Source organism: Lolium perenne, chromosome 5 (genome assembly GCF_019359855.2).
Source record: "Lolium perenne isolate Kyuss_39 chromosome 5, Kyuss_2.0, whole genome shotgun sequence".
Taxonomy (NCBI): domain Eukaryota; kingdom Viridiplantae; phylum Streptophyta; class Magnoliopsida; order Poales; family Poaceae; genus Lolium; species Lolium perenne.
The window spans coordinates 162,139,280-162,211,368 of NC_067248.2; the positions used below are offsets into that span (position 1 = coordinate 162,139,280).

At 42.8% G+C, this 72,089-nt stretch overlaps 2 protein-coding genes across 5 annotated transcripts; both read right to left on the bottom strand.

The window, feature by feature from the left end:
- Positions 1–36,485: 36,485 nt before the first annotated feature.
- Positions 36,486–39,693, bottom strand: LOC127300436 (uncharacterized). 4 transcript variants are annotated; one of them, XR_011745182.1, is made up of 2 exons: positions 38,145–38,287; positions 36,486–36,807 (listed from the first exon to the last, which is right to left on the bottom strand). XR_011745182.1 is itself a non-coding variant. In XM_051330541.1 (2 exons), exon 1 carries the CDS (start codon positions 39,611–39,613, stop codon positions 38,459–38,461), a length of 1,155 nt encoding a protein of 384 aa, XP_051186501.1. In that variant the 5' UTR covers positions 39,614–39,693; the 3' UTR covers positions 36,486–36,807; positions 38,441–38,458. The 4 variants fall into 4 exon arrangements, 1 of the variants encoding a protein (XP_051186501.1); XR_007851242.1 differs by having other exon boundaries at positions 37,221–38,287; XR_007851241.1 differs by having other exon boundaries at positions 37,177–38,287.
- A 10,071-nt stretch (positions 39,694–49,764) lies between these two features.
- On the bottom strand, positions 49,765–50,504 carry LOC127300437 (uncharacterized). The gene is made up of 3 exons (XM_071820613.1): positions 50,304–50,504; positions 50,097–50,144; positions 49,765–50,013 (listed from the first exon to the last, which is right to left on the bottom strand). The coding sequence occupies exons 1-3, from the start codon at positions 50,487–50,489 to the stop codon at positions 49,888–49,890; spliced, it is 360 nt and encodes a 119-aa protein (XP_071676714.1). The 5' UTR covers positions 50,490–50,504; the 3' UTR covers positions 49,765–49,887.
- Positions 50,505–72,089: the final 21,585 nt, after the last annotated feature.

Sequence of the window (72,089 nt, forward strand, 5' to 3'; positions counted from 1 at the left end):
TGTGTCGAATCAATAAATTGGGTTTTACTTCCCGCGAAGACTGTTGTGATCCCCTATACTTGTGGGTTATCAGGCTCGTGCAGGTCCTGACAGGTAGTGGGTGGCGAACAGTACTTTCTCTGTGGCTTCAACTCCCGCAACTTCAAGGTTGTTCTCCATTGTCTGGAGCCAGTTATCTGCGTCGAGGGGCTCTTCGGTCTTGCTGAAAATAGGTGGGTTGGTGTTTTGAAAGTTCTTCAGTTTTGACCCAGGGTGGTCGTGGTTTCCATGGCCGTTGTTGTTCTGAGCAATCTGCTGCAGTGCAGCGATGTTGGCTTGGCGTTCAGCTCTTTCGACTTCTCGGTCAGCCATCATCATCTCTAGCATCTGCATCATGGCGTCTTGGTTGGCGTTGCGGGTTGGTGGGGCCATCTGAATATTGAGGTAGATGATAAGATAAGAGGGAAATTTCTATGGTTTGTTTGATTTAAAATTCAAAATAATTCAAAACTTGAAAACTAGAGTAGTGTTGAGGGGGTAAAAACCAGCAACACTTTTTCATTCATACCAAACATCACACATTACAAATCTAACACACCGTTGGTTTGAAGAACCATTCATTCGCTCTACGATACAAGGGGATCCTGATACAACTCACACCTACTTAAGTGCTGGAGTGATACTACTCTTCCGGGTGGATTCTTCGTCTTCACGGGTAATGTGCTTGGCGAGATGCGAGGGCGTTGTCCAAATCCCTGCAGGTTTTGTACAGCCTGAAGTCCTGGTGTGCTACATAGTGGTTCATCTCCGTGTGTGGTGGCATGGTCATCGATCTTCCCATGGATTCATGTCTTGGGTAGTAGATGAAGCGAGTGTTCCGGATCTTGTTCTCATTTTGTCCACACACACGGGCAATTGCTTCTTGCATAGCTCTGACTAGTCATTCCTTCCAGGTGCTTCCCGTTACAGAAAACCATATGGTTTCCCATACCGGGGCTCCATGCTTTCTTCTTAGATCTGTAGAAACTTCCCACCGAGGGGATCCTCCAAACTGATCATTGAGAGGTGTTCCGAAGAACTCGGGATACGGGTGTCCTAGATATTCCACTAGTTGTTTCAAATCCTTTTCGAACCTTAGGTCGCCTCCGTGACCAAGCTGATAGAAATCCCATTGGTACTCCATCTGTGAGCAATTAGGGTAAGTAAGTTAGTGAAGTGATCCAGTGTGCCAAATTTTATGTAGGATTTCAAAGAAAAGTAGAGCATAAATTTCTCTTTTTGAAAAAGTTATCAAGGATAAGAGTGAGAATAAATTTTCATAAATATTCACTTTATTGGTTTTGAAACTAAGTTTTTCAGACGTCCATTATAACTAGGGTCTCCTAAGGTCAAACAATGGCTCTGATACCAACTTATCAACACCCGGATTTTTAAGTCCAGATGCCTGTTATGTCATACATCGCAATCCCAGGAATATTGTTGTTGCGAGACATAACAGTTGAATATCATAAGTCATCATTTATTACATACCATAGTCATCTTACAAATTCAGATCACATGATCCATATTACACAAATAGTTGATCTATCGATCAACGAACAAAAACAAGTTCATAGCGGAAGCGTAAGATAGAAGGGGACTCTATAGTCCACAGGCCAACGCTTGACGTCAGGAGTAGTCCTAGTTGTCGTAGACGTCCTGCTGTCCATCCTCTTCATACTGCTGTTCCTCTTCATAGTCTGGCCATTTGAATAGCCAGGGACAAAGCCGTGAGTACTTCAAAGTACTCGCAAACTAATACTAATGTAAGTACTAGCAATTTTAGTAAGGGGGATGCTAAGCTCTAGTTTCTTTTGCATAAAGCCAATTTTAGTTCACAAGTATTTGAAATAAAAACTCTTCATGTGCTAACTAACTCAAGTGGGAACATTAGTGTCATTCCCACAACTCAGTTGTGTTTCAAGTCAAAGTCACCATTTCCAATTCAAATCACAAGTCACCCTTCACATGTCACATTTTTGAAAATGGTCTGATGACGGAACCGTATGGCCTTTCCAACCGTCCATAACCGTGGACGCGGCTATTCGAATAATTCTACACTCTGCAGAGGTCGTACACTTGTGCCACAACATTTGCAATAATCCGTCAGGGTTAACTGGCCCTGATTTATCACACTCCGTGTGCGGACTACCAACCATAACCTTTCACTTACATACCCTAGTATAGGCATCTCTCCCCATGAGCTTGGCCTCCCAGTGAAGACAAACTGTCAGCCTGGGAACTGCATAGGGCTTGGGCCGGACATTCACCTCATATTCACGTCATATCACATCATTTCATATTTTGTATGGAGGCAGCCCTTGGCATAACCCCGATGACGCTTGTTTAGAGGGAACCCATACTAAGATACATAAACTTCCAGTTAAGCCCTACCAATATCAGGTATTGTGGGGGTACTTGTAAAATTGGAATGGTATCGCATCCGAACCCAACCATCGCTTTTGTAAAATTCACCATGTCATTCACCAGTCATATTCACCTTCAAAATATTTCAATAGAATGAAGGGATTGGGATTTCTATTTTCGTGCCCTCGGTTCCTTAGTTGTACTCAGTTTTCCCCAGCCCCTTAGTTTTTCCTCACTTTTCCCCAAGTCCTTGTTTGAAACCCGCAGAAGGCAGCTCAGACGGCAGGATTCCCGTTAAGTTGACCGCTCCGTTCTGACGTGTGGGGCCGCGTCGTGTGGGCCCGCGTCGCGTGGGGCTGGTAGAAAGGGACCGCGTGGGACAGGACGAGATTGCGTTTGGTTGCACGTGAGCAGGAGCTGGGTTTTGTCTCTCTCGGCCATTGGCATTTCCCTTTTAAGAGTACCTTTTCTGCCTCCTTCTCTCTGCCTTTTTTCACATAATTAGTATCAAATCTAGAGAAGCTTGCATTTCTGTCTTTCTTCAATTATTATTTGTGCCTTTTGGCCCTGGTTGTTTTCCCAATATGGCAGCAAATCTAGTAGGGAGCCCAATCTAGTACTCCATCTGGTCCATATGTATGTAGTTAAATCTAGAAGCAAATCTACAGGGAATGTACGATAAATTCACAAGGTCATATAGTAGAATAGGGATAGATAATATAGATAATAAGCTGCATTCAGCAGCCAAACATAGTAGGGTTCGAGGTTCTTCACAGCAGTACAGCACCATCATACTAACAACATAACAACGAGGGATCCCTAACTAACAACAAAGGGATCCCAACAACAAAATGGAGGAGGCAGCAGCAGCACACGTCCAGGACTCCGCCTACCCCATCTGCCTCTGCCTCCACTTGTTGCTCCCCTTGGGAGCCTTGGGCTTGAGCGGAGGCATGCGCCCGCCGGAGATCTCCACCCGCTGGATGCTGCGGAGGTGCATGCCGAGCGCCAAGTGCTTGGCGCGGAAGGAGTTGGGGTTCACCGACGCGCCGACCTTGGGGTTGGTGTGGCCGATGTTCTCGGCATGCGTGAGGACGCAGTTGAAGTCAGTGCCGCCGAGCCTCCTAGTGCAGAAGGGGCACCTGTAGACACCCTTGGCGACGTCGAGGTAGGAGACATACTGGCCGACCTGCAGCCTCCGCAGCACCTGGCGAGTCTTGACGTCATGGTGCTCGTCGTCGCTGCCGACGTCGCTGCCAGACAGCTGATCCATATCAAACGGGAATTTATTAGTGAATGAGTTGCAAACGTGCATGATAACAAAGTTAGGAAAAACAGAGGCAGCCTCAGTTAGAGTGGACACGATTATATGTCTACAAGGACGGTGTAAGCGAACCAAAGCTCATGCACAACAGATTTGTACACAGAAATGGTTCGCTGAACCCTCCTGTAAAAATCTGTGCCCACCGATTCATCATAGGCAAAGAAACAGATTCCAGATCTGAACTTGAACACATTCCAGATTATTTGCAAAATTAAACGGTTGATATCTTTTGATTCGTGCATAAAATAACTGATTGAGATCCTATGATTACTTGCATAAATTAACTGATTGAGATCCCATTATTATTTGCATAAATTAACCGAACGGCCGAAACCCAAATCTTGAACGAAATCAAGGAGGGATCAAAGCAAAATGGAATAAAATCGGCGCAAATATTAGCCCAATACTCATCCATCCACAGATCCATCTACACCAGCACAAATAGGGTTCAAAAAGGAATGGGGATCTAAAAGGAAGCAAACCGTAGTTATTACCTCGTTCCATGGGTCCTCTATGGAGGTGTCGTAGCGGTTCGGGGGCGGGACGTACGGCACCGGCTCGTAGGGGTCCCATCCCGGTGGGATCTGACCGCGACCGGCGGCAGCAGCCTCCGATGCACCGGCGGAGGCGGCGGCGACGTCCGTTGAGGGGAGGGCGGCGACGTCCGTGGCGGGGACGGCGTCGACGAGGGAGGCGGCGCGCTAGGAGCCGACGGCGCCGTGGACGATGGGATTGGCATTCGCCTTGGCCATCCCGCCGGCAGAGGAGAGGGAGACGGAGAGGGTTTATGGCAATGGAGAAGATGATGGGACGTGAGAGAGGCGGCGTTGCGTAGGCGAGTGAGAGTGACAGAGATAGTGGGAGGAGGCGTCTATAAAGGCTAGTGGTGGTTAATGCGACCCGCATCCTACGCGTCCACCGCTGCACGTCTGCACGTCTTGGACTTCTGCAATGCGCCACGCGTCCACGATTGCACGTCTTCGACTTCTGCACCGCGACCGGCGTCTACGCGTCAAATATTGCACGTCTTTCATTTCTGCACCGCAACACGCGTCCTCGAGTCTAACCCTGAAAATTTAGATATACTCAGTTATAACCTCGAGCATTATACTAGCATTTTTTGTGTGCTCAGTTTTCCCCTTGAGTGCTAGTACTGGCTAGTGCAATATGCTCAGTTTTACCCTCAAGTAGCTGGTCAACAGACAGTCAACAAATGGGATTAACTAGTTAAATGAGTCATTTAATGTGCAAAAAATTCCGAAAAATAGTGGCACATACTCATGGAGTCTTTACCACAAATTTCCAGTTCTCAAAACATAGATAAGTCATAGATAAATCAAGTTTTACCACAAATTGCCACTTCTCAAAGGCCTTCTCAAATCACCTAGTAGCTATGAAGGTGCATGGTTTTCCACAATAAGCCCTTCCCAAAACAGCTTTCCCCAAAACATACTTTGTCTAAATGAGGCCACAATTCTCACACTCATGTATATTTGTATTGCAAATAGTTTGAGATAGGCCAAAATGGGTTTTATTCTACAAAACACGCATTTTTCATTTTTAAAATCTCATATTTGAATCCCTTAGTCTGTTTATTACATAGGTGCCCTTGGTTTCTTGATACTACTCAGTTTTGCCCTCTCCCTCCACAAATTCTCTCACACGTGCAACATTGCCCTGATTGGTCTAGCCCATGTCACGCGGATCGTGCCCGCCGACCGTTGATCGTATGATCTAACGGGCAGGATAACCCCTCCCTCTCTCTGTCGGCGGTTACCTTCCACTCTCTAAGTTTGCTAAATGGCGGTTTTCTGTATTTATTTTCACGCGCTAAAAATTATAAACTCTTTTAGGCATTACTTTTCACGCAAAAAATGATAAACCATCACCGATTTGTTGTAGCCATAAATTTTCACGCAAAAAATGATAAACCGTCACCGATTTGTTGTAGCCATTAATTTTCACGAAAATCCCAAATGATAAACCATCACCGATTTGTTGTAGCCATTACTTTTCACGCAAAAAATGATAGACCATCACCGATTTCTTGTAGCCATTACTATTCACGGTAAAAATGATAAACGAACCAATCTATCTATCTCTGTATTTGAAGTTTGGAAGGGTTCACCATCTAGTTATGTTAACTTTCGAGGTTTTGATCTGAAAACAAATGGGTATTATAAAGGGAAATAAAAGTTCAAAAAATGTAAAAACGAAACAATCTACCTATCTTTGTATAGAAGATCGTCTGTATGATTTTTGAGGTCATTTAGAGAAGATAGAAAAAAATCCCTTTTGAGAAGGTCGAAAAAACCTAACTTGTTACAAAAGCTGGTTTCGAGTGAGACCTAACCAAATTTGGCATACATTATGCCATATCTATAACAACAAGGAATATCTAAAAGGGAAAGTTTCACAAAATTTGAAATTTATGGCGAAAATGATGCCATACATGATGCTGTTTTTCGAGGTTTTGACCTGAAAATCAATTGGATATTATAAAGGGAAATAAAAAGTTCAAAAAATATAAAAACGAAACAATCTATCTATCTATGTATAGAAGATCAGCTGTATGAAATTTGAGGTCATTTAGAGGAGGTAGAATAAATCACCTTGTTAGAAAAGCTGGTTTCAGTGAGACGAAACGGCATGCGTTTAAGCAAAGTGATTTTTCGAACATCTCCAAATGATCCCAAATTTGCCATACATGATGCCATACGTGTAACAACAAGGAACCCTATCTAAAAAGTGTCAAAAAGTTTGCCCAACCGTATAGCTCTATCAAAAAGAACCTCACCATGGCGCTAGTATAATTTTGGGCTTACTTACAAACTTTCGTTACCTAACCTTCAACACGAAACTTGTTTCAAATCACTTTTGGCGTACAAGAAACAAATCCCTCCTTGATTCGAGCACCACAGCCTCCAAACTTTGCCGATGCCGATATCGGCATGGTCAGAACGGCTATGCTCGACGCCACTGCTAGGTCACCGTCGGGATATGCACCCTCAATCCCGTCCCCTCATTCGATCACTGACACACCAGAGATACCACCGAGGCCAATGCCGAACGTACATGCTGATGCCAATGCCGAACATGCATCCACGCCGATGTGGGCACGGCCACGCCGCCCCGCTATGTTGGACGCCACAGACCACCGCGAGGTCTTTCCCTTCGCCACCACACTCTTCTAGCACCCATCTATACACGCCAGAAAGGAGAGACACTAGTTTTCTCTACATTGCTCGCGTTCGTGTCGGACACGGTCAGTCAAAGTTTTGAGGTAGTCGTCGATGTCGTTGACCATTTCTTCTCTTCTTTGCATGGTTAAACGCGTCTAGTTCATATCTATCTAATGCGTCTGGTCTCGCCTCATGCAGTTCTTTGTGGACGTCGATCTCATCTCGGCACTCCGCAGGCCACCTCCTCCGTGCCATCGCTGTAGAGCTCCGTTTAAAAATCTAATCCTACCCGTGTATTGCCCCTTGTATCAGCGCCATGGCCCCACTTGTCATTTGATATAGCGAAGCCCCACTCGTTCGCGTTTTGGTCAGGGATACAGCGATGCTTACGGTCAAACAAAGATGGATGGTCTAACGTGTCTTTGCAGGCTCTACGTGGCCCCACTAGTCAGAAGATAACGGTCAACCGTCGGGCAACCGGGCGTTACATCACGTGTGATGGTTTCAGACAAACGCTTGGGTAAAACTGAGGAAAAACTAAGGAGCTGGGGAAAACTGAGCACAACTAAGGACCCGAGGGCACGAAAATAGAAATCCCTAGAATGAATCATCATTCCAAGGTTTTCAAAGTCATTTCATTTCACATACTCCCATCTAGAGTAGTCAAATTTTATTTGTTAGCATAGCATCTAAGTATGAGGGGTGCTAAGTAATTTGCTTTGCTTCTAGGCTAACCTTGATACTCTTGTACTAATCCAATACTAACCAAGTGAATCATGAATCAAAAAGTACTTTGATAAAACAACAGTAAGTAAAGCTTGTAAAGTAAAACTGGGCAATAGGATCATGAACATAAAGAAAATGGGTAATGCCTTGCTCATGGTGAGCTTTGCACTTTGCAAGAGTATTATCTTGCCTTGGTTGGGGAATTGGTCAAAGTAGTCTTCTTCTCCTTGGAAGTAGACCTCCTCCTCCTCTTGATACTCCTCGGTACTAGCGTCTAAAATACGAATACGGGGTACACAATCATCATACCAAACTTATTTACTAAACTAGGCACACTTATGATTTACATAACTTAAACTAGCATCACACATTACTATTAAGTGGGTAGATGTGTTTTTCTTATTTAAGAAAAATAATTTCCTCTCATACTAATTAGGGTTTTACTTTTAATTACTTAGAGAAATAATTTCCTCTCATTATCTTATTAAGATTTAATTTCCTCAAACAATTATACATGAAATCATGTTGACCTAAGTCAACCATTCATCATCATTATTTGAGAAAATGATTTAAATGAGGTAGAATACCTCATACCATTTAACAATGCCTATTATGATTTAAAATCACCAAGCATTTCATCTAAGAGTGTTTGACCAGGGGTTCAAACATCACATGAATTCACTTGGGACAAGATTTAAATGAAGTAAAATACTTCATATGAATTGCATAATAGTTTTGGACAATATCCACTAACTAAAATAGCCATATAGTCCTTGATTTAATTTGGGCCATGATCACTCAAGGTAACCATACCATATTTTTGCATAAACAATTAGTGTAAGTGAAATGTGAATTATAGCAATTGAATTCACTTCAAAATTCAAATTGGTTGATTTTTAAGATTTATTTGAATACTGAAAAGTCTCTGACTTGTTATTTTTGTCACATTAATTCTACAACAGATTTCAAAGAGAGACCAGTGTGGTTCGATAGAGCTTTTCATCAGCTTTCCAACAGTATAAAATTCATCCAATTTGGTTGGGCAGATTTGAAACTATTCAATTTCCAAGACAGGACCAGTATTTGAATTTATACCAAATTGATTTAACAGGATTTGAATTTTTGGGCCTAGGCGGGAAAATTAACAGGCTGCGCAGCGCAGAAGAATTGGGCCGGCCCAGCTAATGCTGCGGGCCAGCTGACAGCAGGCCCCACCCGTCAGCAAGCCAAACTCACCGAACGGTACCGCGCGATGTGATCCGTTCGATTAGAGGGCGATCCGACGGCTGGCAGTCGTCGTCGTCGTCGACGAGAGAGGAGCTCGCCGGCGGCTCAGGTAGGGGGTCAGAGGGTGATCCGTGGGTCCGGCGAGCGGCGGCGGTGGTCGAGGCGAGGTTGTCGAGGACGAGGAAGAAGCCTGTAGCAGTGGCGTTTCCTGGGGCAGCCTCCTTCTCCGGCGAGCTTCGGCGACGGAGAGCGGCGGTGAGGTAGCAATTGGGCGGCTCTGGTGGGCAATGTGGCGAGGCGAGGTGGCTAGGCTACTCAGGGAGGAGAGGGGAGTCGAGAGGCGTGCTCAATTTGAAGGGAGGGGAGTGGACGAGGAGGATCAGAGAGGTGAGGCGAGCTGGTTGGTGTGAAGAAATCATCCAGGGGCGGCCTCCTTTTATAGGCGCTCGAGGTGCTGCGAGGGTGCGGCGAGGTCGACCAGGGCACGGCGGTTCCGGCGGGCTAGAGGGCTGGGCAACGACGTGGCGGTGTTCAGCAGGTCTAGGCGGTTCTCCTGGTGGCGACAGCGGGGTCGGACGGCGTTGGATGGCGACGCATTGCTTCCGTGTCTGCGGGCGGCGTTCACGGGATCGTGTCGTCGTCTCCGGCGGCGGCGGTCATGGGTCGTGGTCGCGCGCGTGACTGGCGGGGTCGTGGTGGCGCTGCGACGCTCAACTCGTCGAGGGAGGGGCCAGGGGCTGCACGAGGTGGTCGTGCGGCGCGTGGCCAGTGGTGCCCGCGCGTGTACTGTTGCGACGCCAGCGGCATGGTCTGGCCGTCCTGGGCGCGCCAAATCCGGTGAGAATCTTCGTCCTTCTCGACAAGTGGCGATGCTAGGTGGTGTAGTAGAGCAAGGTGGAGCCAGTAGACATGGTGGCCAGGGTGAGGAGGAAGGAGAAAAGAGGGTGGCTTGACATGGTGGCATGGACCGGCATGGCATGGATATGCCATGTTTGGCTAGCTCCTCTAGGGTGGTTGTGCATTGGTTGGGTGTAGAGGGGACCAGGGAACCAGGGTGAGTGAAATAGGGCACTAGGGTTGGCTTAGAGCACTATTTAGAATAGTGTTGGAGTTAATGCATATTTGCAATTTGCAAAATTTCACCAAATTTGGTTGAGCTCAAAAGGATTCAAAATTTGAAAATGGGGTATTTGGATAAGTTGAAAATGGCCAGGGACAAACATGTGCGGTGGTGGAATTTTAAAAATCAAAGAAATGCAAATTTGCTCAAAGTGAGATTGTTGCATTTGATAAAAAGTTCCAACTTTGCATGAACATAGAATTTGATCCAAAATGAATTTGGCATGATGGTCTTTACAAAAGTTGTTCATCTTGATGTACTCTTGGATGACATGCAAAGAATTGGGAAAGTTTAGTTTGAAAAACTTGAGATAGAGGGGCTCAAAGTAGTGACCAGATTATAAAAGACAGATTTGACCATTATTCTATGTGTTCACAAATTGAGTTTAAATTGGATTTGATTTGTGTTTCTTTGATTCCAAAAGTTGTAATAAGTGTTTAGTAACATAAAACAACTAATGGTGAAGGCCAAAATGGTCTAGGTCAAAGATTGGTAAAAATGGCATAAACCATATGTGAGGGTTTTGTGATTTCCTACTTCTTATTCTTTTATTTTTCTTTGCTATATTTTGACAAGAGTGAGGTTTATTTGGTGTTAGATTGAGTTGTGTAAAAGGTTCACACCATTTTAGGACAATGGGGATGCCTAGGGTAAGATTTGATATTTTGGCTAAGTGCCACATATACCTCTATGCATATGTTTGATTTTATTTTGTTTCTCACCTGAATTGGTTGGTAAGTACTTTGTTGAGTGTGTTGATGTATTTCAAAACATCTACCAATGTCAACCCTCAAAGTTGGAGTATTTGCAAAAAGTAGCCATAGGCTTGCATATGCCTTTTTCTTATTTAAGATCACCTCTTTTTATTTTGTTTTTCAAAGATTTGTGACAAGAGGGATGAGGTTTAGGGTTTAGTGGGGTTCACCATGGTTCACCACTATTTAGCAAAAATATTAAATGTAGGGTTCAAGATTCACCTATTAGGGCTATATGCCCACATATGTCTTTTCTTTTATTTTGGTTTCTCAAAATAGATCCAAATGATTTTTGAGAAGGTTAGGGTTTAGGGTTTTTCTTATTTGATTTCTTTCTCTTTTATTTTATTTGGTTGGTGATCTTCACTTGATCACTTTAGGGTTTTAGGGTTTAGCACATAAGCATAATAACACTCATCATGGCAAAACACAAATACTAGGTATGAGCACTCTATGTAAGAAAAGTTTTTGTTGGTTCTCATTTTTGGAAAAAGGAAATTCATTTTCTCTTTGTTTGAAAATTTGGTGTGTTACAAGGCACCTCTCCCCATGAGCTTGGCCTCCCAGTGATAACAGACCGTCATCCTGGGAACTGCACAGGGCTTGGGTAGGACAGCCACCTCATTTGCACGTCATTTCACATTTCACGGAGGCAGCCTCGGCATAACCCCTATGACGCTTATTTAGAGGGAACCCATACTAAAATACATAAACTTCCAGTTAAGCCCTACCCATAATCAGGTATTGTGGGGGTACTCTAAAATTGGAATGGTATCGCATCCGAACCCAATCATCAGTTTTTGTCAAATTCACCATGTCATTCAAGTCATATTCACCTTCAAAATCTTTCAATAGAATGACTCACCATTTCAAGGTTTTCAAAGTCATTTGATTCACATGTTCCCATCTAGAGTAGTCAATTTTAGTTTTAGAACTAGCAACTAATCATGAGGGGTGCTAGCTAACTTGTAGCTCTCTAGGCTAAATTTGATACTCTTGTAGTACTCTATACTTAGACCAAAGTTAACTATAAAAGTAACCTTTGATAATCAAAGTAAAAGCTTGCAAGGATAAAAACTTGGGATTGGATCATTAAACATAAAGTAATAGTGCAATGGTGCCTTGCTCTAGTAGAGCTTGGCATTAGGGTAGCTTGCAAGAGTATAGCTTGCCTTGAGTGGTGTATTGATCAAAGTTTTCTTCTTCTTCCTCGTAGGAGACCTCCTCCTCCTGGTAGTCCTCGGTACTAGCGTCTATGCACGGATACGAGGTATACAATCACCAAACAAATCTTAAGCACTACACTTAACACACAAATGGTTCACACAAGCGAACTTAGCCTCACAATATTATTAACATGGTGGTTTGCTTGGTTTTCTTTTAAGAAAAATAATTTCCTCTCATTGACATATTTATTAGGGTTTCTATTCATTTCCTTTGAGAAGTAATTTCCTCTCATTGAATCTTGTTAAGATTTAATCTCCTCAAATAATAAAGTATGAGTACATGTTGACCAAAGTCACCACTTCATATTTATCATTTGGGAAAAATGATTTAAATGAGGTATTACACCTCGTGCAATTTAAACACTACTATGAAAGCAATTTATTATCACTAAGTAATTAAACATGAGGTAATATAGACCAAGGTCATTACTTCATATAGAATTACTTTAGACAATGATTTAAATGAGAGGATACCTCTCATACTATTTAATAAATAAATTTTGGTAAATTAAATGGACTAGAACTAGCCACATAGCCATTATTTTGCTCTAGCCACTACAAGAGATGGGGGATTTGTTGACGAAAACCCTGGTGACAAAAATGCATACGGTCATGGATGTGTCCTTATAGGTGACGAATTCATCTTTCGTCAAGCATTTAAGGTAATGCTTGACGGTATGATTTTTCGTCAAGAAAAAATCGTCACCCATTACCCAAGCGGGAAGGGCTTCCATCGTGTCTGTTAATAGGTGACGAAATCAAAGATCGTGGTGACGAAATAATACTAAGTTACTTTATTAAATGTTATTAGTTTTATATATCATGCGTGACCCACTTGTCAGGAACATATTTAATTAAGTAAAAAATTGTGGTTTGGAAGAATCGAACAAGGGCTTCGGCGTGACCGACGCGGAGTCTTACCGCTAAGGTAGATATGGAATTTTGATCTGGATCCGTAAGTAGTCTATTCTACATATTTATTTCAATGGTGTGATCTAGATGTTACGACATAATAATTCCCTTATTAATATTTATGTCGGCCGAGGGTGCCTCGTTTAAGTCGCGCCGCTAGCAGACACGGCCTATATAGGTGCTCTTGCTAACAGTCGAATCGACTAGGGTTCTCGTCGAGGTGAGAAGAATTCCGTGAAGGCTCCATTGTGGTGGCGGCGAGACGTATCATCGGTGAGTTCTCCTGATTGTTCGTTAGGTCTAGATTTTTTAATCAGTTGTCAAGATCTGTTCTGAAGAACGTTGGCATGTTCTTAACTGAATTGTAGGCAATGGATCGAAGTTGGATAACTGATGGCACCAAGAAGTTCACAACAAAGTACATGGCAGGTGTTAGGGATTTCATCAAGTTTGCGCGAGAATACTTGGACAATACAGATGAACCAATCTTGTGCCCTTGCAAGGACTACCTAAATCTGATACGTCAGGATATAAAAACAGTCGAGGATCACTGCAATTGTTCAGGTATGTCCATGACGTATACAAGATGGACTAGACATGGGGAAGATTTTAGTGATGACGAAGGGCGGGATAGAAACGATGATGGTGCGTATGATAGTGACAACGATGAAGAGGAAGACAATGGTGATTGTTATGTTGATGATTCGTCTAGTATGATCGATGAAGCTGAGAAGTCTGGAAATAAAGGTCCTGACCTGCCAAATCTGTATGCTAATCTAATTGAGTCAGCGAAAAAAGAACTTTATGAGGGATGCACCTCTTTCACTAGGTTGTCGTTCATTATTAAGCTCCTTCATGTCAAATCATACAGCCGGATAACAAAAAGAGGATTTGATCTCTTACTTCAGCTTTTACGTACAGCTTTGCCAGATGTGGACTTTCCCAAATCATATGTTGATGCTAAGAGTGTTCTTTCTGATGTTGGGCTTGGTTATGAGACAATTCATGCATGCAAGTTTGATTGTTCTTTATTTTGGGGAGATCACAAGGACGATACGAACTGCCATGTTTGTGGATTATCAAGATATAGAGACCCTACTGGAAAAAGAAAATCCCTCACAAGGTGTTAAGGTACTTTCCTATAATTAAAAGGTTGCAGAGACTATTTGTTAAAAAGGAAATGTCGACACATACTAGATGGCACAAAGAGAAGAGGGTTGTTGAGCCCAATGTACTGAGGCACCCTGCTGATGGTGAGGCATGGAAGCACTTTGATGGCAAGTTTGATTGGTTTGCTAAAGATCCTCGTAACATAAGACTAGGTTTTGCCACAGACGGCTTCAGTCCTTTTGGAAGTATGAGTAATCCTTACAGTATGTGTCCTGTTTTTGTGATTCCTTACAACTTCCCACCATGGATGTGCATGGATCAATCGAATTACATGATGGCATTGCTAATCCCCGGAAAGTATTCCCCAGGGAAAGATTTTCATGTATTTATGCAGCCACTGATAAAAGATATGATGCAGCTATGGAGTGGTGTGGAGACATTTGATGCATGCACAGAGGAATATTTCCCATTGCATGCTGCGTTTCTTTGGTCTATTCATGATTATCCTGGATATGCCACTATGTCAGGCCGAAGCACAAGAGGATTTCATGCGTGTGTGCATTGCGATGAGAATCCTTGCGCTGAACCTTTGAAAAACAAAATTGGATATATTGGGCATCGGCGATTTCTTGATAAAGATCACCCATACAGGAAAAGCAGACTTTTCAATGGTACAACTGAGACTAGAGATCCACCAAGGAAGTACACACCCAAAGAGGTAGCTGCGAAGGTAGAAAGGGTTAAGGATTTTGAACATGGGAAAATCCAATAAGTAGAAAGCGGAAGCGTGCAACTGTACCCGGTGAACCAACATGGCACCTGAAAGTCAGCTTACATCATCTACCGTACTGGCCAGAACTTAAGATAGCTCACAACTTAGATGTGATGCATATTGAGAAGAACATATGTGACAATATTGTTGGTACACTACTTGAACTTGAGGGCAGGAATAAGGACACTGCTAGTGCTAGAATTGATTTGAAGAAATTCAAAATGTGGAAGAAGTATTGGTTGAAGAAAATTGTGAAGGATGATGATGATGCAGCAGTAACTTATGCGAAGCCCCCTGCACCGTGGACGCTTTCGAAGGAACAGAAGAGACATTTGTGTAGGTATTTGGCAAACACTAGGTTCCCAGAGATGGTTATTGCGCAACCGGGGAAGATGTGTGAATATTGATGGTTGTAAGGTTACCGGTATGAAGACGCATGATTGCCACATACTTCTGCAGCGAGTGTTGCTTACTGGGCTCAAGGGAATTGCATCTAAGGAAATGTATGTGGCTATTGCAGAGCTAGGAAGATTTTTAGGAGCTGTGTGCCAAAACCCTGAAAGTTGATGTGCTGAATCGATTGAAGGTTGAAATTGTTGTGATCCTATGCAAACTTGAGAAGCTCTTCCCCCCAGCTTTTTTTGATGTAATGGTGCACTTAGCTATTCATCTTCCTGAGGAGGCTCTTTCGAGGGGTCCTGTTCATTATGGTTGGATGTATCCAGTTGAGAGAAGATTAGGTTATCTAAAGTCTACGGTCCGTAACAAAGCAAGGCCAGAAGGTTCTATCGCAGAGAGCTACATTGTTGATGAGTGTTTGATTTTTTGCTCTAGATTTTTCAAGGATGGCACAGAAACAAGATTTAACAAAGATGATAGGAACCAAGACATATGGAGAAAACCTGATCCTGACGAGATGGAAGTATTTTCAGTTGGAGCTAAAGGTCTTGGGAAATCCATTTTGAAACAATTTGACAAGGAATTTGACAAAATGGTTTGGTATGTGCTGAACAACTGTGACGATGTAGAACGTTATATCAAGTAAGTAGTTAGCTTCACTTTAATAACTACTTCTCAATGTTGCAGACATAATTGTCCTGTATTTCATATGTGTTTTTTCTATGTTTCAGTGAATTCCGATAAGAATTGGGAGGTAGGGGTGTGCGTGACATCGAGGAGACGGTTCAGAGAGAGTTTGCAGGTTGGTTTGCAAACCATGTGAGACAGTTGGACAATGCATCAGAAGATTTGAAGTCTCTGGCTGCTGGGCCAGACCGGCGTGTATTAGTATACGCTGGTTGCAATGTAAAGGGTGCGAGGTTTCGCACGCTTACTCGGGATAAAGACCTGAAGACTCAAAATTCGGGCGTAGCGACTAAGGGATCTTTTGGTGATGCAGATGAGACCGACTACTATGGTGTTCTGCAAGAAGTTCTTGAACTGCAGTACGGGACTAACAAACACGGTGACAGGTCCGTGTACTTGTTTCGTTGCGACTGGTTCGACCTTGCGGGCAAGGGTTCCAAGATAAAAGATGATGGTTTTTTTAAAAGCGTTAACACTTCTATCCTATGGTTCAAGAATTCACCATTCATATTGGCCAGTCAAGCTGAAACATGCTTCTATTTGGAGGATACAAAGTTTGGTGATCCGTGGAAAGTGGTGCAGAAGTTCAGCCATAGACATGTGTACGACGTTCCAGAATTAGAAGATGGTAACGATGATGCATTTGTACGGAATGGAGACGCATACCAGGAGGATGAAGGTTCAGTCGACCATACATTTCATGATGTTGTCGACCTAGACGAGGAAGCAGAGGTGGAAGCAGAGGAGGATGATCATCGTCTTCTTGCTGAAGTTGTACGTATTCATGATGCTCGTACAATCCGTGAACTAGAGAATGGGGAAGATAGTCCCAATGTTGACATGGATATGAGCGAAGATGAACTAGAGAATCAGGAAGATAGTCTCATTTTGGAAGAGAACATACATGATGACGAGGGAAAAAATTCAGAAGAAGATAGTGATTTAGATTGATAGAAACATGTAATGCATACAACTATATGTTTTGTTCCAAACATTTGAAATGTTCTTATTTAGATGTTTACGATCTCGAACTTGTCATTGAATTATCCAGAAGGGTTTAAGAGCAAATTAATATAAGCAAAAATATGGACAAATATAAGAAAGGCAACATGTCGGTAACATAACTTTGACAATGGTTTTAATTAATCGACACTTGACACGATTACAACCAGCAGCACGATATGACTAACTATTGTTTTAACACAAGCAAAATCGACAATCGCATAAAGAGTCTTACAACTTAATTTAAACCTAAAGGGGCTGCATAGTTGGACACACGGGCACCATGAATCACGGACTAGCTACTCCAGATCGATTTCAGGCACATGGGTAGCAAACAAGTAAACCCCTGCATTTCCCAGGTAAAGCAAGAACAGCATCTTGTCACCCATCTGAAGGTGCTTTTCCTTGTCCATGAACTCCTTCCACCATCTGACGCAGAGACGACCATCGTTCAAGAAATTGCGTAGGACGCATGCACCAAAGTACTGGGATGGCACACAATACTGATTGCACCATATTGTTCCATATCTTTAGGAACCAAACAGCTAGGGATTTTCTGTTCCAACAGTAGGGACATAGTTTAGTTAACACTTGTACGTAATGTAGGTCGCAAACTTAATGAAATGATATGATCTACTGCTTACCACGTGTTTGTTGTAATTTTCACTGTTTGTCCAATTCAGAGTATGCAGCATTGGGACAACTAGTGCTCCTTGATCATAATCTCCAGCATTGTGGTACTCAACAAGGTAGTCCAAGTTGTCCACCTGAAGAATGACGGTATGCATCATCCTCCAATTTATCATTGTTCCATCGCACTACCGAGCGAGTCAACAATGTCACGCTTCGTACGGGACAACTGGTAGTAAGCTGCATAATTAAAATAACCGACATAAGATGGAATAATTAATATGATCAATCATTCTGTCCAAAGGTGGAAAATTACCTGGATGGATTAGTGGTTCAGTTCCAGTTATTACAAGAGTATCCTGACCAGATGAGTTAACTCTGAAAATTAACTCCATGCCAACCTTAAAATTGTACACTCTAGCAAATTCGTTCCAAAATCTTCCGTTGATATAGGTTCTACCAGCTCTGTTGGTAACATTAACAACAAATGCATGGCCATCTTTGGTTTTGAGTGCAGCTTCAAAAGTTGTCCTGTGGGAGGTCTGGACACCATACTTCTTAAGGAAATACGGTCTATAGTAGCAAGGGATGACCTAAATTCAGTAGAGTTAATACAAAAGTAAGTTAAATATGCGTCTACTCGGATAATCACCGAGTCTCAGATCTTGGACTTCTATCAGCACATATCTGAACTTCTATCAGCACATATCTGAACTTCTATCAGCACATATCTGAACTTCTATCGGTATAGGACTGAACTACCGATACCTCTATCTCTAACAGCTACAACTATCGTAAAACTGGTATGAACGTAAAAGTTATCACAACTATCGTAAAACTCAACCATAAATAAGTGGTTAATACATATGGTGACCAACAATTATTACACACATCTGAATAATAGTACTAAACTAGCAATAACTACTAGGATCACGTGTTAAACTTTGATGTGGCGGCGAATTAATAAAACATCTGAATGAATTTTAAACTTATAAGTGCATGTACCGTCTTCTCCTCAAAACCCTCTTGTAGTGTTTGCACGAAAAAACCTAACGCGACTCCCCCTCCGCCGCACATCCCCTTCTTGTCAAAGCAAACTGGACACTGCAAAAAATATGAAGAAAGATTACAAATCGGAAACAACGATCGATCGCGAGACGTACATGTTATTTACGTACTCCACTAGTAGGCGCCATCCTTTGTCTCGACGCGGAGCGAGAGTCTTACAAGTCTCGCCGGCGAGAGACGTGGCGAGCTGTGGCGGCGAGAGATGTGGCGAGATCTGGCGGCGAGAGACGTGGCGAGATCTGGCGGCGGCTGAAGGAGGTCGTGATATGATGGCAAGTTATATCGTGGAGTAAATTTCGGTAGGTCAATAGGAGTGCAAATGGGCGGTGCTGGGTTTTGACGTGACAACACGATCGAATGCGCGTCAGTTGGACTAGACCCGCGTCAGTTTTCTCTTCGTCTACCGTGTCAATATTCGCACGGAGTAATTAATGGTTATGATATTTATCCCCTTCCCCCTCCCCTACCATCTCAATATTCGCACCGCATCCTGGTTTCCACACTTCTAGTCGTCTCCTCTCCCTCATTATCTTCGTCTCCCGCCGCTGCGTTGCCATGGACATGGATGAGCAGCAAATGTACAACTGGACTAGCACGCGCGCAGTCCACATCCACGACGAGGAGGACCTGGAGGTGGTCTACACCAACGACCCCTGGGAAGTGCGCCGCGTCCTCGACATGTACACGGAGTGGCTCATGGAGGACGAGCACAAGTTCGTCGGCCTCGACTTCGAGTACACCAACCATCGAGCCGAGGACGAGAAGAAGATCACCGTGGTTCAACTCTGCATGCGTCGACATGTGCTGGTGTTCCACTACGCAGCGTAAGAACTAATCCCCTTTTTTAATCTTTCGATTGGGGTTTTTTACTTGCCGCCGTTCTGTCTCTCTTTGATTTTCGTTAGACATTGTTCCCGAAAATCAGTACATTCCCGATCTAAATCTGCTAGACATTGTTCCAGAAAAGCAGTACATTCCCGATCTAAATCTGCTACACATTGTTCCCGATTTATTAATTTGTTTCATCTTCGTCTCCTCTGTAGGTTCTTGCATATTTGTAACTGATCTGTGACTAGTACATTACTTTGTTTAATGCAGTGCTAACTGGTGGGAGTCTCCGGCTATCTGCGATTTCTTTCGAGAAGGCGCTACGTTTGCGAGTGTTGACATCCGTGGTGACAAGAGAGTTCTGTGGAGGACATGGCACATGGAGATTCCTTCTGAGTACTACGTCGATCTCCAGGACGAGTACTTCAAGTACACTGGTCATGCGAGGGCTGGCATGGCTACCATGGCAGCAAGACTCATTGATTCATGGTTCGGTGATATGAAGAAGAAGTTCCACCACCATCGGCACAGACTGTGGGGGGACTTCCCACTTCCAAATATGAACATCGAGTATGCAGCCATTGATGCTTGGGTCTCGTACGAGCTCTACCGCAAGATCGTGGTCGACAGAGTCCTGCTGATGGTGGATTGATCATCTCTTCTGCTGCATGACCCCCTGATCTTTTGGTTTGGTCTCCCTCCTGCGTGAGGTGCTTTTGGCTAGTAGTCCGTTCTTTTGAAACTGTAAATATTTTGCCATGATATGTTAACAATTGTCTTGGGAGGTTTCAATTTTATGTTGTGTACATCCTAGTACTTCAAAGTGCTAGTAAACTAAATGTTCAGAGCAGTAGAGTTCTTCAAAATCAAAACATACCAGACGTAAAAATCACCAAAAATTGTGATTCAAATTTTCTTTATGACTTTTACTCATTTATCTGAAATTTTTCATGATTTGGCACCCTTGTGCACATTGTGATATGACACCTTGGTTGCTATGGGTTTTGATTTTTTGGAGTTGGTGGCATGGTGTCCCCATGGTGGACATGTGTCGAACGAGGGGTTTTCGGACGAAAAGAGGGGGAAAACGCAAAAAAAACACCAAACCACCATGGATTTGGGGCATGATTTGGCACCCTTGTGCACATTGTGATATGACACCTTGGTTGCTATGGGTTTTGATTTTTTGGAGTTGGTGGCTTGGTGTCCCCATGGTGGACATGTGTCGAACGAGGGTTTTTCGGACGAAAAGAGGGGGAAATCGCCAAAAACTGACCAAACCACCATGGATTTGGAGCATGATTTGGCACCCTTGTGCACATTGTGATATGACACCTTGGTTGATATGGGTTTTGATTTTTTGGAGTTGGTGGCTTGGTGTCCCCATGGTGGACATGTGTCGAACGAGGGGTTTTCGGACGAAAAGAGGGGGAAATCGCCAAAAACTCACCAAACCACCATGGATTTGGGGCATGATTTGGCACCCTTGTGCACATTGTGATATGACACCTTGGTTGCTATGGGTTTTGATTTTTTGGAGTTGGTGGCATGGTGTCCCCATGGTGGACATGTGTCGAACGAGGGGTTTTCGGACGAAAAGTGGGGGAAATCGCCAAAAACTCACCAAACCACCATGGATTTGGGGCATGATTTGGCACCCTTGTGCACATTGTGATATGACACCTTGGTTGCTATGGGTTTTGATTTTTTGGAGTTGGTGGCATGGTGTCCCCATGGTGGACATGTGTAGAACGAGGGGTTTTCGGACGAAAAGAGGGGGAAATCGCCAAAAACTCACCAAACCACCATGGATTTGGGGCATGATTTGGCACCCTTGTGCACATTGTGATATGACACCTTGGTTGCTATGGGTTTTGATTTTTTGGAGTTGGTGGCATGGTGTCCCCATGGTGGACATGTGTCGAACGAGGGGTTTTCGGACGAAAAGAGGGGGAAATCGCCAAAAACTGACCAAACCACCATGGATTTGGGGAATGATTTAGCACCCTTGTGCACATTGTGATATGACACCTTGGTTGATATGGGTTTTGATTTTTTGGAGTTGGTGGCATGGTGTCCCCATGGTGGACATGTGTCGAACGAGGGGTTTTCGGACGAAAAGAGGGGGAAATCGCCAAAAACTGACCAAACCACCATGGATTTGGGGAATGATTTGGCACCCTTGTGCACATTGTGATATGACACCTTGGTTGCTATGGGAATTGATAATTTGGAGTTGGTGGCATGGTGTCCCCATGGTGGACATGTGTCGAACGAGGGGTTTTCGGACGAAAAGAGGGGGAAATCGCCAAAAACTGACCAAACCACCATGGATTTGGGGAATGATTTGGCACCCTTGTGCACATTGTGATATGACACCTTGGTTTCTATGGGTTTTGATTTTTTGGAGTTGGTGGCTTGGTGTCCCCATGGTGGACATGTGTCGAACGAGGGTTTTTCGGACGAAAAGAGGGGGAAATCGCCAAAAACTGACCAAACCACCATGGATTTGGGGCATGATTTGGCACCCTTGTGCACATTGTGATATGACACCTTGGTTGCTATGGGTTTTGATTTTTTGGAGTTGGTGGCATGGTGTCCCCATGGTGGACATGTGTCGAACGAGGGGTTTTCGGACGAAAAGAGGGGGAAATCGCCAAAAACTCACCAAACCACCATGGATTTGGGGCATGATTTGGCACCCTTGTGCACATTGTGATATGACACCTTGCTTGCTATGGGTTTTGATTTTTTGGAGTTGGTGGTATGGTGTCCCCATGGTGGACATGTGTCGAGCGAGGGGTTTTCGGACGAAAAGAGGGGAAAATCGCCAAAAACTGACCAAACCACCTTGGATTTGGGGCATTTAAAGTCACCACATTACCCTACAACAGAAGTTTCACTTGGAAAAGGTTTGACAACCTCTTAGTGCAATTAGGTCAACCTAGGTTTCACCAAACACTCAAACTTTCATATAAAATTGAAAATTTGTTGAAATCTTTCCAAACCTGGTGTATTGGCCAATGTGTGGCTAACACTTTCCATGGAAAATAACAAACTAGAAAAAAATTTGTTTCCCTACCAAAGCACTCACAAAAGTGAGGTGCGTAGTGAAAGATTATGCTCGTCTACCTCGAACGGGCAGTTCTTGACCATTTTTTGAGGTACATAACTTGAAATGGACTGAAATTTGGCATAAGGGTGCATCAACATGTGGGTAATGACGCTAGCATGCTATCTTGGCAGTTTGGTTTGAAAATTTTCAAAAATTCATCCCCTAAACTCAAGAAGAGGCTATGTGTGATCACTAATTCGTATTTCAAATATTTTAGAGTTTTTAATACCCATACTGAAAATTCTGTGCCAGCCCATCCGTCATGCGTGGGACCCATGTCAAAGTAATGGGAAAGTGGACTGACTACATGCAGCAATCCACGTTTTCACACCCACGCGTCGACAGAGGAACCCAAACGGCAGCACCCATCGTATATCCATCGGCCCCATCGTCTCTCCCACCCGCAACTTCTATTCCCCAATCTCTGGCGAAAAACCCTGCTTGCACCTCCACCAGCGCAACACCGACCTCCCCTTCCACCGAAGATCCCGAAGATGAAGCGTGTTCGTGGAGACGAGCCGGAGGCGAGTGCGGTCATCAACGTCGACAGAGGCGACGGCGAGGGTCCGGTAGTAGTCGACGTCGCGGAGGCGGGATCTTCTTCCGGAACTGGAGCCGCTCTTCGCCGCGCCGTGACCGTGGAGGGCTCCGCCCAACCGGCCGTGGTCGCCGTCGCTGATGAGGCCAAGGGAGACGTCCTCGCTCCCGCGGCACAAGCAGATGACCAGGGCTTCGATCCGAATGACCCGTTCTACCGCCACTCCAGGCAGTACCGCGAGCTATATGGCCCCAGAGAGTGCGACGAGTTCGAAGAGGAGGCCTCCGACAACTGCAGCGAGGTACTCTACTCTTCCGATCGATCCCCTGTTTTTCTTGATCTTACTGTTCACCATAGGGTTTGCTCATAGGGTAGATTGATTTGCCCTGTCTGCGACTTCTTGTACAAATTGATGATTCTGGGGTTCTTGCTCATCTGATTTATGGTTTGTAGTTACTAGATCTGTAATATTTGATGCACATCTTGATTCAACTGTAATGATTCCTTTTGTGTGATGAATCATACCTGCTTAGTGTAACGCTCACTGCATTTCAAACTTAAATTCATCCGAATATGAATCATACCAGAGTGATTATGATTACAAGAATTATATTATAGGTACTATTAATTGATCTGATACATGGATTTTATAATCACCATTTGTCTTAAACTGGTGCTTATTTATACGATGAAACCATAGTGTGTACATCATTTTTATTTGGGGAACAAATGAATTATCAGTTGCATGTAATTTATGACCATAATTTTTGTTCAATTCCTGCTTATTGACGTCATGAATCCATATTGTTTTATGAATCAGTACATCTTCAGGGAACAAATGATTGATCCCTGATCCATGAAATTTATAATCACCATTTTCTCTTAAATTGGTGCTTAGTTATAATACTGAAATAATGATTGGACTACCCATGAACAAGTTGTGACAACAGTTTAAATTGGTGGTTATTTATATTAGTGAAGTAATTATGTATGGTTGGATCTGGATCATAAATGTTGATTCTACATGATTAATTCTTAATAATGTTCATACAAAAATATTTAATGCTTCAATTGTATTTCAGTTAATTTCCTTCTCTCACTTCTTCTTTACTTTCAAAATCGCAGGAAGACTCTGAGGACGTTGACAGCGACAAGGAGGACCGGGACCGGAAGAGCCGCTTCGTTACGAAGAAGTCAAGATCGGCAGATCCCTTTCCGTCGTAAATGAAAGCCACATTGCCCATTCTGCGGCAGGGTTTTCCCGAACGATCTCGAGTGTCCGATCCAAAGACGCGACGGGAGCTGGAAAAGGTAGCAAGCAGAAGCACAAGCCTGCTAGCAAGGCGAAGCACGCTGCCTTTGGCAAGTTCCTCAGGGACTACGTCAGGACTGGCCTCATCCCGCTCGTCGGTCCAGCTGTTGGCCCTCATGTTCTCCACTAAATTTAGTTTCTGTTTAGTTGTTCCCCTGGAGGTTCATGGTTAAACTATGTCATGTTTCAAAGACTATGTTCTACTTTTGTTATTTGGAACCTGGGCAATCATACCCAGTTGTTTAACTTCCAGCCTAGTGGGCTTGTTCTGTTTTTCCCAAGGCCCAGGGAAGTACATATTAATTTGCAAAAAATGAACAATTAAAATCAGTGAAAATTGAACTGGCAGTAGAAAAAATGCAGGACCAAATAGTCAATCGTAAAGTGTACCCCGTACATAATCCCACTATACAATCCCTTCACACAAGAGCGGCTAGGGTAGCGAAATGACATAAACACACAATGGGCACACACAAATTGTAGACTAAAACAATTATATCATATGATAAAGATTATATCATATGATATCAACTGAAACTTCAATACCACCACGGCCGCCCTGGTTGAAAAGAATGAGAACAACATTCCCAGATTAAAAGTTATACTCCTTAGTAAACTCCGACCAGCAGGAATCGAACTTCATCCTTCCATCAGTAGTAGTGTAGTATGCACCCTGAGGGTGGTAGCCATAGTCATCAACAAAAAAACATGCCTCCCCGCTTTCAGAGATATTCAAGGACCTAACAACTTCCTTCGGTATACGCTGAATAATAAAAATTAAATTATATATGGGAAGGATATAAAGGATAACTAAGATTACATAAAGAAAAGGAGAATTATACCAGTCCATTGCCCTTCAAATCAGTATTCGTCAAGGTGTGCACAAAAACAACACCAAGACCAAGACCACGCTCACGGAGAAGTTGTTCCTTCTTCAATGTTTGAGCAGTAGTAAGCATAACACCTTTAGTGTGGACAACTGCAGTTGGAATTTCTGCATACAAATTTAAAATTAATAAAAGAATAAAAAAAGAGGAGATATAACATCAGTTATATTAAAAAAATGGGCAACACATGGTAAAGGATAAAACAGAATTACCATCGACACGATGCTTTTCAGTGCCATCAGGACCTTCTGCAAAAATCCCAAACAGTTCAGGAGCACTATCAAACCCAAACATGATACAGTCACCAACTTTCATGTCGTAGTCATGAAGAAATTTTTGGTATCCACTACCAAAAACACGTGTCTTCGAACTGCCTTTCTTAACATGAAATTTGTACTTCACTTCATCCGATGTAACGACAAAAAAGATATTACCAACAAGGTTGTTGAACTGCCTCCTCACAAAACAAGGCACAGTCTGAAAAAACAGTAGAACAAAAATGCAGAAAATAAGGATATAGTCTAGAATCTGTCAACAAAAAAGATACATTCTAAAAAAGGATATATACCATAAAGTCATCAAATCTGTAAGATAACGTTGCATAGAAAACACTAATTTTCCTACCGCAAACACGCAATCCAAGCCAAGATGCAATCTAGAAGACGGTAGCAACGAGGGGTTTATCGATTCTCACCCTTGAAGAGATTCCAAAGCCTACAAGAGGAGGCTCTTGTTGCTGCGGTAGACGTTCACTTGCCGCTTGCAAAAGCGCGTAGAAGATCTTGATCACGATCGCTTCCGGCGCCACGAACGGGCAGCACCTCCGTACTCGGTCACACGTTCGGTTGTTGATGAAGACGACGTCCACCTCCCCGTTCCAGCGGGCAGCAGAAGTAGTAGCTCCTCTTGAATCCGACAGCACGACGGCGTGGTGTCGGTGGTGGTGGAGAAATCCGGCGGAGCTTCGCTTAAGCGTGCGGGATGTGGTGGAGGAGAGAGAGACCGCTAGGGTTTGGGGAGAGGGGGAGGCTAGGGCGCCGGCCAAGGGCAGCCCTAGGTGGTGCGGCCAAGAGTGGGCAGCCCCCTCCCTCTCCTCCTCATTATATAGGTGGAAATCCCCAAGTGTTGGTATCCAAGTCTTCGAATAAGACCCCAACAATGAAACCTCCCATATGTAGGGAAACCTACCCAAGGTGGGAATCCCACTTGGGGTGGGATTCCCCCCTTCCATGAGGGGGGTTGGCCGGCCACCCTAGAGGAGTCCACCTTGGACTCCTCCCCTTTAGGGTTGGCTGGCCATGCAAGGTGGAGTCCCTCCGGGACTCTACTTTCCATGGTGATTTCTTCCGGACTTTTCTAGAACCTTCTAGAACCTGCCATAAATGCACCGGATCATTTCCAAACTTGGAATATGACTTCCTATATATGAATCTTATTCTCCGGACCATTCCGGAACTCCTCGTTATGTCCGGGATCTCATCCGGGACTCCGAACAAATATTCGAACTCCATTCCATATTCAAGTTCTACCATTTCAACATCCAACTTTAAGTGTGTCACCCTACGGTTCGCGAACTATGTGGACATGGTTTGAGTACTCACTCCGACCAATAACCAATAGCGGGATCTGGAGATCCATAATGGCTCCCACATATTCAATGATGACTTTAGTGATCGAATGAACCATTCACATACGATACCAATTCCCTTTGTCACGCGATATTTTACTTGTCCGAGGTTTGATCTTCGGTATCACTCTATACCTTGTTCAACCTCGTCTCCTGACAAGTACTCTTTACTCGTACCATGGTATGTGGTCTCTTATGAACTTATTCATATGCTTTCAAGACATTAGACGACATTCCACCGAGAGGGCCCAGAGTATATCTATCCGTCATCGGGATGGACAAATCCCACTGTTGATCCATATGCCTCAACTCATACTTTCCGGATACTTAATCCCACCTTTATAACCACCCATTTACGCAGTGGCGTTTGGTGTAATCAAAGTACCTTTCCGGTATAAGTGATTTACATGATCTCATGGTCATAAGGACTAGGTAACTATGTATCGAAAGCTTATAGCAAATAACTTAATGACGAGATCTTTATGCTACGCTTAATTGGGTGTGTCCATTACATCATTCATATAATGATATAACCTTGTTATTAATAACATCCAATGTTCATGATTATGAAACTAATCATCTATTAATCAACAAGCTAGTTAAGAGGCATACTAGGGACTTCTTTGTTGTCTACATATCACACATGTACTAATGTTTCGGTTAATACAATTATAGCATGATATATAAACATTTATCATAAACATAAAGATATAAATAATAACCACTTTATTATTGCCTCTAGGGCATATCTCCTTCAAAATCTGCTTCCAAGATAACAACGAAATGAACTGAGAGTCTCCCGCCTCTGCTGACAATGATTGCCCATCGAACCACAAACAACACAGTTCATCCTGTGTATATTTAGCAATTACCAAAGCTAGTAAAAAATACAGGTAGGTAGGGCATATTCATAGAAATCTATCCATAGATCTGAAACCATACACACATATATCCATAGATCTGAACAAACAAGATTATTCAGAGGACAAAAAGGATTTTCAACAAACAGAGAAAAAGGAGGTGAGGTGAAGTAGTGACATGTAAAAACATATTTTCCTACCTCTCAAAACAAACGAAAATCTTCAGAGAGAAAAGAGTTTTTCAGCACAAAAGAGAGAGAAAGAAGATGAAGGAGACTTGCTTCACCGCATGAACAAGGGAGGGCAGAAGGCAAAACCAACCAGGGGCATTATAAATACAATAAGTAGTAGTAACTGCCTACAACCGCTATTTAATGAGGCTGTGGGGTAGATGGTGGTTGCTATCCTGTAAGTTCAAAAGTCAAACACAAAGTATCTCATGCAAAAATGGAGCCCACTGCTATTATGTAATCTCTGTCAATAAGTTCACAATGGCAAAACATCAAAGACACCGAAAAATACATTGAATCATAAAGTTGCACTTCAAAATTATTTAAAACCATATGATTTACAACTTCAAATGTACAACAAAATGTTGACTACATGCCTTTGTTCGGACTATAGGTTAGGTCAGAACAATTATGGCATGTTAGTCATTTTTTCAACATACATAAAAAACAAATGCTCATTTGTGGACGAAGTGCACAATTATACCAAAGTAGGCATCACTTCAACACATCAAACTACACCAAACCTCATGAAAAATTTAAATTTGAATTTTCCACATGAATGTCACAACATTTACTCAGTCCCACTAGTTACTGATGATTTTACATTGAATTTAGCATTTATTATGAGTTTTACTCGTTTTCTGTCATTTTTTAATAAAAAAATCAACAAACACCTAAAATTGTCAGAAAAATCTGAAACTCCTTAGGCACACATACCTACCCTTCATGACCACTCACAAAAATTTGCAGCTCAATCTGAGTCTTTGAAGTGCAGCTTGCTTGAAAAAGAGCCCTTCACCGACATGATCGATGTGGGTCCACACATGGATCGACCCAACCAACATGAGGTTCCACAAGTGTTTTCAGACAAAATCTCACATGTGTGAACAATAACATGTATATGTGGGATGTGTTCTCACATATACCTCACATGCAAAAAGTTTTACAACTTCCGGGGTCGACGATTCGACCGTTATGCCGAAAATGCCCTCACTTGTGTAAATTCACATCAAACTACACCAAACCTCATGAAAAATTTAAATTTGAATTTTCCACATGAATGTCACAACATTTACTCAGTCCCACTAGTTACTGATGATTTTACATTGAATTTAGCATTTATTATGAGTTTTACTCGTTTTCTGTCATTTTTTAATTAAAATATACATGTACAGTTCCATTTTCAGAGTAATATTTTTTCTTTCACGGCAAAAACTTGTTCCCTCCAAATTGTAGTACGCCGGCTGCCAAAACGCCCAAATTTTTTGTTCCCTCCACTCCTCCCGTGCACCCCACCTATCAAATATTTCGCCCTCCCTTATATAGGTCGTGCCTCTACCCCATGATTTACGAGCATCTTAACTACCCACCCCCCCGACCTCATCCTCTCGTGCTCACCCCGATCCGGTGTCTTCGCCGGACGTTCTTCCATCTCGCATCTATCTCCCCGACCGGTGGTCGCCATGGCCGGCAGTCGTCGAAACGTCGGGGGGAAGGAAAATCGCGCACACACGCCGAAGAAGGCGCCCGGCTCGAAGAAACGCCAAGGTAAATCTGTCGGTGATCGGCTTGTTGTTGTGTTTTTCGGATGGTTAGATCGAGAGATCGGTTTTACATGTCTACCACGCCCGTTTGACCTATATCTAGATCTTGCATATTTGATAGATCCAATCCCGACATCATACGTATAGGGTTTATCGTTTTTATTGTAGAGACAATCATGCCGTGCTATACAATCTTTGCCATCCCGCTGCTGTACAATCTTTTGCATAGACAATTGTTTGCCGAAACACTTAACTGAACTAATTCCAGCCGTTGCCGAAAACAGCCTGACGAGCTACAGTGAACAACGACATTGCTTCAGACTTTTATTCCTCAGTTTCAGAGGGAAGCAGAGTTTGATCTAGAACAATTGTTTGCTGTTTTCTATGGAACTAGTTAGTTTGCACGTGCAATGCACGTCTTAACAATGTAATGAAGTTTTTTTAATCATGTACTTTGTTTCATCAGTCTATTTATTTCCACAATTTTTGTTTATCTATGTCTTTCAAAAGTCAAAAATCAAATTTCAGCACATATCTGAACTTCTATCAGCACAAATCTGAACTTCTATCAGCACATATCTGAACTTCTATCAGCACATATCTGAACTTCTATCGGTATAGGACTGAACTACCGATACCTCATTACGTGCATACCAAGCCCGCCAAGCAACCAGAAGGGTAGTATCCACCATGTGAGGTGGTAGTTGTCCAATAACAGACTGAAACCAGCTATCAACAGACATGCATAATTCAGTGTGCGAGGGGAGTCTCATGTGTCAATTATTTGTTACGAGTAGATATCTAAAAGCACATGATGTCCTTTAGCCTGGCATATGCCCCCTCTTATGTTTTGTTCGCCGACATCATACGTAGACTCTTATGTTTTCAATCATTTGCTGCTGTACAATATTTTGCAAAGACAATTATTTGCTGTTTTCTATGGAATTGGCCCCCTCTTATGTTTTGTTCACGCTCCGCTCTTCCGATTATTTCAGCGGAGACACAAAACCCCGTCAAGCCGGCATATGAGCTTGCCAAGGAGAAACAAATGCAAGAAAATGTAGTACGCATGGAAAAAAATTTCGCTGAAAGATATGGACCTGGCCACAAATTTCAGAAAGATTTCTCTGGTTTTGCACGTACATTAGTGTATGGTGGGGTACAAATAGGAACTAGTAACAATCTAAAGGACACAGACTGCGAAGAGATGGAGGTCGAAGAGGACCCTTCGTATGAACCGAAACCAGAAGAGATAGCTATCGCGATGATGATCTTCATTCAGATGAGGATCAGCGCACTGTCGGCAAAACTTCAGCTCAGGTCTGTGGAACTATGTCTGAACTATGATAGGAAATACGTACATGCTAAATGTTTCCTACTAATATAGCATCTACTTTGCTTGCAGATAGTTGCTTCTTCTGCAATAGTTGCACAGAAGAAGAGATCCATACCTGAAGTTGCACCATCCAACATTGCAACAAGATCAATGGCAACAACTGAACCTGAAGCTGGGTCATCTGATGAGCCGACGGCCACTGCTGGTCTGAACACTGAAGGAGCACCCTCACCTAACCAGATCATGACATCTGGAGGCAGCACCTCATCTCCTGAGGACAATCAAATTGTAAACTTTGAGCGGCAAGGTATGAAAATTTGTAAAAACTAAACACTGTACCGCATATTTTCATATAAAAGAGAATCATTTCATATCTCTTCTTTCAGAGACATTGACAACATACGCGGTAGTAAGAGAAAGAGAGGTGGACGCAGACGTACCATGGGCCATGGACTACATGAGTACACAAGAAGACATGGTGGCAATAAGATGCCAATTGAATTCACTTCTTGGTGTCGGGAGACCCAAGGATTATGTCCAGTCAGCAAAGCTGAGCAATGAGGTTGGTATTCACATCCGTGAAAAAATGCCGCTTGCAACACACTGGACACAGTACAAGAAAGATGAAACTCTCAAACATGTCATTCCTCATGCTATAAGTACAATAGCGGTGAGTCATGTACAATCTTGGTTTAACCTAATTAGTATGCTACATGATCAACTATCTAAGAATCTACTGATTAATGCATCACTATTTTGAAGGGAAAGTTTAATATGGACAAAAATGATGAGGTGGCTCAAGATGTGTGCACTGATATGCTGCAAGTTAGTATTCGGCAGTTCCGATATAGGCTTAAAAAGGAGTATTGGCCGAAAATTAAAAATCTCACACTGGAGCAAGCATATCTCAAGAAGCCAGATCATGTAGAAGAGAAAAGCTGGAAAGAACTGGTGAAAAGATGGTTTGATGAGAAGTACCAGGTACATAAACGTTATTTCTTTCAATAACAGCTACTGAATTCTTACATTTCTCTGATCTGGATAAATAAAATGCATGTACTGAACATAGGGACTGTGTGTAATAAATGGAAAGAACAGAGAAGCTGTGAAACAGTTCCATACCACTGGATCTCGAAGCTATGTTGCTCACTGGGAACATCTAGTAAGTGTTCTGAATTTTCCAATACAGTTCATACTTCTTTCATAATAAGTGTACAATGGTTATGTGCATTCTACATTTTTTCATGCGTAAGGCTTATCATATGTAAGAATAATCCTGTCCAATTGAATTTTTTAGAATCAAAAACACTAACAAGGATAACATTATGAGTGCTGAAGCAAAAAGTGCATATGTAAGAAATATTTCTTATTAGCACAATATAATATAATCCAGCTTTTGTATGTTGTCCATGCAATGATTGTAATCTTTATGCAGGATCAAATGGTGGCAAAAAAGCGGCGCCACGCAATGAAGATGAAACTGATTTGACTGATTTGCAAATTGTTCAGCTAGTTAGAGCGAGAAAAGCCCATCCACCACCCGCAACAGCACATTCCTTCCAAGATTGGGGGTCGCAACAAGTTCCAGGAATTCTTCTGTCTCATATACACGCATCCGAGAGCTACAACTAAGAATGGCAGATCAAGAGCTGAACTCCATACAGTGCATTGAAACGTACCACGCTGAGATGCGAGCAAGACTGCAAGAACAAGATGAAAAATTTGAAGAGATCGGGAAGAAGCGGAGGAAGAACTTGAAGCTGTTAAGAATGCCCAAGAAGAAAAGACTACGGCTTATGAAAAGAGGTGACGAGAAATGGATGCCGTGCTTAATTTGCTCTTGAGGACATCCCAGCCACCATCCATGTCTCAATCCCAGGGCAACTAATCTATTGCACCACCGTCCTACAACATTATTAATCATAGGTCTTTTAATTTCTTTGTGTTCCAATTGTAATTTTCTTATGAATCTTTCGGTCTGTGAGAGACATATATACTTCTTGTGCCACCATTTAAGTATGATATTTATTGTCTACTTTTTGATATTTCGCCAGTTTTTTTGTTTCCCAAATTTCGCAAATAATTCAAATGCTCTCAAATTTTGTCAAATTCAAAAGGTGACGGAAAATGTCACAACGTCACTATTAAATGAAACCACGTGGCACCAATTTCTGGTCCCACTTGTCAGAATTTGTGGGTCCCACCAGTCAGCATTATTAGGACCCATATGTCGGCAACAACCTGGTCCCACTTGTCTGAATTTTGTGGATCCCACCGGTCAGAATATTGTGGGTCCAGCTTGTCATAATATTTTGTGGGTCCCACCAGTCAGCACCATGCCGGTCCCACATGACAGATATCCATGTCAGCGCCGTCGGACCCATGTTGTCAGAAGCCAAATGGACCCACATGTAAGGCCACGTATGCTTTTTTTTGGACCAATCAGAAACTTCCCAAGATTTAGATGTTGACGAAAGTTGCAATTTTTCGTGACAAACCTGTCTGTCAACAATGAACCTTTGATGTTGACGAATTTGCAGGTCGTCACCATCAAACATTTGACGTTGACGAAAAAATGCATACCGTCACCCCCGATATTTTATGACGGAGCTTCCTTGACGAACCCCATGACGATCAAATTTTGTCACCGCGAAGTAATCCTTGACGAAAATTGGCCTTAACATGACGAAAGTGATTTGTCAAAAAAATTGTTTTCCTTTGTAGTGAGCCCATGATCATGGTAAACACCACTGTCATATTTTTTGCATAAACAATTAGAGTTTTTGAAATGTGAATTGTGAGAATTGGAAACACCTCAAAATTCATTATGGTTGATTTTTAATAATTGTTTGTATTTGAAAAAGGTCCTGCCTTGTTATTTTTACTACATGAGTTCTACATTAATCTAGGGTTGAGACCAGTGAAGTTGGCTAGATAATTTTATCAGCTTTCCAGAGATATAAAATTCATCAAATTTGACACAGTAGATTTTGTTCTATTAAATTTTGAATATGGCACCACTATTGAATTCAAACTAAATAATTTAATTCGAATTTGAACTGGTGGGCTCGCGCGGGAAAATTAACGGGCCAGAGAGAAAAATAAGAAAAGGGCAGGCCCACTACGTGTCTCGCACGCACAGGCCGCCTGACAGTGGGCTCCACTTGTCAGTGACCCTTTAAACCCGAAACGGTATGGATCAACAGGGGGCGTTGGATTAGAGGGCGATCTAACGGCTCTCGTCCATCATCGTCGACGACGAGCACGGGCTCACTGGCGGCGAGCACCAGGGGGTCGGAGGGCTAACCAGGGTCCGGCGATCGTTGGCGTTGATGCAGGGCGGCGTTGTCGAGGATGGCGAAGCTCCTGGTACAAGCGGCGGCTCCTGGGGCGGCTCCTAGCTCCGGCGATCTTGCAGCAGTACTAGCGGCGCTCCGGCGATCGATTGGCTAGCTACAGGTGAAATTGGGAAGCGGCGATGCTCAAGGAGGGTCAGGGAGAAGAGAGGAGGTGAATGGTGTGAAGAATTGAGGCGGGGGTGGCCTCCTTTTATAGTTGCGAGGAGGTGCCGAGGCGCATGGATGAAGTCGACCATGGCGACGAGGCTACAGTGGTGTAGTGGCTCGAGCGATGACGTAGGGGCGTTGGCGACGTCATGGCGAGCACGGAGCGCTTGATGTCATAGAAAATGATGCACTGACGCGAGCGGGAGGTTGACGTGAGCTCGTAGTACCGCGGCGGAAGTCGTCGATGGTGACGATGGCTACCGTCCTCTCCGGCGCAGGCGAGCGTGTCTGGCGGCTAGCTAGTGCCGCGGCGATGCTACTGGTGGAGAGAGGGGTCAAGGGGAGGACGAGGATGACGGGGGGGGGGGGAGTCGACGCTCTGGCGCGCTCTGGGCGTGTCCGTGCGCGTGCTGGCATGGTCTGGACGTCACGGGCACGTCCTGGGCTAGCTGCTGCTGGCTTCTCCTTGGCCAAGGGAGGTGTCCCTCGTGTTCAGCAAAGCAAGGAGAGTCTCCAGGACATGATGATGCATGCTGGATGGGAGAGGAGAGGAGGATAGCATGGTTGAGTGGCATGATGCCACGACATGGTCTTGTCCTTGATGAGATCATGCTCCAACCTTGTCTCTGGTGCTTGGCATGGTGTAAGGAGTGCAGGAGAGGACTAATGATGACCAATGGCTTGATGGCTTAGTCCAAAATCTGCTGGATAAAAGCATGTCTAGGGTTGGCAGATTTGTGCATGCCAAGTGTTCGACACAATGGCCGCTTGAAGCAAATTTTTGAATTTGGCCAAAATATTTTATGGAGATGATTCAAATAATGTTTGGCACATAATGGTGGTCTTGGTTTGAAAAGTGGAGGTGATTTGTGAAAATCCAAAATAGGCATGATCTTAAATCTGCTTTGATGTTGAATCTTGGTTTGATCATATTAAGCAATTGAGAATGAATTTGCTATGTTGGTCTTTACCAAAGTTGTTCATCTTGATGAGTTCTTGGATGAGGTGCAAAGAGTTGGGAGAGTTTAGTTTATAAATTTCTTAATACAGGGGCTCAAAATGGGTACCCTGATATAATTGTCAGATTTGACCATTATCATATGTGAGTAGGTTTTGCTATTTCTTTTGCTTTGCTTTGCATTTCTTTGATTCAAAAGTGATTATGATGAGTTTAGTTATGTTCCCAAACCATTGGCAAAAGCTAAGATGGCCTAGGTTAGAGTTTTGCAAAAATAGCCATAGGCCCATATGAGTTGCTATTCTTATTTTCTTTTCTTTTTATTTGTTCCTCTTTGGTGTTGAAAAGGTTAGGGTTTAGGGTTTAGAAACATGTTCAATACATCAAACAAACTATCATGGCAAAAATCACATCATACATACTTGAATCACATCATACATACTTGAATACTATGCATATCAAGTGGTTCCTAGAGAGAAACTAGAGATTGAGTGAATGATTGATTCTTTATTGATGAACAGTTCAGGTATATATAGGTCCTGAACCGGTGCCTTACAACGTCGGTTTACATATTGGTGCCTCTTGGAACAGACATGATGTCCCTTTGGGAGGATGTGACGACGGTTCCATATGCACAGCGTTTGGACAACGCTAAAGTTCTAACTGCTAGGTAGTTATCCTAATGGAAATCCTAACTGCCTAATTAGCTTAATTATAATGCTAATTTATTCCTAACAGTTCCATTAAAGTTTTTGTTGGCTCCAAAATTTGAAATAAGTGAAATTTATTTTCTTCTTTGTTTTAAAATTTGGGATGGGTCACAGTTGTGGTTGTGTATCATTGTTTATTATGACATGATTTTAAGTGATCCAGCCACTCGCTGATGATAAACAAATGCAAAGTGCATATACATCATGAGCCACATTAAAATGCTGGAGACCGGGTAGAAAAAGGTTAGAATGAAAATCCCAGTTTCATGCTAAAGAAACTCTTCCAATTTAAACAGCTCGTCTAACCTATATCAGTGGTTTGCGGTTTAAAATATTGTTTGCTTACCTAATAGTCTGCAGAAGAAAGGCTAAATGCAATGAAGAATCAAGCTATTGTCACCAGGTTTGTAGAATACTCCATGTACTACCCAAATTGACGATGCTGCACTATGGCTTGGTATACAAATTCAAGCGATTAATTTGACCATCATAAGTCACAAACACTCAAATTACCGACAGAACAACACTAGATTCAAAATAAGATAACTTTTAGTACTGAATAAGAGGAAAACCATGGCTCGTCCAAATTCAGCACAATTTGATAGTACATCTTGCCAAATATCATCTTGTCCAAAGGATGCTTGGATAACATAGCATCAATAAACTGCATAGATAGTCTCATACTGCACACACCACTGAATGCTCAGAGCTTCTCGGCGTGCAGTTTGAAAGGGAGATGGCAGCACATAAGTAGTGACTAGAATTAGAAATGGAGGATGCATGCAAGCGGACTTCAAACAAAGTTACGCCAATGCCGCGCAAGTCACCACCCTGCATCATAAGAATGACATAATTGTCAACAACCGAATTTGCAGCGAATCAAACGAACAGAATTTTATATTAGCAAACAAGAAGAACCACTAGTAAAATAATCAAACGGAGTTGTAACGGAACATTAAGCTTATGGGTACGTTGTTTGGAACTGAAAACGGGACAAATGCACATATCCAAATGGAAATAGTTTATTTCAACAGCTCAGTATATGAAAGATTGTGATAATTCAACTGTACTAAGATCTATTGGGTATGATCACAAGCAAATTAAACTAGATCGTCTATCTCCTAAACTGAAAGTAAATAACTTCACAAAAATGACTCCATTGATTTGATTTTATAGAGTGAACATTACAATTTCATTTACCAATAATGACACAATGAACAACACATGTAGAGTCATATGCATACTTGACACCAATTATATCCTTTCTAGTAAAATCTCTTTGATCTTCCAAACGACCAAATTCTGCAAAATGCAGAGACACAGGTGTACCCTTGTTAACTGTATAAATATGTGGCAGTGTGAAACTCAACGTGAGTAATAAAGACTGCACTACCCAAGCCACTGACAAAAACACAAATATCTAAGAGAATAAACACATTAAGGTACAAACTAAATGGTATGGCTCACGATGCTGATTTCTTAGGCATAAGATTCAGAAATACTAGCTAAAGGCCTAGTGGCAAACTTGCAACAAGGCTAAAGCCCACTGAATTTCCAGCATAACAGTCGCCCAGCATTTTAGAATTCCGTACCAAACAGATTAAGCAAACTCATACCCAATTGAGAACTGTAATGCCAAAACAAACATTATGATCCATAAGCAAGATAATTACTGGGATAAACATTATGCTGGCCCGGGAGACAGAATTACTTATCAAGTTGTTTCTAAAAAAGTCGCAACTTTTTCTACATATGGATGAATCTATATAACTCCGTATCTAGACAAAATTGAGAAGCTTTTTTAGTAACAGAGGGAGTATATAAAATCAGTCACTTGAAGTAACAATAATGCATGGCGTCAAACTTTCATTCAAAACGTTTATCAACAATTCAGAGTTAAAATGGAGAAAAGATGGGATGCTAGTACAGCACTAGGATAGGATCATGAACATGTGCAGAAACCAGAGACTATATAAAAACCATGCGGCAAAAATAAATGAAGTAACAAACATGTAATTATCTCTTGTGCTGCCAGCCACCAGAGACTATAAACCATGCGGCAAAAATAAGTGAAGTAACAGACATGTAATTATCTCTTGTGCTGCCAGCATAAAAACTTGGTAAACAACAGTAATTATGACGAGAAGTTCAGAGCATCAAAAGTATACTTAGTTTTGATTGTCACCCATTATTGCAGCTTTGAGCACAATCACTTGAGTATGATGCAGGATGAACTCCCTATAAGGCTATAACCCAACCCAACAAATCCTAGAATCCTATTCGCTGGGATACAGTTGTCTTTCCTACTTGTAGTACTATGCACATGCAACAAACTTGTCGAGGCAAGAACAACACATGAATAAATGTGATATTTTTTCGATAAAGAATAGATGTGATGTAACTAGCATATATAAGAGCAAGTAACATTGGTGAACAAAAAAAAAGGAGAGGAAGGTGGTCTTACAAGTAGTAGTAACTGGATTCAGTACTGATCGGGAGCAAGGAAGGCGGGCGGCCATGCGAGAAAGTAGGCGAAGATGGGGTGTCCGTAATCCATGCCGGTTTCCGTGGACAGACGCTGGAGCTTGCCCGTACCGAGATGGAAGGAGAAGCGGCCGTACCCCATGGTTCTGATGAAAACCTTGCCGGAGCGGGCGGCGTCCATGTCGCTGGGCCAGACGCTGAGGGTCCTGAACATGGGGTGATTGGGCAGGCCAGGCATCATGTCGCAGAGCACGCGCAAGTCGACGATTTTCCTCTCGAGAAGCCAGCCCCTGTCGCTCCACCTGGTCTGCCCGCGCACCCAGAGCTGCAGCTGACTCTCGGCGTCGGTCACGATGCAGAGCCGCCCATCCTCCGGCGTCTCCCCGACGCGGTACTTGGCACAGCCCAGCGCGTCCGGCGCCCGCAGGTAGGAGAACTTGAGCGTGGACGGGTCCAGCACGAGCACGCGCCAGGAGTTGCAGATGTGCCAGTAGATCTTCCCGGCGGCGTGCACGCCGCGCTTCTCGAACAGCCAGGGGTCAAATTCGACCAGGAGATCCTCGTCCCGCGGGAGCGCGCGCCAGTGGCAGTCGCCGTCGTCGACGGACGCGACCCAGGCGCGCGGGTGCCCGTCGTCGATGGCGAAGCAGATGGCCTCGAAGCAGAGCTTGCTGGGGTGCGCGCGGGAGAGGAGCGCGGAGCCGATGTAGTACCTGGAGGTGCGCCAAATGCGGTCGTCGGGCACCGTGTCGCGCGGGGGCGGCGGGAGGAGCACGCGGCGGCGGGTGGCCGGGTCGAGGACGAGGAAGCGGGGGAGGATGCCCTTGGGGAGGTTGACGGCCGGTTCGAGGAGGAGGAGGCCTTGGTGGGAGTCGTAGAGCTGGAAGTTGGAGGCGTCCGGGGCGAAGTCGAGGGAGAGGCGCGGGACGGAGGCGTCGAGGGGGTCGAACACGGCGTCGTAGCAGGTTCGATCGGAGTCCTTGGTGGGGTGGAAGAAGTAGCCGAGGAGCGGGGCTGCGCGGGGGCAGCAACGGGAGGCCACGCGGCGCCAGCGGTGGCAGGCGAGGGCGGCACGGAGGAGGTCGGCCGCGGGGAGACGGCGGAGGATGTCGCGGAGGTCGTCGTTGTCGAGGACATCGATGGGCGCCGCCATCTTGGGCTCCGCCGGCGGTGGGGGAGGAACCGAGGTAGACGAAGGTGGGGTTTTGGTTTTGCGTCGGTGCTTCTGAAATCTGGGACTGGAGAGGCTTCTAGACGGAGTGTGATTTTTATCTAACGTTTGGTTCAGGCCTTGTGGTGCGCTCTGGGCCAACATTTTTCGAATTTTGAAATGGTTGGTGTGGTTTGATATTTGTCTGTTTCCCGTACGGCTTGACGACTGTAAAATCATCCAGAATTCCTACTACGGAGTACTACATTTTAAAATATGTTTTTTAGAAAGCTATTTTAACTTTCTAAAAGGCTTATATTTAGGAACGGAAGCAGTACATGTTAATTAAAGTTACTCCCTCTTCATAAAAGGATGTCTCAATTTCAGATATATTTTAATGTATCTAGATGGTAAAATAGGTTCAGATACATCAAACTTTCGACAAAATTGAGACATCCTTTTATGGACGGAGGGATACTAAGTTGACTTTTAAAACATTAGCTTTTTAGAAAGCTAGAAAAGACGCTTTCTAAAAAAAGATTTATATTTAGGAACAGAAGCAGTACATGTTAATTAAAGTTATTAAGTTGGCGACCGTAAAATCATCAAGAGATACTCTCTTGCAATAGCATTGAGATTTCCAAAAGCATATAACAAGCTTTCTGCAAAATATCTGTTAAATAAAGTTATTAAGGCGATGATTTCATTAAGACAACGAATATATGACGATCATAGTGCTGACAATGCACATCGACACAAGCACGACAAATAGACATGCAACTCGCTATATTTTATCTCGCGTAACTTATCCCTGCGCTTTAGGATATGTTTGCTTTACTAGCTATCCCGCATGTGGGATGTGGATATCCAATTTTTTGATGGTTAGCATATGTTTGGTTGATAGTATGAGCTAGATTAGGGCATCCCAGTTTGGGAAATATAGCCAACAGGTTTTGGCGGACAGGCTCAACCATCCCCGAATTGATGTACACATTTCCTTACCCCTTTCTCCCCGAACAAAAAAATACATATTGCTATCCTTTCATTCTCACATCTCTTGGAGACACATCTTGTGTCGGTTAAACCCTCCTAATTTTTGTTAAAATATTTTCTTTTATTTCTCTAAAGACCACTATGATGAGAAAGTTTTCTTAGCATGCATATCCAATTTTATCGTGATACGACTACTATTCATGGCATTTGGATGGCCACGAGGCAATATGCAAGAGACTCAAGTGAACGCCTAGCTACATAGGTTACTAATCGTGAAAAGGAGGTATATAGCCAAAATTGGAGCTTCCCCACATTAAGTTTAGCCACGAGCTCTCAGAACTAATAGGTCATAATTAATCATTGTTGCCAACTTGGTTGATAATCCTTGTTTTTTACACTCAAGGTGTTGGATAAAGATGGGTGATGGTTTGGGTTGCTAGGTAGATATGCAAAGAATCAAGAACACCTTTCGCAAAGCCGAAAATTTATGCTTATTTGGTGTTTGACGTGTGCTCTTGATGTGAACCAAAACAATTAACTATGGGTGGTACGGGATTTTTCTTATATCACATTAAAACATTGAACTAGAGTTGTGCAACTTTATGTTCATATTGCATGTTAAACACTGCCATGTAACAGTTACAATCTAGCTAAGTAATGTTTGGTATACTATTGACAGTGATGTTGGGCCATGGAGTTCAAGTTTAGTCCCTATTTTCAAAATTATTGTTGTTCATATGTTATGCTAGGTTACATTGTTCAGCAAACCCCACGTGGCTTTCTTTGTCGCGGAGTTGCCTCAGCATAGGGGGATCATACTTCACATTTTATTTGGTCATAATCCATTGATCCACTTGGCGTTGGGTAACCCCACATCTTTACCTAGGATAGCACGTATACCCGGCTGAAGTCGAAGTCCGCAGTCTGAAGCTACCTTCTTTGAATGGACGTTTGTTTTCCTCAAGTGATCGAAGTGGTGGAAGATGTTCAACGATGTCCCCGCCCCACTGAACGCTTCGCACAAATGGATGAAAGTAGACATAAACAAAATGGAGTATTGAACAAGATTCACATCCTCGATCTTGTAGAAGGATAAAACATTGCGTAAGAATTGGGAGGAGCGGAATACCAATGCTTCATTGATCCACGGTTGGAGTAGTGTTTGGCTAAGAGGTGAGAGAAGATATAGTGAACCACTTGGGCAAGAACTTTCAGAACTTAAGCACTCTTGATCTTGTGATGAATAGTAAAATAAAAACAAATACCAAATAAAATCAGAAAATATGAAACTACATTTTGCATGTATATTGGAGATGTATGAAGGTATGTGCATACCAAGTTTATGAAACGATTTATTTTTTTTCTTGGAAATTTACATGAGTAAGCATCGGTGCAATATGTACATCAATGATTTATCTAAAAAAAAGTTCCGAAACTAATGAATGCAATTTTGAGGGCAAGATTTCTCCACGGTTTGAGATGTGCCTGAGACCATCTTATCTTCGTGAACCAAGTTAGTGCTTTGCCCGTGCAAGTGCAAACATGCTTGCTGCCGTGTATTGCTGGCTTTGCTGTATTTTGGACGGCCAGACAATTGTCGTGTTACCCGCCTTCCTCCCCAAGACAGTCTTATCCCTTTGACCAACTTCAACCCTTCAGGCCCCGGCAGCACGGAAGACAGACAGAGCAGCACGGTGATCTCCTCAGTTTTGGACTCGGCAGACGCCAGAGTTCTTCACGGAAGCGAACATGGACGGGGCAACCACCATCTTTGCTTTTCTCGGTCAGACTACTGATTTGGTCCTGCAGCATACCAACATGGAGACAACAAACCTTTGCCTCAGCTTTGGCCGTCAGAGAACCAGGCGCTGCCCTGCAATACTGCTGCATGGTTGATTGATCCAAGGAGAACTAGTTCCAAAGCATATACTCCCTCTATTATTAAAAGTTGCTTAACTTTCTATGAATACAGATGTATATAGATACACTTTAGTTTTTTCGATAATAGGAATATATTGATATCAAAAGATACATTTTAGTTAGAGATACATCTAAATTTAGGAAAAAAATTTGAGCAGGTTTTTTGGGATGGAGGAAGTATAACTTTTTATGTACTGCTTCTGCTTATTAGTCCCTAATTAAGAAAATTGCTTCTGCCTGATCTACAGATTTCTCATAACAAACAACTACCACTTCCATCCATAAAAATACTTTACAAGTTTATCTAAATTTAGATATATCTAAATAATTTTTAGTGTATAAAGTATAGAAATATAGACTAGATTGGTTTAGGCTGTGTTAGACAATGTATTTGTATTTGTATTTGTATAGGTCTCCTGTGTATGTCGGTATTGACTACCGTATCCTAACCGTATGCAAACCCATGTTCTATATATATATATATATATATATATATATATATATATATATAGGTCTGCTATTCTCGAACCGGTTCGAGAATAACTATTCTCGAACCCTTTCTGAACTTCCGGGTGTTTTCTAGTGAACTTCTCGACGGAATACCAGAATTGCATTTTCGTGCGGACAATATTTTTATGATGATTTTCAAACCGCTTATCGGATTTATGTGTATAATATACCGTTGGATTCGCACGGAAATTTCGCAACTTTTTTGTGTTCATCGTTTTCCCAAATTCTCTACTGTTTAGAAATAAATTTAAATATACGAAACAACGTTTTCGCGGATTTCTCGATTTCTGTGCAGTTTTGGGGGTCCAATTTTCGAACCGTTTATTTGATTGATGTGTATGATATGCCGTTGGAAAGCTGATGACTAGGCGCATCTTTTTCATGAAGATCACTTTTCCAAATTCTTTACAGTTTAAGAGCAGATTTGAAAATACTTGATTCAGTTTTTTGAATTTCTCGGTTTTTCGTACTTTTTTGGGGGGTTTATTTCCGGACCACTTGTCGGAATGTTCCAAATGATATTGAGTTGAAAAGATATTGATTAGGCGCATCTTTTTCATGTTGAATGTTTTTCCAAATTCTAAAAGATTTAAGTTTAATTTTAGAAATACGCAAAAACGAAGATAACGCCGACACTAGAACATTTCGAATTGGCTCATCTAGATTGATTAGGTGTGGTATTATGGTGTGTTGGGGTATTACTAGAGTTATATTAGTGTTAATTGTATGTGGATTTGATCGATTTGCGTAATCAATGGTCGTACGAACGATTTCTATGCGTATGATTTCCGCCCAGGAAAAGACGGAGTGCGTGAGCTGCTCGAATATGAAAGTGAACTTCCCGATAGCTGTTAATGAACTTCCGGTCGCGGTAAAAAAGTTTCAGGCATTTTCAAAATGAACCTCCTACATGGTTCAAAGTGAACTTTCACGCACGGTACAAAATAAAGGTCGTCAAAAGCAAATTTCCGGCATGTTCGTGGTGAACATCCTCCGCGTTTAAATTTAATATTGACAAAAAATAAATTTTGAACGTCCTCCATGTTCAAAGTTAATATTGACAAAAAATAATTTTCCAACTTGTTTAAAGTGAACTGTGGTACAACTAAACTTTCCCCTGTCCAAAGTGAATTTCGACAAAAAGTATATTTTGGTCATGCCAAAGGTTAACTTCCACGCGGTACAAGATGAATTTCCGTTAGACAAAAGTTCCATCTTGATCAAAGTTGACTTTGACAAAAAAAAATCGGCGTGTTAAAGTGAACTTCTGCACGGTACAAAGTAAACTATCGCCCAACCAAAGTGAATTTCAACAAAGAGTAACTTTTCGGTATGGCAAAGATGAAACTCCACACAGTACAAGGTGAACTTCTGTTCTTACCGAAGTGCATTTCTACATAAGATAATTTTTTGAGCATGGTGAACTTCTATCGTTCAGAAATTGAATTCCACCATATTCATAGTGAACTTTGACAAGAAAAAAAAGGTAGAAAGACTTCAACAGCGGCATAACCGCCAAGAATTGAAACCCAACAGAACTCAGCTGTTTGAATGGGTTAGCATCGTACATGTCACTCCTAATAATGAAAATACTTGGTTGCCCAAAAATACAAAATACCTCACCATATGATGCCCAGAACTCACAACATGCATATACATTTAATCTAAGTGAAATATTTTCAAAATTGAGGAGCAACAATATCCTGGTAGTTCACAACTTATACCCTACTCACGTCACTGAACTTCATTCGCATGTGAGGTGAGCTTCTTACGAGCCTGAACCAAACTTCTACATTGGACCAAGAATCAAATGAAAATTACTGAAACTTCTATGATTAAATAAGTGAACAATGTTTACGAGGATAAATGAACCTTTATTAGACAACAAAAAAGCAACCACCCTTGGAAGACGAACATAACATCCATATCGACATGCTAAAAAGGGCAAGGAAACCAATATGCATGCCAATTATACTGCATAATTTGTTACAGTTAACTTTCTATGCTTACAAAGTGATCTTTTCTTAGAAAAAAAATGTGAACGTCTGTAGAAATGAAATAATCATCAGCAACGGTACACAAAAGCACTGCCTCATTCCTGAGCATCCAAACATGCGCGCATGAGGTGGACTCCGGGTGCTGGTCCATTGGACTCCCGGCATAAGGCACAGGTGGACTCTCCGGCCTCACGCACTGGACTACCGGTGGCTGTAAGCGACAGACTCCAGGAGAGAGCGTAGTGAACTGCCATGCTTTGGACATATGTTTTGGAGTAGATGGTGCATCTCTTAATTTTTTCCGTGAACTTTTCTCTTTTCTGCACATGTAGCAATGAACTTAAGTTATTTTCGACAAGAAAATATAACCCCACTTGTAATAAACTAAACCTTCTGTGGATTAAAAAAAGGTAACTCACATTTGTTGGTCAAAGTGAACTTCTTATCTAATAAAATTATACTTCACAGCAAGACCACACTTTTTATATAAAAAGATGAACTTTTGCGCAAATAATAACTGAGCTTCCGGAAAACGTTTCAATGAACTTCCAAAAAATTAAACATACTATTTTCTCCAGATGATTTTTTGAGCATATTCCAAGTGAAATTCTCTTGTTTACAAAAGAGAACTTTCACATAAAAATATAAACTCCAACCAATCGAATGGTGTCAACCCAATTTAACTTCTGCTAATAGCTGAAACAAACTCCCAACATAATAAAAGATCTATTATATGATGGCAGGTGGGATGTCTTGGTCGTCCACAATATCTATCCTTATAGAGCATCCCTATTTTTTTCATGTGATTAGGGAACTTCAGGAACAAACAAGAAACCATAATCCAACCCACTTAGACATGGTAACGGGAATTACATCCAGATCAAGAGAAAACCACGGTTGAAAGTAAAAGGGACGACCACTAGCTTGTGTTCCCCCTATGCATCTAACCTGGCTACATGATTATTTGATGAAATGCTTCTCACATGATAGAAGAAAGTAGCAATTAGAGTACTAGTAGTACACAAAGATAAGAAAAAGATTGAAAGATCATACACACGGAGGCAGAAGCGGCAGAGCAACACCAATCTGTATTCACTTCACCATGTGGCGGAGACACACAACAGCAAACTGAACTACACAAGATAGTAGAGTCATCGGGAAATCAACGGAGTAAACACAAATGCTGCCTATATAAAATCAATCCGAAGTTACCGCGACATTATTATATCATGCGAAATAGGATGATAGTAAGAGATAACATTCTGCCTGTGATACACAATACACTAGCAGACATTGTGAACCAAATAAGTAGCGAACTTGTTTTTTTAATAAAAGTGAACTTCACAATTTTCTTGGAAAATGATAGTGGACATCTCAGGTGTATCTTATTGAGGCACCAAAACTGATTAAATTAGGTGAATTTAAAACTCAGAAAAGTTGGAATTATAATAAAGGCACATAGTTGACCAGTAGTTCATAGCCGTATTATATTGTCATCTAGTAACACCCATCTAGATTTCGATATCTCATACAGTGAACTATCGAAGATTGGGGATGCACTTCTTTTGTTTTCTACAGAGAATAAACCTCCCTAACAGTACAGATGTTGGCATCTCATTAAGAATTTACGTTTATTGATCATATCATTGGAGTGCAACATCAACTCAAATTCACAAGCATGGCAGACAAACTGAACTTCTCAGGCAAATAAAAGTAAACTTTCTCGCCTTCTTTTTTGTTTAAACTACCAAGCATACAAAAAGAACTCCTGAAAATAAAATACAAACTTGCCATGTGAACAATATGAGCTTCTTTTTCTTTCTACATCATAAATCATAGTACTTCTACGAATTCACAAGCATGTGAACAATATGTGCAGGGAATAAGAAGTGAGGGGAACTGAATTACCTAGCTCCAATTAGCAGGAGATGTGAACTTCAAAATTTAGGAGAAATGAACTCCATGGATTAGAAAAAATGAGTTCTTCATCTCCACATCTTTATTCCGGTTGTGCACTTTGTGTTCGGTTGCTTCATCCAAATGAAATGAAGAGCCTGAATTGCACTTGTAATAACAACAGCGGGAGGTAGCCGCAAGAACACCCAGCTTGTTGCCATGCTGCTTGTGGGCACTGTTATGGTAGTTAAGTCCTATTAAAAAAAGAAGCGAGCTTCACATGAAAAAAAGGTGTACTGCGCTAATGAAATAATGTGAACTTCAAAAAAGAATCCCACAAATCTTATCGGTTTAAAAATTGCAAAGTGGACTTCGAATATTGAATTTAGTGAACTTCATGTGTAGCCGGTCAAAGAACACATATCATGAATCTACAACTCTACAAACAGTAATCTTCTCCATACATCAATTAAAACACTGTTGTACTGAGATAAATTAACAAAAGAAGTTACGATAATTAATCTCATACTGAGATAAATCAACAAAAGAAGTTACTAATTTACGACATATTAGAGGAACAACTATTCCCACATATCAATGTATGTTAACTTCCTGAGTTGGAGTTGTGAACTCCGTGAAATGAAAGTTGCAAATAATTTTTTAGGAGCAGCTTTTAATATAGTAACTCATTTTTTAGGGACGAAGTTAACTTCAGAGTGTTCTTCAATCTTTTAGGGACGAAGCTAACTTCAAATGAACTTTGCCAACACTACAATCGAACTTAGATTAAAAATTTGAATTTTCAGATGGAAGTAAATAAACAAGTGCACTCTCTAAATTGAACGAATGAACTTCATAGAGGTCATTTTTTCTTCTATCTTTTTGAACAAGATGCGAACTTCAGGTTTTGAAAATGGTGAACTTCGTGACAAAAAAAATTGAACTTTTTCCTCGTGGGTGAATTGAATTTTTTTGCACCGGGTTGCTCTGGTGGTTAACCAGACGACGCGCGGCAGAGGATATATAACTCGCAACCTGTAGAGCATGCAAATCAACTACCTACAGTGCTAGCATCCAACATCCACGTAAGATCATAATACTATTAGTACTGTCTTGGCAGACAACACAGCCTACTTTGCTTAACATGCCACTAACTGAAAACAAAATGTAAGACCTGGTACGGCTAACTGAAACACTCTATATAGTTAACTGACGACATAAGATAAATGTTCAGAACTAAAATGAACTTCAGAAACTGAATATAGTGAACTCCTACTTTTGTAACACATCAAACTCTACAAAACGAAAAGTAAACTTTAATTGTTTTACACATCAAACTCAAAAGTTTTTTATAGTGGACTTGGGTAAATAATCATATGTCGCTTAATAAGTGGACTTCCTAGTGTTTACTTTTTCTAAGTTAATAGGCATAATGATCTTGACTAGATGGGGTACAGAACTTCTGAAATTACATTTTGTGTGTTGGAATCGTCCAATCGTTTGCCCAAACAAAATGCTAAGAAGGGTAAACAAACTACCTCAATCATAAACAGCAGTGGTTCAGAAGTAGCACAACAATCAGAAACTAGGTCAGTACGGTAGTTCGTGTGAACCAGCATAATTCATCTGACTGCGGTAACAAGAAACCAGCCTATACATTTGGCTAAATGAAACTTCCCAGCAAATAAAAGTGAACTATACTAAATAAATAGTGAAATGCAATCTTCTCAAATATATTATCTCTGCAATTTTACTACCGATTAATCTCACAAGTGAATCCCACGACAAAATAAAGTGAACTCTCCAAGAAGTATACTGAATTTTGCACAAAGTGAATGCACGAAGGCAAACATGAACTCCTAGACAACCGTACAGAGCCATGTAGCCTAATACGAGTGATCTGCCTATTAACATAAGCGTCTTGCAGTTCACAACAGAGGCAGCAACAATGTAGTTCACATTAGCGAAGCAGTGAAGTACTTGGAAGCAAATCCTGGTCACAAGAATCTGATCTTTTACATAGTCAAAACAATGACAATGTGAACTCACGGATAAAGATAGGTGAACTCCCTTTGTAAGGCGAATTTATAACAAATCTATGCACAGAACCGCTACTTTTGTAATGTGAACTTTCATTTTGGTTTTTGATACAGCAGTTTTGAATAATGGATAAGCTAAAAAAAATAGCAGTTAAATATTAAAACCTCTTCACTACCTAACATGGAAAAATGAACTCACCGATACTTAGAAAGTGAACTTTTCACAGCTCTTAACTATGAAATTTGGCAGCTATGAAATTTACACAGGACGGTTTCTTGTTGAGCTTGACAACAAACAGAGAACGACCTGGTATTCCCTAAACTCCGAAAAATATAAAAGTGAGCTTTCACAATAGACGAAATGAACTTCTATTGTTTTCCTATCAGCCACACATAAATAACAGCAGAACGCATAAAACAAACTCCCCTAAAATAAAAGATAAACTTGCCATTTTACAGAAAGTGGACTGCAGGTAGATCTGGAACAAAGAGATCAAAAATTGGTATATTGTTTTATCCAAACATGTGATAAAAGTGGGTCAACATTACACGTTTATTACAAACCCTTCATGGTTATTACAATAAAGCTTGGTTACACCACACAATTTGATACATGAAAGAAAAACACAAGTGATATGATCTGACGGTAATTTAGTTAGTACCACAAACCATGCAGAAGTACAAGAAAAATTAGCAACAAATGCTAACTTCTGGATTGCAAAATAGTGAGCTTTGTGGGTGAATTGAACCATTTTTTCTCAGAAAATGAATTGTCTGCACTAGACCAATTGAAATTCTTCTGAAAAGCAAAGCGTAACATAAACAGGTGCAGGCCAGGAAATATACCAAGGTTCTTGTCCAGGGTTCGGGTGAACTGGTGGAGCGCCGGGGGAACCTTGAGGCGCTGCTTGAGGATGCGGCACTAGCGCTGGATGCGCACAACCTTGGGCCACTTGACGAAGCGGTGGAGGTCCTTCTTGGGCGGGAGCGCGCCGACGATGCCGAATTGATTCGGCCTCTTCTCGAACAGAGGGTTCGTCACCTGAACCTGTACCAAGAAACAAGATATCAACGAATTGCACCAATAACAGAAAGAATCGAACGGAAGGTAGGAGGTGAACGGAGCCGCACCGTCTTCTTCTTCGCCGGGACAGGCGCCTTGCCACCACGCTTTGGGGCCTGCAAGATTCGAGATCAGCACACGACTATTAGTGGCTACATCTAGCACCAACCAAGGCAGCAAGGATCCAAGTGAAGTAGCTCGAGAACGCCCAAAAGAGCATCACGAGATGACTCCTAACGCATGGAATCGACGGGTGATGGAGAAGAGGCGCGTACCATTTCGCCGGCGGCTGGTTGAGGTCCACGGGGCGACGGCGATGGGGCAGATGGAGGCGCGCGGCGAGGGTCCAGGAGGCGCGACAGCGGGACACGGAAGGCGCGCAACGGCGGGGACCCAGGAGGCGCGCGGCGGCGGAGACCCAGTAGGCGCGACGGCGGGATCGGGGAGGCGCGCGGCGGCATGGACCTAGGAGGCGCGCGGCGGGCAGGTGGGCTAGGGTTGCGCGCGGGACGCGGGCTGGAGGAGGGTGACGCCGCCTGGGTGGGAGGAGGTGGGCGCCGCCGGGATTGGAGGAGGTGGGGCGCCGTCAGGGAGGGAGAAGGTTGGCGCCGTCGGGTGGGAGGAGGTGGGCGCCGCCTGGGCGGGAGGAGGTGGGGCGACGCGGGCTGGAGGAGGGTGACGCGGGGAGCCGCCAGGGAGGGAGGAGGTGGGGCGGTTGGTCGCCGGGATTGGAAGATGTGGGGCGCCGGGATTGGAGGAGGTGGGGCGGTTGGTCGTTTTCCTCAGGGGATTTCGCCGGACTCCGTCACCGGCTCCCTCGCGTCGGCTACCGCCGCCGCTCGCTCGCCGGCGACGACGAGGTAGGAGGCGGATCGGATTAGGGAATGGGCACGACGAGTGGGGGTGGGGGGCCGGTTTTTCCTTCCAGATTGGGGGAGGTTAGAACGGGCGGTTCAGTTGCACGGCGGTGGGTTTCGGTTCGGGGCTAGTAGTTTTTGTTGGATCGGGAGTAGAAGGTGGGTTGAGGGGGTTCTAGAATAGCTATTCTAGAACTACTCTTAAGAGGGGTTCAAGAATAGTTGGGCTATATATATATATATATATATATATATATATATATATATATATATATATATATATATATATATATATATATATATATATATATATATATATATATATATATAGCTGTCGGTCTATTGGTTCCTACCTTCGGCTTCTCACCAGTCTGACCGTCCGCGACGCTACTGTTGTTCACGTCACTACCGCTACGACTGCGGGGGAGTGCTAGAGATATATTTGGTATAGGTATATTAGGTAGTCTAGGATTTGTAATCTCTGCCTACCATATCTTCAAGAGAGTTATCTTAGCCTCCAAATCTGTACCACTATATATAGTCGCACGAGAGACTCAATACATCATCCAACATATTACGCCAAACCCCTCTCTATCGTTCTACATGGTATCAGAGCGACGCGGATCCTAACCTAGCCGCCACCCAAGCTTCCGCACCGCCCCCCGGGGAGGTCGATCTCCATGATCTACTCCAGGGGCCGCGAACCCGTATGAGGATTCGTCCGCCGATCCGTTGATCTGCTGCCCTCGACTCTTTTTTTTCAATTTTTAGATCGGTTTTCTTTTTGTCAGTCGGTCGCTCGATCAGTGTTTTCTTTTTTGGTTTTGCCGATCATAGATCAGATTGAGTCTCCCACCGCCGCCGTCATCACGCGCCTCTACTCCAACCTCGGCGTTGACTTCGCACCAGCTCTCCTCCATCATCCGCCCTACACCGGCCACCACGGTCGACTCGCTGGCTGGCTGCAGCGCCTGCCTTGGTAGGCTGCCGCGGCCGGCTCGCCCACGTCGTCTCCGCCTCGGCCAGCCCGCCTCCATCTACCGTGGGGCACGGCTGCACGCGATGCATATGGGACGCCGTTTGCGTCACAGCTGGCCGCCTTCGCCTGCACGGTCTCCATCGCCGGTTCTCCTTCGCCGACATCGCCCGGGACATCACCGACAACGTCGCCAATGACTCTGATCTGCGGCACGTCATCCACACCATGGCACGTGTAGCGCTGCCGTCGATCTGATCAACCGACTCCGCGCACGTCTCCACCAAGCACGTCCCCGAGCATGCGCCTACCTCCGATTGAGCATCGGGCTGCCGCTGCGTTGCCCCTTCGTGCCGCAGAGCCGCCATCTTTGGTCCACGCTATCGGCCTCCGACGCGCATTCCGAGGCGTGTACCTCGCTGCTGGCCTCCTGCCGCTGCACCGACTCGCGCCCTGCAGCTACGCCGGCCCCTCGGGTCGTGGTGTAGCCGCACGCAGTCACCTTCACCGTCCCCCACGCATCGACGCCCGAGGCCACCTCAGCGCCGCTCCTTCGGCATGGGTTGCCTTCGTCCGCGCATGGTCTTCGTCACGCCGATGGGTCTTCCTCGCCTACTTCGTGTACCGCCGTCGTGCTTCCACCCCAGGTCGCCGCTGGGCTCGCCAACCACTCCATGTTGCGCTGAGCTCGCCGACCACCGCAACGCCCGTCTAGGCATCTAGCATGACCACCCTAGGTCACCGATGGGTTAGCCGCCTTCTACGTCTTTGTACACTACAACTTTGTTGCCAGCGCACTCGCGTCTTTTCTGACTACGCCACCTGATCCTCTGCTCCGACACCTGTCGTCAAGACCTCCTCTGCTAGTCTACTCCGACATGGTGCGCACTTTGTAATGCTCCCTACCCCCGCACGCCCGGTACTGGCAACACCGGTACGTGCCTTCATCCCCGACGAGTCCCTGGGCCTGGCAAGCTCGGACCGGCGCCTCGTCTTCATCGGCTTCGACGACGTCTTCATCGGCATCGCCTCTACGACTGCCACGCCCGCGTCACCGCCGAGTTCTTCTATGTGTACTCAGTTCTGGCAAAACCAGAGTATGCCTTCGTGCCGACGTGCCACTGGTTCTGGCAACACTATGGTTGCACTTCATCCTCGACGGCTCAGACTGCATCGATTTTGGCATCGACCATCTCCACGACTGCCTCGGCGCGTCTCTGTCACTCTCCTCGCACACCACCTCGCCCGCGGCTACATCAACACCGGCACCCGGCCACGACATCGACCACGGCAATCCCTCGCGCAGCTTGATGTCTATGCACGCTTCTATTCCTGTAGACAGTGTTGGACCTCCAAGAGCAGAGGTTTGTAGAACAACATCAAGTTTCCCTTAAGTGGATCACCCAAGGTTTATCGAACTCAGGGAGGTAGAGGTCAAAGATATCCCTCTCAAGCAACCCTGCAATTAAGATACAAGAAGTCTCTTGTGTCCCCAACATACCTAATACACTTGTCAGATGTATAGGTGCACTAGTTCGGCGAAGAGATAGTGAAATACAAGTAATATGGATGATTGTAAGTAGTAATTGCAATCTGAAATAAAAATGGCAGCAAGCAAACATGTAACAGAACTTGTTAGAAACGGTGTTTCAATACTTAGAAACAAGGCCTAGGGATCATACTTTCACTAGTGGACACTCTCAACAATGTTATCATAAAGGGATATAAATATAAGCACTTCACTATGCTATTCTGAATTACTCTCTGGTAGGATAACGAACGCTAATTCACCGTGTAGGGCTGCAAAAGAAAACCTTAAAGATGTATTCCCAAGTACTAATAAACACCCCACGCTGTCACTGTGAGCATTCATAGGAGGTACTAACACACCACAATTTCATAGAGACATCCAACTCAAATCATAACCCAGTGAACAATTATTCTGTGAAATATAGCCTAAGAGACCCACACGGTGCACACATTGTCACCTTTACACACGTGGGACAAGGAGTCTCCGGAGATCACATAAGTAAAATCCACTTGAATAGCATAACGACATCTAGATTACAAAGCTCATCATATAGATCTCAATCATGTAAGGCAGCTCATGAGATCATTGTATTGAAGTACATGGGAGAGAGAGATGAACCACATAGCTACCGGTAGAGCCCTCAGCCTCGGGGGAGAACTACTCCCTCCTCATCATGGGAGACAACAACGGCGATGAAGATGTCGGTGGTGTCGATGGAGATGACTCCGGGGGCAATTCCACGTCCCGGCAGGGTGCCGGAACAGAGACTTCTGTCCCCCGAAACGGAGTTTCGCGATGGCGGCGGCGTCCCTGGAGTCTTTCTGGAGTTTCGTCAATTGGTGTCGCGTTTTTAGGTCATGAGGGACTTTATAGGCGAAGAGGCGGAGTCGGAGGGGCCAGGGGGCCCCCTCCCCATAGGCTGGCGCGGCTAGGGGCCCACCCGCGCCGCCTTATGGTGTGGGTCCCCTGCTGCCCTTCCTCGTCTCCCTTTCGGACTTCTGGAACCTTCCGTGAATTATAAGACCGTGGGCTTTTGTTTCGTCCAATTCCGAGAATATTGCCTGAACGGCCTTTTTGGAACCAAAAACAACAGAAAACAGGAACTGGCACTGTGGCATCTTGTTAATAGGTTAGTTCCGAAAAATGCATAAAATCATTATAAAGTGTGAGCAAAACATGTAGGTATTGTCATAAAACAGGCATGGAACATCAAAAATTATAGATACGTTGCAGACGTATCAAGCATCCCCAAGCTTAGTTCCTACTCTCCCTCGAGTAGGTAAACGATAACAAGGATAATTTCTGAAGTGACATGCTACTATCACAATCTTGATCAATACTATTGTAAAGCATATGAGATGAATGAAGTGATTCGAAGCAATGGTAAAGACAATGACTAAACAACTGAATCATATAGCAAAGACTTTTCATGAATAGTACTTTCAAGACAAGCATCAATAAGACTTGCATAGGAGTTAACTCATAAAGTAATAAATTCTTAGTATAAAGTTTTGAAGCAACACAAAGGAAGATAAAAGTTTCAGCAGTTGCTTTCAACTTCAACAAGTATATCTCATGGATAATTGTCAACACAAAGTAATATGATGAATGCAAATAAGCAAGTATGTAGGAATCAATGCACGCAGTTGACACAAGTGTTTGCTTCTAAGATAGAAAGAAGTAGGTAAACTGACTCAACATAAAGTAAAAGAATGGCCCTTCGCAGAGGGAAGCATGGATTACTATTTTTGTGCTAGAGCTTTTATTTTGAAAACATAGAAACAATTTTGTCAACGGTAGTAATAATTCATATGTGTTATGCATAAGACATCCTATAAGTTGCAAGCCTCATGCATAGAATACCAATAGTGCTCGCACCTTGTCCTAATTAGCTTGGATTTACATGGATTATCATTGCATTACATATGTTTCAACCAAGTGTCACAAAGGGGTACCTCTATGCCGCCTGTACAAAGGTCCAAGGAGATAGATCATATTTGATTTCTCATTTTTGATAGATCTCAACTAAGGACATCCATACCGGGACAACATAGAAAACATATAATGGACTCCTCTTTAATGCATAAGAATTCAACAACAGATAATATTCTCATAAGAGATTGAGGATTAATATCCAAACTGAAACTTCCACCATGATACATGGCTTTAGTTAGGGGCCCAATGTTCTTCTCTAACAATATGCATACTGAAACCATTTGATCATGATAAATCACCCTTACTTCAGACAAGACGAACATGCATAGCAACTCACATGATATTCAACAAAGGTGTAATAGTTGATGGCATCCCCAGAAACATGGTTACCGCTCAACAAGCAACTTATAAGAAATAAGATACATAAGCTACATATTCTTTACCACAATAGTTTTTAAGGTTATTTTCCCATGAGCTATATATTGCAAAGACAAGGAATGAAATTTTAAAGGTAGCACTCAAGAAATTTACTTTGGAATGGCAGAGAAATACCACGTAGTAGGTAGGTATGGTGGACACAAATGGCATAGGTTTTGGCTCAAGGTTTTGGATGCACGAGAAGAATTCCCTCTCAGTACAAGGCTTTGGCTAGCAAGGTTGTTTGAAGCAAACACAAGTATGAACCGGTACAGCAAAACTTACATAAGAACATATTTCAAGCATTATAAGACTCTACACTTTCTTCCTTCTTGTTCAAACACTTCACCAGAAAATATCTAGACTTTAGAGAGACCAATCATGCAAACCAAATTTCAACAAGCTCTATGGTAGTTCTTCATTAATAGGTGCAAAGTACATGATGCAAGAGCTTAAACATGATCTATTTGAGAGCTCAAAACAATTGCCAAGTATCAAATTATTCAAGATAATATACCAATTACCACATGAAGCATTTTCTGTTTCCAACCAAATAGCAATGAACGAAGCAGTTTCAACCTTCGCCATGAACATTAAAAGTAAAGCTAAGAACACCAGTGTTCATATGAACAAGCGGAGCGTGTCTCTCTCCCACACAAGCATGATAGGATCATATTTTATTCAAACACAAAGCAAAAATAAAAACATACAGATGCTCCAAGTAAAGCACATAAGATGTGCCGGAATAAAAATATAGTTTACTAGAGGTGACCTAATAAGTTGTCGATGAAGAAGGGGATGCCTTGGGCATCCCCAAGCTTAGATGCTTGAGTCTTCTTGAAATATGCAGGGATGAACCACGGGGGCATCCCCAAGCTTAGACTTTTCACTCTTCTTGATCATATCATATCATCCTCCTCTATTGATCCTTGAAAACTTCCTACACACCAAACTCAAAACAAACTCATTAGAGGGTTAGTGCATAATAAAAAATTCACATATTCAGAGGTGACTTAATCATTCTTAACACTTCTGGACATTGCTCAAAGCTACTAAAAGTTAATGGAACAAAGAAATCCATTCAACATAGAAAAAGAGGCAATGCGAAATAAAAGGCAGAATCTGTCAAAACAGAATAGTCCGTAAAGACGAATTTTTTAGGGGCACTTAACTTGCTAAGATGAAAAAGCTAAAATTGAATGATAGTTGTGTACATATCTGAGGATCACACACAAAAATTGGCAGATTTTTCTGAGTTACCTACAGAGAGGGCTATTCAAATTCGTGACAGCAAGAAATCTGTTTCTGCGCAGTAATCCAAATCTAGTATCAACCTTACTATCAAAGACTTTACTTGGCACAACAATGCAATAAAATAAAGATTAGGAGAGGTTGCTACAGTAGTAACAACTTCCAAGACACAACAAAACAGTAGCAAAATAAAAACATGGGTTATCTCCCAAGAAGTGTTTTCTTTATAGCCATTAAGATGGGCTCAGCAATTTTAATGATGCTCACATAAGGATGAGAGTTGAAGCAAAGAGAGCATCAAAAAGCAAGTATGAAACAAATTTAAGCCTAACCCACTTCCTATGAGAAAGAATCTTGTACACAAATAAATTCATGAGGAGTAAAGTGACAAGCATAGGAAGATAAAACACGAGTAACTTCAAGATTCTCAACATAAAGAGGGGAAACTTAATATTATTAAGATGCATATAACCATGTTTCCCTCTCTCATAATAACTTTCAGTAGCATCATTGATGAAATCCATAATATAAACATCACTTAAAACATTCTTATCATGGTTCATATGCATAAAAGTATCATTAATTTTGGCATAAGAGGAATTCTTCTCATTAATAGTAATTGGAGCAGGATCATTATCAAGAATTTGAACATGGTAAACAAGTTGCATACTAAGGGAATTGTTTTTGGCAATCCAATCATAACTATGACAAGTTTCATAAGGATAATTATAACCTATGTCATAGCATTCTTTATAATAATTATCAAAGATTGGAGGCATAGTGTCATCATAAGAAATAGAATAGTTATCTTTCACAGTATGTTCATCTGTAACCATACCATCATTGTTACTAGAAGGAGATGTATCAAACATATAATCATCAGTAGCAAAAGGATTTTCAAACACCTCATCCCCAAGCTTAGAGCTTTCTATATCATTATGGGAAGAAGCATGGATAATACTAATACTATGGCAATTATTAACATCATCATTTTCAGAATTAGTTTCCCAAAGATTTTCAATATCAAAAGTAGTGTGCTCTTCTAAATCATGATCACTAATGTAGGTAAAGGGCATAGGAAGATCATTGTACTCATATTCATTATCATAATAATCATTAGGAGCAACATACTTACGGTTACCTATCGTTATCTCATACACGCGGGGATATGCCGTTACCTCTTTATTTTTATTTCCCCTCTTCTTCTTTTTCGTTCCCTTCTTCTTGTTCCCTTCTTTAGGAGGAAGAGGCTTGAAGGGAGGCTTCTCCACAGTACCTGATTTATTTCCAGAAGAAATAGAAGAAACTTGGGAGGATTCCTCCTTTTCATTAATAAGTTTAAAACACACAGCGGTCCTATCATATTTTGGCAAAGTGTCATCTTCTAAAATATTTTGTATGTAAGTATTTGTATGGCAATTATTAATGCAATAAGAAAGACACCCATGCAGGACACTATCAATATCAAGATCACTCATATGTAACAAAGAAATTTTTCTTGATAACTCTTCACACTCTAAAAATAATGTAAGTTCATCAAGCTGATTAGGAGTGATTTCACCATCACAATACAAATTTGTAGCACTCATGGGGTTCGAATTATCATTGGAGGAGCATTGAAAATTAAAATGACCCACTCTATGGCAAAGTTCACAAATAAAAGGATAGAGGGCACAAACTTTTTCACCAAGATCATCTAGAGCCCTAGACCACTTTCTAGTTTTTTCATTCCTGTGATGGATACAATATTCTTCTTCAGTTTTATTATTTTCACAAGGTCTATGAACTCCACAAAAATTAACATGCTTATAGGAAATAGCATTTTCAGAAGTTTGAACATATTCATTGCAATCATTAATAACAGTTTCATTCTTCATGCAAGTGTCTTTAAAAGGTTCATGATACTTATCAAAATTCTTCCTAGGCAATTCAAAATGAGAGGCAAAAGCTTTATAAAAATTTGCAACAACTTGAGAGTCAAGACCATAAGTAGCACTCATATTTCGAAATTTATCAGTATCCATAAAAGTTTCAATGCATTCATAATCATAATTTATACCTGACTCTCTACCTTTGTCGTTCTCCCATCCTTCAGTATTCTCCTGAATCCGATCAAGAAGGTCCCATTTAAACTCTTCTTTGTTATGTGTGAATGATCCAGAACAAGCAGTATCCAAAAGGTTTTATTTTGAAAATAAAGTCTTGCATAGAAATTATCAATGATGATATTACCAGGAAGCTCATGAATGGGGCATTTGAGCATTAAAGACTTCAATCTCTCCCATGCTTGGGCAATACTCTCTCCATCATGAGGCCAGAAATTATATATGCGATTTTGGTCTTTGTGAATTTCACTTGGAGGATAGAATTTAGAATAAAATAGAGGCACAATATTCTTCCAATCAAGAGAATGCCCATCCTTCAGCAGTTTATACCAATGCGCCGCTTTACCAGACAACGACATAGAGAACAATTTATTCCTAACTTCATCCATAGAAATACTTGCACACTTGAATAACCCGCATAATTCATGTAGAAACAGTAAATGATCTCCAGGATGAACAGTTCCATCCCCTTCATAGCAGTTATCCACAACAAGTTCAATAATTTTCATGGGTATCTTGAAAGGAAAACTTTCAGTAGGTGGATTTAAAATATCACAAGCATTATTAGAGTTATCGCATATGGGAGATAAAGCATTATCAGAGCAAATTTTCTCCCCTAAAGATGGGAAGCTAAAAAGATCATAAAAACTAGCTTCCCCAATCTTAGACTTCTCCATAGCATTAGCAGTAATTGCGTTCATACTAATAACACTGCTGCTAGCATGCAAATAAGGTTCCATAGGTTTTTTAATTTTCGCATCAAACAATTCATGTCTTAACTCAGGAAATAGATTAAAAAGATCACTGTTGTTTTCCATTATGCCTAACTAGTGAAAATAAAAACAAGAAACAAAAAGATGCAATTGCAGGATCTAAAGGAAATAGCTTCGAGCACTCACACACCGGCAACAGTGCTAGGAAATAGCTTAGTAGTCGGAGGATGTGAATACCTTTTACCTTACCTCCCCGGCAACGGTGCCAGAAAATAGCTTGATGTCTACGAACGCTTCTATTCCTATAGACAGTGTTGGGCCTCCAAGAGCAGAGGTTTGTAGAACATCATCAAGTTTCCCTTAAGTGGATCACCCAAGGTTTATCGAACTCAGGGAGGTAGAGGTCAAAGATATCCCTCTCAAGCAACCCTGCAATTAAGATACAAGAAGTCTCTTGTGTCCCCAACACACCTAATACACTTGTCAGATGTATAGGTGCACTAGTTCAGCGAAGAGATAGTGAAATACAAGTAATATGGATGATTGTAAGTAGTAATTGCAATCTGAAATAAAAATGGCAGCAAGCAAACATGTAACAGAACTTGTTAGAAACGGTGTTTCAATACTTAGAAACAAGGCCTAGGGGTCATACTTTCACTAGTGGACACTCTCAACAATGTTATCATAAAGGAATATAAATATAAACACTTCACTATGCTATTCTGAATTACTCTCTGGCAGGATAACGAACACTAATTCACCGTGTAGGGCTGCAAAAGCAAACCTTAAAGATGTATTCCCAAGTACTAATAAACACCCCACGTTTTCACTGTGAGCATTCATAGGAGGTACTAACACACCACAATTTCATAGAGACATCCAACTCAAATCATAACCCAGTGAACAATTATTCTGTGAAATATAGCCTAAGAGACCCACACGGTGCACACACTGGCACCTTTACACACGTGGGACAAGGAGTCTCCGGAGATCACATAAGTAAAATCCACTTGAATAGCATAACGGCATCTAGATTACAAAGCTCATCATATGGATCTCAATCATGTAAGGCAGCTCATGAGATCATTGTATTGAAGTACATGGGAGAGAGAGATGAACCACATAGCTACCGGTAGAGGCCTCGGGGGAGAACTACTCCCTCGTCATCATGTGAGATAGCAACGGCGATGAAGATGTCGGTGGTGTCGATGGAGATGACTCCGGGGGCAATTCCCCGTCCCGGCAGGGTGCCGGAACAGAGACTTCTGTCCCCCGAAACGGAGTTTCACGATGGCGGCGGCGTCCCTGGAGTCTTTCTGGAGTTTCGTCAATTGGTGTCGCGTTTTTAGGTCACGAGGGACTTTATAGGCGAAGAGGCGGAGTCGGAGGGGCTAGGGGGCCCCCTCCCCATAGGCTGGCGCGGCCAGGGGGCCACCCGCGCCGCCTTATGGTGTGGGTCCCCTGCTGCCCTTCCTCGTCTCCCTTTCGGACTTCTGGAACCTTCCGTGACTTATAAGATCGTGGGCTTTTGTTTCGTCCAATTCCGAGAATGTTGCCTGAACGGCCTTTCTGGAACCAAAAACAACAGAAAACAGGAACTGGCACTGTGGCATCTTGTTAATAGGTTAGTTCCGGAAAATGCATAAAATCATTATAAAGTGTGAGCAAAACATGTAGGTATTGTCATAAAACAGGCATGGAACATCAGAAATTATAGATACGTTGGAGACGTATCATAGCTCCCTCGACCAAGGTTGCAGCACCCACGCTCTCGGCTACCTCGACATCAGCACAAAGGGCTATCACCTCGCATGAGCACCTCGGCTTCTTCTACAGTCCAAGCATCCACGACGCGACATCGTCCACACCGCTCCCGCTATGACTGCGGGGGAGTGTCAACCCGTTGGTTCCTACCTTCGGCTTCTCTCCAGTCTGACCGTCCACGATGCTACCTTTGTTCACGTCACTACCGCTACGACTGTGGGGGAGTGCTAGAGATATATTTGGTATAGGTATATTAGGTAGTCTAGGATTTGTAATCTCTGCCTACCATATCTCCAGGAGATCTATCTTAGCCTCCAAGTCTGTACCACTATATATAGTCACCCGAGAGGCTCAATACATCATCCAACACATTACGTCGAACCCCTCTCTATCGTTGTACAATATCACACCGGCAACCCGGTTTAGGGCTATGCTTCCTGATGTCGGCATTACACTTCGGTTACTCGATATTAGACTACCTCCTCCAGCCTAACAAGGGGCCCATGAAGATTGCCCAACAACTATTGTGGTCCTATGCGTCAGTTCCAGCGAAGAGACCTACTCGAAGAAGAATTCTTGACGAACAAGGCAACAAGACACCGAACAAGGAAAGACTAGAATAGATCTCATTGTAACCTAGTCGAGTCCTGGCCTACTATATAAAGTCCAGGAGAGGGTCTTCCGAGACATAACTTAAACACGTAGATCCACCGCAAGTTACACCTAGAACCCTAGAATCTTCGCCTCTCGGAGAGACAACCACCACAGCCTATCGGCTACCCCATTGTAACCCGATATACTCGATAATCAAGATCAGACAAGCAGGAAGTAAGGGTTTTACCTCATCGAGGGCCCTAAACCTGGGTAAATCTCTCTTCCTGTTTGTTTGGTATCCGATGTCTCGTGCTAGCCTGCAGGATTCCATCAACCCTAAGCTCCTCATGGTGGGCATTGCCGAGGAGCACCCTCGTAAATTGGTGATGAGCGCAGATTGCACACCGTTGGGGAACCCCAAGAGGAAGGTATGATGAGCACAGCAGCAAGTTTTTCCTCAGTAAGAAACCAAAGTTTAATCGACTAGGAGAAGGCGTGACTTCTGAAGGTGTTGCTAGCTGACTAGTGGTAGGGCGCACTACCGACATCAGCAACAACATGGAACCCGCACACAACACAACCAAAGTACTTTGCCCTAACTTACAGTGAGGTTTTCAATCTCACCGGTTTTGCCGAACACAAAGGATTAGACGTATCAAGTGGAAATAGATGTTTGCAGTAATTGAAGAGAACAGTGCTTGCAGAAGGTAAACAGAACATGATTGCAGTAGATAAATTTATCAGTGTAAAGAAAAGGACCAGGGTCCACAAGTCACTACAGATGTCTCTCCATAAAGATAAATAACATGCTGGGTGAACAAATTATAGCTGGGCAATTGATAGAATACCGACCATACATGACAAGATGATTACTATGAGATTCGTTTGGGCATTACAACATAATACATACACCGTAATCCAACTGGGTTTGTGACTAATAATCTACCTTCCGGTTATCGTCCGAGCCCCTTCTAGTATTAAGTTGCAAGCAACAGATTATCGCATTAAGCAATGTGTGTAAAGTTAATAATAGAATTACCCTTGGATAAAACATTGTTGTTTTCTCCCTAGTAGCAACAACATATCTACAATCTTAGAAGTTATTGTCACTCTTCTAGAAAACTAGAGGCATGAACCTACTATCGAGCATAAATACCCCCTCTTGGAGTCACAAGCATCTACTTAGCCAGAGTATCTACTAGCAACGGAGAGCATGCAAGATCACAAATAACATATGACAAATATATAATCGATCTGAACATAGTACTCAATATTCATCAGATCCCAGCAAACACAACATGTAGCATTACATAAGAATGATCTTGATCATGTTAGGCAGCTCACAAGATCTAAACATGAGGCACAAATTGGAGAAGACAACCATCTAGCTACTGGTATGGAACCATAGTCCAGGGATGAACTACTCACGCATCACTTCAGAGGTGGGCATGGCTATGTAGATGCTGTAGGATAACGTTGCATAGAAAACAAAAAAATTCCTACCGCGAACACGCAATCCAAGCCAAGATGCAATCTAGAAGACGGTAGCAACGAGGGGGTATCGAGTCTCACCCTTGAAGAGATTCCAAAGCCTACAAGATGAGGCTCTTGTTGCTGCGGTAGACGTTCACTTGCCGCTTGCAAAAGCGCGTAGAAGATCTTGATCACGATCGGTTCCGGCGCCACGAACGGGCAGCACCTCCGTACTCGGTCACACGTTCGGTTGTTGATGAAGACGACGTCCACCTCCCCGTTCCAGCGGGCAGCGGAAGTAGTAGCTCCTCTTGAATCCGACAGCACGACGGCGTGGTGTCGGTGGTGGTGGAGAAGTCCGGCGGAGCTTCGCTAAGCGTGCGGGAAGTGGAGGAGCGGGGCGGCTAGGGTTTGGGGAGAGGGGGGCGCCGGCCACTATGGGGTGCGGCCACCTTGGTGGTGTTTGAGGTGGCCGGCCCCCTCCCCCTTGGCCCTCATTATATAGGTGGAACCCCAAGAGTTGGTCTCCAAATCTTCGAATAAGACCCGAACCAAAAACCTTCCATATGGAGGGGAAACCTAGCCAAGCTAGGACTCCCACTAGAGGTGGGAGTTCCACCTCCCATATGGGGGGGTGGCCGGCCCCCTAAGGGGGAGTCCACTTGGGACTCCTCCCCCACTAGGGTTGGCCGGCCATGGAGGTGGAGTCCCATGTGGACTCCACCTTCCTTGGTGGTTTCTTCCGGACTTTTCTAGAACCTTCTAGAACCTTCCATAGAACCTTCCGCGTCAATTTAATTCACATAAAATGACATCCTATATATGAATCTTATTCTCCGGACCATTCCGGAACTCCTCGTGATGTCCGGGATCTCATCCGGGACTCCGAACAAATATTCGAACTCCATTCCATATTCAAGTACTACCATTTCAACATCCAACTTTAAGTGTGTCACCATACGGTTCGTGAACTATGCGGACATGGTTGAGTACTCACTCCGACCAATAACCAATAGCGGGATCTGGAGATCCATAATGGCTCCCACATATTCAACGATGACTTTTAGTGATCGAATGAACCATTCACATACAATACCAATTCCCTTTGTCACACGATATTTTACTTGTCCGAGGTTTGATCTTCGGTATCACTCTATACCTTGTTCAACCTCGTCTCCTGACAAGTACTCTTTACTCGTACCGTGGTATGTGGTCTCTTATGAACTCATTCATATGCTTGCAAGACATTAGACGACATTCCACCGAGAGGGCCCAGAGTATATCTATCCGTCATCGGGATGGACAAATCCCACTGTTGATCCATATGCCTCAACTCATACTTTCCAGATACTTAATCCCACCTTTATAGCCACCCATTTACGCAGTGGTGTTTGGTGTAATCAAAGTACCTTTTCGGTATAAGTGATTTACATGATCTCATGGTCATAAGGACTAGGTAACTATGTATCGAAAGCTTATAGCAAATAACTTAATGACGAGATCTTATGCTACGCTTAATTGGGTGTGTCCATTACATCATTCATATAATGATATAACCTTGTTATTAATAACATCCAATGTTCATGATTATGAAACTAATCATCCATTAATCAACAAGCTAGTTTAAGAGGCATACTAGGGACTTCTTGTTGTCTACATATCACACATGTACTAATGTTTCGGTTAATACAATTATAGCATGATATATAAACATTTATCATAAACATAAAGATATAAATAATAACCACTTTATTATTGCCTCTAGGGCATATCTCCTTCAGTCTCCCACTTGCACTAGAGTCAATAATCTAGATTACATTGTAATATACCTAACACCCATGGCATTCTGGTGTTGGTCATGCTTTGCCCTAGGGAGAGCTTTAGTCAACGGATCTGCTACATTCAGATCAGTGTGTACTTTGCAAATCTTTACTTCTCCATCTTCGATGTACTCGCGAATCGAGTGGTAACGCAGCTTGATATGCTTCAGGCTCTTGTGTGACCTTGGCTCTTGTGCATTGGCGATGGCACCCATGTTACCACAGTAAATGATTAATGGGTCCAATGCACTAGGAACCACACCGAGCTCTACAATGAACCTCTTCATCCATACCGCTTCTGATGAAGCCTCTGAAGCCGCTATGTACTCTGATTCTCGTTGAAGACTTCGCCACCGTGCACCGCTTCGAGCTTGCCCACCATCGCAGCACCATTCAATATAAACATGTACCCAGACTGTGACTTGGAGTCATCAGGATCAGTGTTCCAACTTGCATCGGTGTAACCGTTTACAACGAGCTCTTGGTCACCTCCATAACAAAGAAACATATCCTTAGTTCTTTTCAAGTACTTCAGGATATTCTTTACCGCTGTCCGAGTTGTTCCATTCCCGGATCACTTTGATATCTGCTAGTCAAACTAACAGCATGTGCTATATCCGGTCTAGTACATAGCATGGCATACATGATAGATCCTACTGCCGAGGCATAGGGGATATTACTCATCCTTTCTCTTTCTTCTGCCGTAGCCGGTCCTTGATTCTTACTCAAGACCTTGCCTGGTAACATAGGTAAGAACCCTTTCTTACTTTCGTCCATTCTAAACTTCTTTATAATCTTGTCCAGATATGTACTCTGTGATAGCCCTATTAGGCGTCTTGATCTATCTCTATAAATCTTGATGCCTAATATATACGATGCTTCACCAAGGTCTTTCATTGAAAAACTATTATTCAAATAACCTTTAACACTGCTTAATAGTTCTATATCATTCCCGATCAATAATATGTCATCTACATATAATATCATGAATGCTACAGAGCTCCCACTCACTTTCTTGTAAATACAGGCCTCTCCATGACACTGTATAAACCCGAAGTCTTTGATCACCTTATCAAAGCGTCGGTTCCAACTTCTTGATGCTTGCTTCAGTCCATAGACTGAACGCTGAAGTTTGCATACTTTGTCAACATTTTTAGGATCGACAAAACCTTTGGGTTGTACCATATACAACTCTTCCTCAATATCTCCATTAAGGAACGCCGTTTTGACATCCATCTGCCAAATCTCATAATCGAAAAATGCAGCTATTGCTAACAAAATCCTCACAGATTTTAGCTTCGCTACAGGTGAGAAAGTCTCATCGTAGTCAACTCCTTAAATTTGTCGGAAACCCTTTGCGACAAGTCGAGCTTTATAGACAGTAATATTACCATCTGCATCTGTTTTTCTCTTGAAGATCCATTTATTCTCAACAGCCTTTCGGCTATCAGGTAAGTCTACCAAAGTCCATACTTTGTTATCATACATGGATCCCATTTCGGATTTCATGGCTTCTTGCCATTTGTTGGAATCTGGGCTCATCATCGCTTCTTCATACGTCGCAGGGTCCTCATCATTGTTATCCACAATCATGACATTTAGACAAGGATCATACCAATCAGGAGTGGTACGTTCCCTTGTCGATCTGCGAGGTTCGATGAGTTTCCTCGTTCAAGTTTCATGATCATTATCATTAGCTTCCTCTCGTTGCCGGTGTAGGCGGTACATGTACAACTTCGATCTGCGCTACTCTGATCAATGAGTATAGATTCATCAATCTCATCGAGTTCTACTTTTCTTCCAGTCACTTCTTTAGTGAGAAATTCTATCTCAAGAAAGGTTCCGTTCTTAGCAACAAAGATTTTGCCTTCGGATTTGTGATAGAAACTATACCCTATAGTTTCCTTAGGGTATCCTATGAAGACGCATTTCTCCGCTTTGGGTTCTAGCTTGTCCGGTTGTAACTTCTTTACATAGGCTTCGCAACCCCAAACTTTCAGGAACGATGACTTAGGTTTCTTATTAAACCATAATTCATACGGTGTCGTTTCTACGGATTTTGATGGTGCTCTATTTAAAGTGAATGCGGCTGTCTCTAATGCATAACTCCAAAATGATAACGGCAAATCAGTAAGAGACATCATAGAACGAACCATATCTAAGAGAGTTCGATTACGATGTTCGGACACACCATTACGTTGAGGTGTTCCCGGCGGTGTCAATTGTGAAAGTATTCCGCATTTCTTTAAATGCATGCCAAACTCATAACTTAGATATTCACCTCCACGATCAGATCGTAGAAATTTGATCTTCTTGTTACGTTGATTTTCTACTTCACTTTGGAATTCCTTAAACTTCTCGAAAGTTTCGGATTTATGTTTCATGAAATAGATATACCCATATCTACTCAGATCATCTGTGAAGGTTAGAACATAACGATAACCACCGCGCGATGCTACGCTCATTGGTCCACACACATCGGTATGTATGATTTCCAATAAGTCAGTAGCTCGCTCCATCATACCAGAAAATGGAGTCTTTGTCATTTTTCCCATTAGACATGCTTCGCATCTATCAAGTGACTCAAAATCAAGTGATTCAAGTAATCCATCAGTATGGAGTTTCTTCATGCGTTTCACTCCAATATGACCAAGACGACAGTGCCACATATAAGTAGAATTATAATTCAATTTAATTCGCTTAGCATCAATGTTATGTATATGCGTATCACTACTATCGAGATCTAACAGAAATAAGCCATTCTTTTGTGGTGCTCGACCATAAAAGATATTATTCATAAAAATAGAACAACCATTATTCTCAGACTTGAATGAATAACCGTCTTGCATTAAACAAGATCCAGATATAATGTTCATGCTCAACGCGGGTACAAAATAACAATTATTTAGGCTTAAAACTAATCCCGAAGGTAGATGTAGAGGAAGTGTGCTGACAGCGATCACATCGACTTTGGATCCATTTCCAACGCGCATCGTCACTTCATCTTTCAGTAGTCTTCGTTTATTCTTTAGTTCCTGTTTCGAGTTACAGATATGAGCAACCGAACCAGTATCAAATACCCAGGTACTAGAACGAGAACCAGTGAGATAAACATCTATAACATGTATATCAGATATACCTTCTTTCTTCTTCTTGACAAGGCCGCTCTTCAGATCAGCCAGATACTTGGAGCAATTACGCTTCCAGTGTCCCTTCTCCTTGCAGTAATAGCACTCAGCATCAGGCTTAGGGCCGTTCTTAGGTTTCATAGGAGGCGTGGCAGCTTTCTTGCCACCCTTCTTGAATTTTCCCTTAGACTTGCCCTGTTTCTTGAAACCGGTGATCTTGTTGACCATCAACACTTGGTGCTCTTTCTTGATCTCAATCTCAGCAGCTTTTAGCATGCCAAAGAGTTCAGGTAACTCCTTGTTCATGTTCTGCATATTGTAGTTCATCACAAAGTTCTTGTAACTTGGTGGCAGTGATTGAAGGACACGATTAATCCCCAGTCTGTTAGGAATCACTATTCCCAAGTCACTGAGTTTCTTCGCATGCCCGGTCATGGCGAGCATGTGCTCACTAACGGAGCTGCCTTCTTCCATCATGCAGCTGAAGAATTGTTTCGATGCTTCATAGCATTCCACGGCCGCATGAGTCTCAAAATAGCTTTCAGCTCTTTCATCAACTCATGAGGATCGTGGTGCTCAAAACGTTTTTGAAGATCGGATTCCAGACTGCATAGGATGGCACACTGAACTTGAGAGTACCGTATTTTCCGAGTCTCGTAAACAGCTTTTACTTCATCGGTTTCAGTTTCTGCAGGAGGGTCACCTAGCGGTGCATCAAGCACATATTGCAGATTTCCGCCAGAGAGGAAGATCCTCACATGACGGAACCAGTCGGTGAAGTTGCTACCGTTGCTCTTAAGTTTTTCTTTCTCTAGGAACTGGTTAAAATTGATTGGGGACACCATCTCTACAACATATATTTGCAAAAGTTTAGACTAAGTTTATGTCAAATTGAGTTCAAATTTTAATTCAACATAATTAAAAATCTAGGTGAACTCCCACTCAAAACAATATCCCTCGCATTGTCTTAGTGATCACACGAATCAAATCCACCGCACCTATGTCCGATCATCACGAGACAAGGTGTGATTTCAATGGCGAACACTCAAAGTGTTCATCATATCAACCATATGATTCATGCTCTACCTTTCGGTATCACGTGTTCCGAGACCATGTCTGTACATGCTAGGCTCGTCAAGACCACCTTAGTATCCGCATGTGCAAAACTGTCTTGCACCCGTTGTATGCACTTGTTGATTCTATGACACCCGATCATCACGAGATGCTTCGAAACGACAAGTCTTGGCAACGGTGCTACTAAGGATGAACACTTTATTATCTTGAGATTTTAGTGAGGGATCATCTTATAATGCTACCGTCGTGATCTAAGCAAAATAAGATGCATAAAAGGATTAACATCACATGCAGTTCATATGTGATATGATATGGCCCTTTTGTCTTTGCGCCTTTGATCTTCATCTCCAAAGCACGGACATGATCTCCATCATCTTCGGGCATGATCTCCATCATCGTCGGTGTAGCGTCAAGGTCAATGGTGCCGTCTTCATGATTGTCCTCCATGTAGCAACTATTACAACTACTTTGAAATACTACTCAACATGAAATTTAAAGACAACCATAAGGCTCCTGTCGGTTGCCATAATACAATAATGATCATCTCATACATATTCATCATCACATTATGGCCATATCACATCACCAAACCCTGCAAAAACAAGTTAGACGTCTCTAATTTGGTTTGCATATTTTACGTGGTTTAGGGTTTTCGAGAGAGATCTAATCTACCTACGAACATGAACCACAACGTTGATACTAATGTTTTCAATAGAATAGTAAATTGAATCTTCACTATAGTAGGAGAGACAAACACCCGCAAAGCCTCTTATGCAATACAAGTTGCATGTCAAACGAGGAACAAGTCTCATGAACGCGGTCATGTAAAGTTAGTCCGAGCCGCTTCATCCCACTATGCCACAAAGATGCAAAGTACTCAAACTAAAGATAACAAGAGCATCAACGCCCACAAAACCATTGTGTTCTACTCGTGCAACCATCTATGCATAGACACGGCTCTGATACCACTGTAGGATAACGTTGCATAGAAAACAAAAAATTTCCTACCGCGAACACGCAATCCAAGCCAAGATGCAATCTAGAAGACGGTAGCAACGAGGGGGTATTGATTCTCACCCTTGAAGAGATTCCAAAGCCTACAAGATGAGGCTCTTGTTGCTGCGGTAGACGTTCACTTGCCGCTTGCAAAAGCGCGTAGAAGATCTTGATCACGATCGGTTCCGGCGCCACGAACGGGCAGCACCTCCGTACTCGGTCACACGTTCGGTTGTTGATGAAGACGACGTCCACCTCCCCGTTCCAGCGGGCAGCGGAAGTAGTAGCTCCTCTTGAATCCGACAGCACGATGGCGTGGTGTCGGTGGTGGTGGAGAAGTCCGGTGGAGCTTCGCTAAGCGTGCGGGAAGTGGAGGAGCGGGGCGGCTAGGATTTGGGGAGAGGGGGGCGCCGGCCACTATGGGGTGCGGCCACCTTGGTGGTGTTTGAGGTGGCCGGCCCCCTCCCCCTTGGCCCTCATTATATAGGTGGAACCCCAAGAGTTGGTCTCCAAATCTTCGAATAAGACCCGAACCAAAAACCTTCCATATGGAGGGGAAACCTAGCCAAGCTAGGACTCCCACTAGAGGTGGGAGTTCCACCTCCCATATGGGGGGGGTGTGAGCCCCCTAAGGGGGAGTCCACTTGGGACTCCTCCCCCACTAGGGTTGGCCGGCCATGGAGGTGGAGTCCCATGTGGACTCCACCTTCCTTGGTGGTTTCTTCCGGACTTTTCTAGAACCTTCTAGAACCTTCCATAGAACCTTCCGCGTCAATTTAATTCACATAAAATGACATCCTATATATGAATCTTATTCTCCGGACCATTCCGGAACTCCTCGTGATGTCCGGGATCTCATCCGGGACTCCGAACAAATATTCGAACTCCATTCCATATTCAAGTACTACCATTTCAACATCCAACTTCAAGTGTGTCACCCTACGGTTCGTGAACTATGCGGACATGGTTGAGTACTCACTCCGACCAATAACCAATAGCGGGATCTGGAGATCCATAATGGCTCCCACATATTCAACGATGACTTTTAGTGATCGAATGAACCATTCACATACAATACCAATTCCCTTTGTCACGCGATATTTTACTTGTCCGAGGTTTGATCTTCGGTATCACTCTATACCTTGTTCAACCTCGTCTCCTGACAAGTACTCTTTACTCGTACCGTGGTATGTGGTCTCTTATGAACTCATTCATATGCTTGCAAGACATTAGACGACATTCCACCGAGAGGGCCCAGAGTATATCTATCCGTCATCGGGATGGAAAAATCCCACTGTTGATCCATATGCCTCAACTCATACTTTCCGGATACTTAATCCCACCTTTATAGCCACCCATTTACGCAGTGGTGTTTGGTGTAATCAAAGTACCTTTCCGGTATAAGTGATTTACATGATCTCATGGTC

What these genes read in the sequence shown, in the direction of transcription:
- LOC127300436 (XM_051330541.1), bottom strand. Translation starts at nt 39,613, where the DNA reads ATGGCGGCGCCCATCGATGTCCTCGACAACGACGACCTCCGCGACATC.
- LOC127300437 (XM_071820613.1), bottom strand. Translation starts at nt 50,489, where the DNA reads ATGCCGCCGCGCGCCTCCCCGATCCCGCCGTCGCGCCTACTGGGTCTC. An exon ending in AACCAGCCGCCGGCGAAATG is followed by an intron (nt 50,145 to 50,303) that starts GTACGCGCCTCT and finishes CGAATCTTGCAG; the next exon opens with GCCCCAAAGCGTGGTGGCAA. An exon ending in TCCCGGCGAAGAAGAAGACG is followed by an intron (nt 50,014 to 50,096) that starts GTGCGGCTCCGT and finishes TTCTTGGTACAG; the next exon opens with GTTCAGGTGACGAACCCTCT.